Below are 72,089 nucleotides of genomic sequence, written 5' to 3'. Positions count from 1 at the left end.
TGTTAAAGGAACATAAAATAACATTAACATGACAGAATGCAGTCATTGTCAATGCAGGGTTTAGATGCTGTGGTTAACACGATCATTCATTTTCAGACATATTTGGTGTTGGCTCTCACCATACAGAACCTCAGAATCCTTTAACAATACATACTTCAGATCTGCTTCATGATCGCACCATACAGAACCTCAGAATCCTTTAACAATACTGTGCCAGGATGGCGTGAGGTGTGGTGACGTCATGGACCAAGAAGTACAGAAACCAAAACAGTGGATGGGCGGGTGAAGTTGAATGCTACTGGCACTCGGCGTATTTAATAAATAATACAAAACAAAAGATTTGAACAAACAGCAAAACAAAAAGGCGCGATGGCCAAACAAACAGAAACAAGTATATTTTTAAATATAGCAATTGTTTTTCTTTCGCTCGCTCTCTCGTACTCTCCCCTGTACACTCAACCTCGCAGCACGGACAGCTGCAGGTTCTTATACTCTGGCCGAGGGGTTAACTAGCTGTTAATTATCTTATTACCCCTCAGCCACAGTCTGCACAAGTTTAGTAAGGATGTGTGACTGTCAGCTAGTTACATAATCAGTAGCTGACAGTCATGCATCCTCACGAGGTTTTAAAATCAAATAATGATGACGGCTTTCGTCCGCGATGCAAACAATAATACAAATAACAACACAGTGCACATACATATAGGGGAGGGACACTCCGCCAGTGCTGTAGAAGACTGTTATCAATAACTGTTATCAATAACTTCATTTCAAATGACTCTGAGCTTTATGACAAAGGCCAATAAAATGGCAAGTGTATTCTGTACCACTTGTCTGTACATGATTACATGCACCCGGCCAATCAGAAGGATTTCAGAGTGCAACACTGAATGAGCTCTGGGTTTTCCTTGCCATGGGACTTGTGCAGAAACCGACATTGAAGGACTGCTGGACCACAGAAGTTGTGCTTCTAACTCCAGCCTTTAGACACCTTGTGTCTTAAATCAATTCTTTGAAATTCTTTGATTCCTGCATTATGTGGATAACAGTCATGCTCAATATCCACATAGAGAGTTATGGAAGATTCAGTCAGTTTTGGATCACAGGTACTGCACAAGATAAAACTCCAGCGACTCACCAAGTGGCAAAGGGTCTAGGCGGCTTGGATGGCCAAGGTTACTAACTTTGGATGGATCAGTTTTACAGCCACCCCGACCTCTTCAGTGAATTACAGCACCTTCAGTTTGAAATGTGTGGCACAGTTATGCACAACAGAAAAAACATGCCTCAGGATTTACTGAAGAACAAAATAAGAAAGGTTGAAGTTGAGATGTGGGCGAGTGATAAAGAAAATGCAAATGCAAAAGGGATACTTTTATGCTAACCACAATGCATCATTCTTCACTAAAGGAAACTGGTAAAAGTCACTGGCATTTAAGGCTATTCAAATTGGAAAAAGACAACTGAAAAATGGAGCAATCACCAAAACATCAGTTCACATGTTCCAGTAGCTGTGAATTAGATTTGCAACCCCCCCCCCGACAACCTCAATACACACACACAAACCCAAATCACAACTGTGTAGAAAGGGCATTCTTTACGAGTAAACTTCCAGGCAGTAACCTCTGCTATTTCTACCACATGCTTTTATTTAGTTTCTCTTAAACTGTATTCTTGTCTCCTATTCTTTATACAGGACAGTATTCCTCCCTGCTGTCCAGTGGCACAGATTTAGAATCTTCCTCAGACTGCGCTGCAAACTAAACCAGGCAACAGACCCGCCTCCACAGCAGCAGTAGAGTCCTTGTCACACATACATATCTTATTTTGTGTGTCTTGTGAATGCTTTAGCTTGCAATTGTTTGCACACAAAGAAGCTGCTGTTTCATTGAAAACAAAAGCAACAGTATGTCATTGTCACAGGGTGGCTTTGTGAATGACGTCAGACCAGAAATGAGGACACAGACAGGCGGTGGCACTTGCGCCAAAATAAATAGACAAAACGGATTAACACTTAACAAACGGTGCACGGACAGACACACAAACAAACACGGTGAGTCTATAAACAAACAATTATTTACTTTATTTTACTTTCTCTTCTCCACTCATCGAACACACAACCCCCAGTGAGTAAAACGTGCATCTATATATACTGTTGTGCCGGGATTCAATTACTAATTAATTATTCACTTGAATCCCAGCACGTGAATTAATTATGTGCTCGCATATCATATACTTTAAATGCACGTGAAGTGATGTGCAATCCCGTGCCTAAATACAATTACAAATAATAATAATAATAATAATAATAATAATAATAAGCCAGTGGAGAAATGGTGCATCCTGCCATTATTCCAACTTCTAGGCATTGCCATGTAGTACTGAATTCTGAAGTTGAAAAACTAAATTGCAAATTGCCAAAGTAAGCTTTCACTAAATTTGTTATTGTCATCGGTACACTGAAAAATTAAAATGTTGCCCAAAGAAGTTCATGTGGCACTGAACCATATGCATTATCCAGGAATGTCACATGGAGCTCATTCCTGTCCATTTTAGCTGATTGAATTTTTTGCCAGATCACATTGATGTGCTCTAAGCAACCTGGGAAACCTGGAATGCCCTCTTTTTGTACTGAAGTGTCAACGAAGCAGTTCTTTAATAGGTAAGTTGACAATCTCTGAGCAATAATGCTGAAGAAAATATTGCCTTCTATGTTTAATAGGGAAATAGGACGAAACTGACTGATGCTTGTAGAATCTTTTTCTTTAGATATAAAGACTCCACCTGCTCGGCGCCATGCTCTTGGTACAACCTGTTTTTCCCATGCCACTTTCATCAATTTCCACATATGTAATTAAGTTAATTTGCGATGTGCAGGTGGGGACAGTAGTTATCTGGCCTCCATGTTGGAATAATAGATGCATACATGCCCCCCCGCTATATACACAGCGCAATACCCCCGAGGCATCTCGTTCATACAGGTCGAGATGGCAATACACGACTGATCCTTTCAACAAGACTAGAAAGGATTACAAAAATCCCATGGTTGAGTCAGGTTCCTATAAAAGGAAAGGAACGAGGGGAGGGACTGCTGTGAAACCAGCCACTTATAACAGGGGTGCAAATTAAATTCTGAAGCCATTACACATGTTTACATACTGTATATATATATATATATTTTTTTTTTTTTAATTCCTGAGCAACCATAGATGATGATAGTTTCTCATTGGGTCTGGACTACTCATATGACACCCCCCCCCCCTCCACAACATTCATCAGCACACACAGGAGAGAAGGTTTGTGTCGTGTGGGAGGCTGTGAGGGGGCTTGATTAGGATGGGGTTTGACCATTCAGCACCAGTAATCTCTCTGGTGCTAAACTTTCAAAACAGTTTAGCATCAATATTCAAAACAGTTTGTACCCTTTCTAGGGCTTACTTCCGCCCAGAACAGTTGCTTACTAAAGATTTAATTTATTCAAATACATATACAAGATTTGAATTAGAAAAGTGTGCCAGAAGTGCAGCTGTACTGAAAATATAATTGACAACGAAGAGTTAAGAAGGTTCTGTGGTCGGCTTATCCTTCCTGCCAGCACCAAGCCAATCAGATCACTCTTCCCTAGCAACAAATTATTATTATTATTATTATTATTATTATTATTATTTATTTCTTAGCAGACGCCCTTATCCAGGGCGACTTACAATTGTTACAACATATTACATTATTTTTTTACATACAATTACACATTTATACAGTTGGATTTTTACTGGAGCAATCTAGGTAAAGTACCTTGCTCAAGGGTACAACAGCAGTGTCCACAACCGGGGATTGAACCCACAACCCTCCAGTCAAGAGTCCAGAGCCCTGACCACTACTCCACACTGCTGCCCTAATGACACTGCAGCCAGCAAATATTCCAATTGTATGTTGCTGTTATAACTTAACAACATTACATTTCTTTCTAACATTTGTTTTGCATACATTTTTTTTGGTTTCAAACCCTACACTCTCTGATGGTTAACTTTCAAAACAGTTTATCATCAATTTTAAAAACGATTTGCACCAAAAAAAATAACTTAACATAACCAACACCGAGATAACATTGACTACATCTCTACTCCAATTAGGGGCTTTAAAGAACAAGGAGAGGAGTTTAAATAGATTCCAAAATATGAGAAATTGCCTCCAAACCCAGCAGTGTCTCAGATGAAACCACACCCTTGTCCCACACCCAGGTCCTTTCCTCTTATGGGAACAAGCCTCGAACATCTGTGCCAGAACAATCAGCTCACCTGCACACACAAAACACTGTCCCTCTGTAGAACAATCAGCTCACCTGCACACACAAAGCACTGTCCCTCTGTAGAACAATCAGCTCCCCTCTGCACACACAAAACACTGTCCCTCTGTAGAACAATCAGCTCCCCTCTGCACACTCAAAACACTGTCCCTCTGTGTGAACAATCAGCTCCCCTCTGCACACACAAAGCACTGTCCCTCTGTAGAACAATCAGCTCACCTGCACACACAAAACACTGTCCCTCTGTAGAACAATCAGCTCCCCTCTGCACACACAAAACACTGTCCCTCTGTAGAACAATCAGCTCACCTGCACACACAAAGCACTGTCCCTCTGTAGAACAATCAGCTCCCCTCTGCACACACAAAACACTGTCCCTCTGTAGAACAATCAGCTCCCCTCTGCACACTCAAAACACTGTCCCTCTGTGTGAACAATCAGCTCCCCTCTGCACACACAAAGCACTGTCCCTCTGTAGAACAATCAGCTCACCTGCACACACAAAACACTGTCCCTCTGTAGAACAATCAGCTCCCCTCTACACACACAAAACACTGTCCCTCTGTAGAACAATCAGCTCCCCTCTGCACACACAAAACACTGTCCCTCTGTAGAACAATCAGCTCCCCTCTGCACACACAAAGCACTGTCCCTCTGTAGAACAATCAGCTCACCTGCACACACAAAACACTGTCCCTCTGTAGAACAATCAGCTCACCTGCACACACAAAACACTGTCCCTCTGTAGAACAATCAGCTCCCCTCAACACACACAAAACACTGTCCCTCTGTAGAACAATCAGCTCCCCTCTGCACACACAAAACACTGTCCCTCTGTAGAACAATCAGCTCCCCTCTGCACACACAAAACACTGTCCCTCTGTAGAACAATCAGCTCCCCTCTGCACACACAAAACACTGTCCCTCTGTAGAACAATCAGCTCCCCTCTGCACACACAAAACACTGTCCCTCTGTAGAACAATCAGCTCCCCTCTGCACACTCAAAACACTGTCCCTCTGTGTGAACAATCAGCTCCCCTCTGCACACACAAAACACTGTCCCTCTGTGTGAACAATCAGCTCCCCTCTGCACACACAAAGCACTGTCCCTCTGTAGAACAATCAGCTCACCTGCACACACAAAACACTGTCCCTCTGTAGAACAATCAGCTCCCCTCTACACACACAAAACACTGTCCCTCTGTAGAACAATCAGCTCCCCTCTACACACACAAAACACTGTCCCTCTGTAGAACAATCAGCTCCCCTCTACACACACAAAACACTGTCCCTCTGTAGAACAATCAGCTCCCCTCTGCACGCACACACAAAACACTGTCCCTCTGTAGAACAATCAGCTCCCCTCTGCACACACAAAACACTGTCCCTCTGTAGAACAATCAGCTCCCCTCTGCACACACAAAACACTGTCCCTCTGTAGAACAATCAGCTCCCCTCTGCACACTCAAAACACTGTCCCTCTGTAGAACAATCAGCTCACCTGCACACAAAACACTGTCCCTCTGTAGAACAATCAGCTCCTCTCTGCACACAGTTAGAAACGTCAGAAATAGCAGGTTGTCTCTTCATTAGTTTCATTTCTACAGTCTCTCTCACCTCTCTGTGTAGAAACAGCTGTTACCAAACTCAAGACAATGAGACAGGTCCTCCCCAGAAGTCTCATCTTCAGAACACAAGCTCTGTTAGTTGTAGCTGTGTGACAATAACAAGCCGGACCCCATGTAGACTCCTCTCATGATTGCACTGTGAAGTACTGCACACCCACAGCCAGACTCCTGTATTCATATTCATCACAGGGCCAGACCGCTGCTCTACTGAGATACATGTGTCAGACTGGCTCTGGAGCTGCCAGATAAGATGGTATAACACACAACACCCACTGTAGTAATGGAGCAGTGTTAGGATACAGACCATACTGTACACTACCCCACTTCAAAACACAGCAGAACTGCAGAATCACACTATACTGTACACTACCCCACTTCAAAACACAGCAGAACTGCAGAATCACACTATACTGTACACTACCCCTTCAATACACAGCAGAACTGCAGAATCACACTATACTGTACACTACCCCTTCAATACACAGCAGAACTGCAGAATCACACTATACTGTACACTACCCCTTCAATACACAGCAGAACTGCAGAATCGCACTATACTGTACACTACCCCTTCAATACACAGCAGAACTGCAGGATCACACTATACTGTACACTACCCCTTCAATACACAGCAGAACTGCAGGATCACACTATACTGTACACTACCCCTTCAATACACAGCAGAACTGCAGGATCGCAGTGTTTCAAGAGGCAAAGGTTACATTACTATTCTTCAGTCTAACCTCTTGTTGTTTTAAAATTGAACTTTAAGGTGAATCTCTTTGTTCAGTGGGTCTCTGATTCTCCAGTCCTGTCCAATACAACTACACTCCTGCATGTAATGAGACAGTACTGACACAGGCTGAACACTACCCTGCTTCAATGAGACAGTACTGACACAGGCTGAACACTACCCTGCTTCAATGAGACAGTACTGACAAAGGCTGAACACTACCCTACTTCAATGAGACAGTACTGACACAGGCTGAACACTACCCTGCTTCAATGAGACAGTACTGACACAGGCTGAACACTACCCTGCTTCAATGAGACAGTACTGACACAGGCTGAACACTACCCTGCTTCAATGAGACAGTACTGACACAGGCTGAACACTACCCTGCTTCAATGAGACAGTACTGACACAGGATGAACACTACCACTGAACACACAAAACACTGTCCCTCTGTAGAACAATCAGCTCCCCTCTGCACACTCAAAACACTGTCCCTCTGTGTGAACAATCAGCTCCCCTCTGCACACACAAAACACTGTCCCTCTGTGTGAACAATCAGCTCCCCTCTGCACACACAAAGCACTGTCCCTCTGTAGAACAATCAGCTCACCTGCACACACAAAACACTGTCCCTCTGTAGAACAATCAGCTCCCCTCTACACACACAAAACACTGTCCCTCTGTAGAACAATCAGCTCCCCTCTACACACACAAAACACTGTCCCTCTGTAGAACAATCAGCTCCCCTCTACACACACAAAACACTGTCCCTCTGTAGAACAATCAGCTCCCCTCTGCACGCACACACAAAACACTGTCCCTCTGTAGAACAATCAGCTCCCCTCTGCACACACAAAACACTGTCCCTCTGTAGAACAATCAGCTCCCCTCTGCACACACAAAACACTGTCCCTCTGTAGAACAATCAGCTCCCCTCTGCACACTCAAAACATTGTCCCTCTGTAGAACAATCAGCTCACCTGCACACAAAACACTGTCCCTCTGTAGAACAATCAGCTCCTCTCTGCACACAGTTAGAAACGTCAGAAATAGCAGGTTGTCTCTTCATTAGTTTCATTTCTACAGTCTCTCTCACCTCTCTGTGTAGAAACAGCTGTTACCAAACTCAAGACAATGAGACAGGTCCTCCCCAGAAGTCTCATCTTCAGAACACAAGCTCTGTTAGTTGTAGCTGTGTGACAATAACAAGCCGGACCCCATGTAGACTCCTCTCATGATTGCACTGTGAAGTACTGCACACCCACAGCCAGACTCCTGTATTCATATTCATCACAGGGCCAGACCGCTGCTCTACTGAGATACATGTGTCAGACTGGCTCTGGAGCTGCCAGATAAGATGGTATAACACACAACGCCCACTGCAGTAATGGAGCAGTGTTAGGACACAGGCTATACTGTACACTATCCCACTTCAAAACACAGCAGAACTGCAGAATCACACTATACTGTACACTACCCCACTTCAAAACACAGCAGAACTGCAGAATCACACTATACTGTACACTACCCCTTCAATACACAGCAGAACTGCAGAATCACACTATACTGTACACTACCCCTTCAATACACAGCAGAACTGCAGAATCACACTATACTGTACACTACCCCTTCAATACACAGCAGAACTGCAGAATCGCACTATACTGTACACTACCCCTTCAATACACAGCAGAACTGCAGGATCACACTATACTGTACACTACCCCTTCAATACACAGCAGAACTGCAGGATCACACTATACTGTACACTACCCCTTCAATACACAGCAGAACTGCAGGATCGCAGTGTTTCAAGAGGCAAAGGTTACATTACTATTCTTCAGTCTAACCTCTTGTTGTTTTAAAATTGAACTTTAAGGTGAATCTCTTTGTTCAGTGGGTCTCTGATTCTCCAGTCCTGTCCAATACAACTACACTCCTGCATGTAATGAGACAGTACTGACACAGGCTGAACACTACCCTGCTTCAATGAGACAGTACTGACACAGGCTGAACACTACCCTGCTTCAATGAGACAGTACTGACAAAGGCTGAACACTACCCTACTTCAATGAGACAGTACTGACACAGGCTGAACACTACCCTGCTTCAATGAGACAGTACTGACACAGGCTGAACACTACCCTGCTTCAATGAGACAGTACTGACACAGGCTGAACACTACCCTGCTTCAATGAGACAGTACTGACACAGGCTGAACACTACCCTGCTTCAATGAGACAGTACTGACACAGGATGAACACTACCCTGCTTCAATGAGACAGTACTGACACAGCCTGAACACTACCCTGCTTCAATGAGACAGTACTGACACAGGCTGAACACTACCCTGCTTCAATGAGACAGTACTGACACAGGCTGAACACTACCCTGCTTCAATGAGACAGTACTGACACAGACTGAACACTACCCTGCTTCAATGAGACAGTACTGACACAGGCTGAACACTACCCTGCTTCAATGAGACAGTACTGACACAGGCTGAACACTACCCTGCTTCAATGAGACAGTACTGACACAGGCTGAACACTACCCTGCTTCAATGAGACAGTACTGACACAGGCTGAACACAACCCTGCTTCAATGAGACAGCACTGACACAGAATTAAGACTACCCTGCTTCAATGAGACAGCACTGACACAAGCTGAACACCACCCTGCTTCAATGAGACAGTACTGACACAGCCTGAACACTACCCTGCTTCAATGAGACAGTACTGACACAGCCTGAACACTACCCTGCTTCAATGAGACAGTACTGACACAGCCTGAACACTACCCTGCTTCAATGAGACAGTACTGACACAGGCTGAACACTACCCTGCTTCAATGAGACAGTACTGACACAGCCTGAACACTACCCTGCTTCAATGAGACAGTACTGACACAGGCTGAACACTACCCTGCTTCAATGAGACAGTTCTGACACAGGCTGAACACTACCCTGCTTCAATGAGACAGTACTGACACAGGCTAGCTGTACTCAAAATATTATTGACAACAAAGAGTTAAGAATGTTCTGTGTGTGGTCGGCTTATCTTTCCTGCCAGCACAAAGCCAGTCAGATCACTCTTCCCTAGCAACAAATGACACTACAGCCAGCAAATATTCCAATTGGATGATTACAAGTTAACATTCCATTTTTCTTTTTTTTCTAACATTTGTTTTGCATACACTTTTTGGTTTTAAACTCCAGGCTCTTTGGTGGTAAACTTTCAAAAGAGTTTAGCACCAATTTTCAAAACGATTTGCACCTTGTATACTCATAACAACCCCCCTTTTTTACAGCACCATTGTAAGCTCTCCTATATGTGTGGGTGTGTAACAGCACCATTGTAAGCTCTCCTATATGTGTGGGTGTGTAACAGCACCATTGTAAGCTCTCCTATATGTGTGGGTGTGTAACAGCACCATTGTAAGCTCTCCTATATGTGTGGGTGTGTAACAGCACCATTGTAAGCTCTCCTATATGTGTGGGTGTGTAACAGCACCATTGTAAGCTCTCCTATATGTGTGGGTGTGTAACAGCACCATTGTAAGCTCTCCTTTATGTTTCCTAGCTCCATCTCTTGGGATTCAAACACTTCTGTTCCTCGTAATCCTGGGGACTCTCCTGGGATAATAGCCAAGGAGGGACCTGGTTTTATCCAATCAGAGGAATGGGGTATTCTAGTTTGGATTTGGGTCATAAGCATTATCAAGATGATTACTATGTGAAATAGAAAGAAGCAGAACCTGATCAGTTATCTTTCTATCCCTCTTTCATGTCATGCAGGCTAGGAGGATGCTATGGTCTCAGTTACCCACTTTGTTAAGTGTGATTTGATAAGCAGGGTGTGTTCTGCTGAGGCCATGCTGCTGTCAATGCCATGGAGAGTGAGGTTGGTCTTACTGGGTGGTTTCCACACTTTTGACAATGTGTCAGACTTACTTATCAAAAAGGGAAGTTTTTATGAATTAAAGAGAAATTCATCATTTGTCTTTCACAGATATTTTAAATATATATTTTTGAACTACAACAGTATGCTTGTATTTGTATTTCCAAAGTTGTCAACATGAAACAATCCTGTAGTGGTATTTACCTCGGCACAAAGTAAAAGCATCTCCTGTATTGTGTGTGTTCATTGAAACATTACAAAGCATCTCCTGTATTGTGTGTGCACATTGAAACATTACAAAGCATCTCCTGTATTGTGTGTGTTCATTGAAACATTACAAAGCATCTCCTGTATCGTGTGTGTTCATTGCAACATTACAAAGCATCTCCTGTATTGTGTGTGTTCATTGAAACATTACAGAGCATCTCCTGTATTGTGTGTGTTCATTGAAACATTACAAAGCATCTCCTGTATCGTGTGCACATTGCAACATTACAGTGCATCTCCTGTATTGTGTGTTCATTGAAACATTACTAAGCATCTCCTGTATCGTGTGTGCTCATTGCAACATTACAAAGCATCTCCTGTATTGTGTGTGTTCATTGAAACATTACAGAGCATCTCCTGTATTGTGTGTGTTCATTGAAACATTACAGAGCATCTCCTGTATTGTGTGTGCACATTGCTACATTACAGTGCATCTCCTGTATTGTGTGTTCATTGAAACATTACAGAGCATCTCCTGTATTGTGTGTGCACATTGCAACATTACAAAGCATCTCCTGTATTGTGTGTGTTCATTGAAACATTACAAAGCATCTCCTGTATCGTGTGTGTTCATTGCAATATTACAGTGCATCTCCTGTATTGTGTGTTCATTGAAACATTACAGAGCATCTCCTGTATTGTGTGTGTTCATTGAAACATTACAAAGCATCTCCTGTATCGTGTGTGCTCATTTCAACATTACAAAGCATCTCCTGTATCGTGTGTGTTCATTGAAACATTACAAAGCATCTCCTGTATCGTGTGTGTTCATTGCAATATTACAAAGCAACTCCTGTATTGTGTGCTCATTGCAACATTACAAAGCATCTCCTGTATCGTGTGTGTTCATTGCAACATTACAAAGCATCTCCTGTATTGTGTGTGTTCATTGCAACATTACAAAGCATCTCCTGTATTGTGTGTGCACATTGCAACATTACTAAGCATCTCCTGTATCATGTGTGTTAATTGAAACATTACAAAGCATCTCCTGTATCGTGTGTGCTCATTGCAACATTACAAAGCATCTCCTGTATTGTGTGTTCTCATTGCAACATTACAAAGCATCTCCTGTATCGTGTGCACATTGCAACATTACAAAGCATCTCCTGTATCGTGTGTGTTCACATTGCAACATTACAAAGCATCTCCTGTATTGTGTGTGTTCATTGCAACATTACAAAGCATCTCCTGTATTGTGTGTGTTCATTGCAACATTACAAAGCATCTCCTGTATTGTGTGCACATTGCAACATTACAAAGCATCTCCTGTATCGTGTGTGTTCATTGCAACATTACAAAGCATCTCCTGTATTGTGTGCTCATTGCAACATTACAAAGCATCTCCTGTATCGTGTGTGTTCATTGAAACATTACAGTGCATCTCCTGTATTGTGTGCTCATTGCAACATTACAAAGCATCTCCTGTATCGTGTGTGTTCATTGAAACATTACAAAGCATCTCCTGTATCGTGTGTGTTTATTGCAACATTACAAAGCATCTCCTGTATCATGTGTTCATTGAAACATTACAAAGCATCTCCTGTATTGTTTGATCATTGCAACATTACAAAGCATCTCCTGTATCGTGTGTGTTCATTGAAACATTACAAAGCATCTCCTGTATTGTGTGTGTTAATTGAAACATTACAAAGCATCTCCTGTATCGTGTGTGCACATTGCAACATTACTAAGCATCTCCTGTATCGTGTGCTCATTGCAACATTACAAAGCATCTCCTGTATCGTGTGTGTTCATTGAAACATTACAAAGCATCTCCTGTATCGTGTGTGTTCATTGCAACATTACAAAGCATCTCCTGTATCGTGTGCTCATTGCAACATTACAAAGCATCTCCTGTATTGTGTGCTCATTGCAACATTACAAAGCATCTCCTGTATCGTGTGTGTTCATTGAAACATTACAAAGCATCTCCTGTATTGTGTGCTCATTGCAACATTACAAAGCATCTCCTGTATCGTGTGTGTTCATTGAAACATTACAAAGCATCTCCTGTATCGTGTGTGTTTATTGCAACATTACAAAGCATCTCCTGTATCATGTGTTCATTGAAACATTACAAAGCATCTCCTGTATTGTTTGATCATTGCAACATTACAAAGCATCTCCTGTATCGTGTGTGTTCATTGAAACATTACAAAGCATCTCCTGTATTGTGTGTGTTCATTGAAACATTACAAAGCATCTCCTGTATTGTGTGTTCATTGAAACATTACAAAGCATCTCCTGTATTGTTTGATCACTGCAACATTACAAAGCATCTCCTGTATCGTGTGTGCACATTGCAACATTACAAAGCAATCCTGTATCGTGTGTGCTCATTGAAACATTACAAAGCATCTCCTGTATTGTTTGATCATTGCAACATTACAAAGCACTCCTGTATTGTGTGTGTTCATTGAAACATTACAAAGCATCTCCTGTATTGTTTGATCATTGCAACATTACAAAGCATCTCCTGTATCGTGTGTTAATTGAAACATTACAAAGCATCTCCTGTATCGTGTGTTCATTGAAACATTACAAAGCATCTCCTGTATCGTGTGTTCATTGAAACATTACAAAGCACTCCTGTATTGTGTGTTCATTGCAACATTACAAAGCATCTCCTGTATCGTGTGTGTTCATTGCAACATTACAAAGCATCTCCTGAATTGTGTTCATTGCAACATTACAAAGCATCTCCTGTATCGTGTGTGTTCATTGCAACATTACAAAGCCTCTCCTGTATTGTGTGTGTTCATTGAAACATTACAAAGCATATCCTGTATTGTGTGTGTTCATTGCAACATTACAAAGCATCTCCTGTATTGTGTGTTCATTGAAACATTACAAAGCATCTCCTGTATCGTGTGTGTTCATTGCAACATTACAAAGCATCTCCTGTATCGTGTGTGCTCATTGCAACATTACAAAGCACTCCTGTATTGTGTTCATTGCAACATTACAAAGCATCTCCTGTATCGTGTGTGTTCATTGCAACATTACAAAGCCTCTCCTGTATTGTGTGTGTTCATTGAAACATTACAAAGCATCTCCTGTATTGTGTGTGTTCATTGCAACATTACAAAGCATCTCCTGTATTGTGTTCATTGCAACATTACAAAGCATCTCCTGTATCGTGTGTGTTCATTGCAACATTACAAAGCCTCTCCTGTATTGTGTGTGTTCATTGAAACATTACAAAGCATCTCCTGTATTGTGTGTGTTCATTGCAACATTACAAAGCATCTCCTGTATTGTGTGTTCATTGAAACATTACAAAGCATCTCCTGTATCGTGTGTGTTCATTGCAACATTACAAAGCATCTCCTGTATCGTGTGTGTTCATTGCAACATTACAAAGCATCTCCTGTATCGTGTGTGTTCATTGCAACATTACAAAGCACTCCTGTATCGTGTGTGCTCATTGAAACATTACAAAGCATCTCCTGTATTGTTTGATCATTGCAACATTACAAAGCACTCCTGTATTGTGTGTGTTCATTGAAACATTACAAAGCATCTCCTGTATTGTTTGATCATTGCAAAATTACAAAGCATCTCCTGTATCGTGTGTTAATTGAAACATTACAAAGCATCTCCTGTATCGTGTGTGCTCATTGCAACATTACAAAGCACTCCTGTATTGTGTGTTCATTGCAACATTACAAAGCATCTCCTGTATCGTGTGTTCATTGAAACATTACAAAGCATCTCCTGTATCGTGTGTTCATTGAAACATTACAAAGCACTCCTGTATTGTGTGTTCATTGCAACATTACAAAGCATCTCCTGTATCGTGTGTGTTCATTGAAACATTACAAAGCATCTCCTGTATTGTGTTCATTGCAACATTACAAAGCATCTCCTGTATCGTGTGTGTTCATTGCAACATTACAAAGCCTCTCCTGTATTGTGTGTGTTCATTGAAACATTACAAAGCATCTCCTGTATTGTGTGTGTTCATTGCAACATTACAAAGCATCTCCTGTATCGTGTGTGTTCATTGCAACATTACAATGCATCTCCTGTATCGTGTGTGTTCATTGCAACATTACAAAGCATCTCCTGTATTGTGTGTTCATTGCAACATTGCAATGCATCTCCTGTATTGTTTGATCATTGCAACATTACAAAGCATCTCCTGTATTGTGTGTGTTCATTGAAACATTACAAAGCATCTCCTGTATCGTGTGTGTTCATTGCAACATTACAAAGCATCTCCTGTATTGTGTGTGTTCATTGAAACATTACAGAGCATCTCCTGTATTGTGTGTGTTCATTGAAACATTACAAAGCATCTCCTGTATCGTGTGCACATTGCAACATTACAAATCATCTCCTGTATTGTGTGTTCATTGAAACATTACAAAGCATCTCCTGTATTGTGTGTGTTCATTGCAACATTACAAAGCATCTCCTGTATCATGTGTACATTGAAACATTACAAAGCATCTCCTGTATTGTGTTCTCATTGCAACATTACAAAGCATCTCCTGTATTGTGTGTTCATTGAAACATTACAATGCATCTCCTGTATTGTTTGATCATTTCAACATTACAAAGCATCTCCTGTATTGTGTGTTCATTGAAACATTACAATGCATCTCCTGTATTGTTTGATCATTGCAACATTACAAAGCATCTACTGTATTGTGTGTTCATTGCAACATTTCAAAGCATCTCCTGTATTGTGTGTGTTCATTGAAACATTACAATGCATCTCCTGTATTGTTTGATCATTGAAACATTACAAAGCATCTCCTGTATCGTGTGTGTTCATTGCAACATTACAAAGCATCTCCTGTATCGTGTGTGTTCATTGCAACATTACAAAGCATCTCCTGTATTGTGTGCTCATTGCAACATTACAAAGCATCTCCTGTATCATGTGTTCATTGAAACATTACAAAGCATCTCCTGTATTGTTTGATCATTGCAACATTACAAAGCATCTCCTGTATCGTGTGTGTTCATTGAAACATTACAAAGCATCTCCTGTATTGTTTGATCATTGCAACATTACAAAGCATCTCCTGTATCGTGTGTGTTCATTGAAACATTACAAAGCATCTCCTGTATTGTGTGTGTTCATTGAAACATTACAAAGCATCTCCTGTATTGTGTGTTCATTGAAACATTACAAAGCATCTCCTGTATTGTTTGATCACTGCAACATTACAAAGCATCTCCTGTATTGTGTGTGCACATTGCAACATTACAAAGCAATCCTGTATCGTGTGTGCTCATTGAAACATTACAAAGCATCTCCTGTATTGTTTGATCATTGCAACATTACAAAGCACTCCTGTATTGTGTGTGTTCATTGAAACATTACAAAGCATCTCCTGTATTGTTTGATCATTGCAACATTACAAAGCATCTCCTGTATCGTGTGTTAATTGAAACATTACAAAGCATCTCCTGTATCGTGTGTGCTCATTGCAACATTACAAAGCACTCCTGTATTGTGTGTTCATTGCAACATTACAAAGCATCTCCTGTATCGTGTGTTCATTGAAACATTACAAAGCATCTCCTGTATCGTGTGTTCATTGAAACATTACAAAGCACTCCTGTATTGTGTGTTCATTGCAACATTACAAAGCATCTCCTGTATCGTGTGTGCTCATTCCAACATTACAAAGCATCTCCTGTATTGTGTTCATTGCAACATTACAAAGCATCTCCTGTATCGTGTGTGTTCATTGCAACATTACAAAGCCTCTCCTGTATTGTGTGTGTTCATTGAAACATTACAAAGCATCTCCTGTATTGTGTGTGTTCATTGCAACATTACAAAGCATCTCCTGTATTGTGTGTTCATTGAAACATTACAAAGCATCTCCTGTATTGTGTTCATTGCAACATTACAAAGCATCTCCTGTATTGTGTGTGTTCATTGCAACATTACAAAGCATCTCCTGTATTGTTTGATCATTGCAACATTACAAAGCATCTCCTGTATCGTGTGTTAATTGAAACATTACAAAGCATCTCCTGTATCGTGTGTGCTCATTGCAACATTACAAAGCACTCCTGTATTGTGTGTTCATTGAAACATTACAAAGCATCTCCTGTATTGTTTGATCATTGCAACATTACAAAGCACTCCTGTATTGTGTGTTCATTGCAACATTACAAATCATCTCCCTTATTGTGTGTTCAATGAAACATTACAAAGCATCTCCTGTATTGTGTGTTCATTGCAATATTACAAAGCATCTCCTGTATCGTGTGTGCTCATTGAAACATTACAAAGCATCTCCTGTATTGTGTGTGTTCATTGCAACATTACAAAGCATCTCCTGTATTGTGTGTGTTCATTGCAACATTACAAAGCACTCCTGTATTGTGTGTTCATTGAAACATTACAAAGCATCTCCTGTATTGTTTGATCATTGCAACATTACAAAGCACTCCTGTATTGTGTGTTCATTGCAACATTACAAATCATCTCCTGTATTGTGTGTTCACTGAAACATTACAAAGCATCTCCTGTATTGTGTGTGTTCATTGCAACATTACAAAGCATCTCCTGTATCATGTGTACATTGAAACATTACAAAGCATCTCCTGTATTGTGTTCTCATTGCAACATTACAAAGCATCTCCTGTATTGTGTGTTCATTGAAACATTACAATGCATCTCCTGTATTGTTTGATCATTGCAACATTACAAAGCATCTCCTGTATTGTGTGTTCATTGAAACATTACAATGCATCTCCTGTATTGTTTGATCATTGAAACATTACAAAGCATCTCCTGTATTGTGTGTTCATTGCAACATTTCAAAGCATCTCCTGTATTGTGTGTTCATTGCAACATTACAAAGCATCTCCTGTATCGTGTGTGTTCATTGCAACATTACAAAGCATCTCCTGTATCGTGTGTGTTCATTGAAACATTACAAAGCACTCCTGTATTGTGTGTTCATTGCAACATTACAAAGCATCTCCTGTATCGTGTGTGCTCATTGCAACATTACAAAGCATCTCCTGTATTGTGTTCATTGCAACATTACAAAGCATCTCCTGTATCGTGTGTGTTTATTGCAACATTACAAAGCATCTCCTGTATCATGTGTTCATTGAAACATTACAAAGCATCTCCTGTATTGTGTGCTCATTGCAACATTACAAAGCATCTCCTGTATCGTGTGTGTTCATTGAAACATTACAAAGCATCTCCTGTATCGTGTTTGCTCATTGCAATATTACAAAGCATCTCCTGTATCGTGTGTGTTCATTGAAACATTACAAAGCATCTCCTGTATCGTGTTTGCTCATTGCAACATTACAAAGCATCTCCTGTATCGTGTGTGTTCATTGAAACATTACAAAGCATCTCCTGTATCGTGTGTGCTCATTGCAACATTACAAAGCACTCCTGTATTGTGTGTTCATTGCAACATTACAAAGCATCTCCTGTATCGTGTGTTCATTGAAACATTACAAAGCATCTCCTGTATCATGTGTTCATTGAAACATTACAAAGCACTCCTGTATTGTGTGTTCATTGCAACATTACAAAGCATCTCCTGTATCGTGTGTGCTCATTGCAACATTACAAAGCATCTCCTGTATTGTGTTCATTGCAACATTACAAAGCATCTCCTGTATCGTGTGTGTTTATTGCAACATTACAAAGCATCTCCTGTATCATGTGTTCATTGAAACATTACAAAGCATCTCCTGTATTGTGTGCTCATTGCAACATTACAAAGCATCTCCTGTATCGTGTGTGTTCATTGAAACATTACAAAGCATCTCCTGTATCGTGTTTGCTCATTGCAACATTACAAAGCATCTCCTGTATCGTGTGTGTTCATTGAAACATTACAAAGCATCTCCTGTATTGTGTGTGTTCATTGAAACATTACAAAGCATCTCCTGTATTGTTTGATCATTGCAACATTACAAAGCAATCCTGTATCGTGTGTGCTCATTGAAACATTACAAAGCATCTCCTGTATTGTGTGTGTTTATTGCAACATTACAAAGCATCTCCTGTATCGTGTGTGCTCATTGCAACATTACAAAGCACTCCTGTATTGTGTGTTCATTGCAACATTACAAAGCATCTCCTGTATTGTGTGTTCATTGAAACATTACAAAGCATCTCCTGTATTGTTTGATCATTGCAACATTACAAAGCACTCCTGTATTGTGTGTGTTCATTGAAACATTACAAAGCATCTCCTGTATTGTTTGATCATTGCAACATTACAAAGCATCTCCTGTATCGTGTGTTAATTGAAACATTACAAAGCATCTCCTGTATCGTGTGTGCTCATTGCAACATTACAAAGCACTCCTGTATTGTGTGTTCATTGCAACATTACAAAGCATCTCCTGTATCGTGTGTTCATTGAAACATTACAAAGCATCTCCTGTATCATGTGTTCATTGAAACATTACAAAGCACTCCTGTATTGTGTGTTCATTGCAACATTACAAAGCATCTCCTGTATCGTGTGTGCTCATTGCAACATTACAAAGCATCTCCTGTATTGTGTTCATTGCAACATTACAAAGCATCTCCTGTATCGTGTGTGTTCATTGCAACATTACAAAGCCTCTCCTGTATTGTGTGTGTTCATTGAAACATTACAAAGCATCTCCTGTATTGTGTGTGTTCATTGCAACATTACAAAGCATCTCCTGTATTGTGTGTTCATTGAAACATTACAAAGCATCTCCTGTATCGTGTGTGTTCATTGCAACATTACAAAGCATCTCCTGTATCGTGTGTGTTCATTGCAACATTACAAAGCATCTCCTGTATTGTGTGTGTTCATTGAAACATTACAAAGCATCTCCTGTATTGTGTGTGTTCATTGCAACATTGCAAAGCATCTCCTGTATTGTTTGATCATTGCAACATTACAAAGCATCTCCTGTATTGTGTTCATTGCAACATTACAAAGCATCTCCTGTATCGTGTGTGTTCATTGCAACATTATAAAGCATCTCCTGTATTGTGTGTTCATTGCAACATTACAAAGCATCTCCTGTATTGTGTTCATTGCAACATTACAAAGCATCTCCTGTATCGTGTGTGTTCATTGCAACATTATAAAGCATCTCCTGTATTGTGTGTTCATTGCAACATTACAAAGCATCTCCTGTATTGTGTGTTCATTGAAACATTACAAAGCATCTCTTGTATCGTGTGTGCTCATTGCAACATTACAAACATTCTCCTGTATTGTGTGTTCATTGAAACATTACAAAGCCTCTACTGTATTGTGTGTTCATTGAAAAATTACAAAGCACTCCTGTATTGTGTTCTCATTGCAACATTACAAAGCATCTCTTGTATCGTGTGTGTTCATTGAAACATTACAAAGCATCTCCTGTATCGTGTGTGTTCATTGCAACATTACAAACATTCTCCTGTATTGTGTGTTCATTGAAACATTACAAAGCCTCTCCTGTATTGTGTGTTCATTGAAACATTACAAAGCACTCCTGTATTGTGTTCTCATTGCAACATTACAAAGCATCTCTTGTATCGTGTGTGTTCATTGCAACATTACAAAGCATCTCCTGTATCGTGTGTGTTCATTGCAACATTACAAAGCACTCCTGTATTGTGTGTTCATTGCAACATTACAAAGCATCTCCTGTATCGTGTGTTCATTGAAACATTACAAAGCATCTCCTTCATTGTGTGTGTTCATTGCAACATTACAAAGAATCTCCTGTATTGTGTGTGTTCATTGCAACATTACAAAGCACTCCTGTATTGTGTGTTCATTGAAACATTACAAAGCATCTCCTGTATTGTTTGATCATTGCAACATTACAAAGCACTCCTGTATTGTGTGTTCATTGCAACATTACAAATCATCTCCTGTATTGTGTGTTCATTGAAACATTACAAAGCATCTCCTGTATCGTGTGTGTTCATTGCAACATTACAAAGCATCTCCTGTATTGTGTGTGTTCATTGCAACATTACAAAGCATCTCCTGTATCATGTGTACATTGAAACATTACAAAGCATCTCCTGTATTGTGTTCTCATTGCAACATTACAAAGCATCTCCTGTATTGTGTGTTCATTGAAACATTACAATGCATCTCCTGTATTGTTTGATCATTTCAACATTACAAAGCATCTCCTGTATTGTGTGTTCATTGAAACATTACAATGCATCTCCTGTATTGTTTGATCATTGCAACATTACAAAGCATCTCCTGTATTGTGTGTTCATTGCAACATTTCAAAGCTTCTCCTGTATTGTGTGTTCATTGAAACATTACAATGCATCTCCTGTATTGTTTGATCATTGAAACATTACAAAGCATCTCCTGTATTGTGTGTTCATTGCAACATTTCAAAGCATCTCCTGTATTGTGTGTTCATTGCAACATTACAAAGCATCCCCTGTATTGTGTGTTCATTGAAACATTACAAAGCATCTCCTGTATCGTGTGTGTTCATTGCAACATTACAAAGCATCTCCTGTATCGTGTGTGTTCATTGCAACATTACAAAGCATCTCCTGTATTGTGTGCTCATTGCAACATTACAAAGCATCTCCTGTATCGTGTGTGTTCATTGAAACATTACAAAGCATCTCCTGTATCGTGTGTGTTTATTGCAACATTACAAAGCATCTCCTGTATCATGTGTTCATTGAAACATTACAAAGCACTCCTGTATTGTTTGATCATTTCAACATTACAAAGCATCTCCTGTATCGTGTGTGTTCATTGAAACATTACAAAGCATCTCCTGTATTGTGTGTGTTCATTGAAACATTACAAAGCATCTCCTGTATTGTGTGTTCATTGAAACATTACAAAGCATCTCCTGTATTGTTTGATCACTGCAACATTACAAAGTATCTCCTGTATCGTGTGTGCACATTGCAACATTACAAAGCAATCCTGTATCGTGTGTGCTCATTGAAACATTACAAAGCATCTCCTGTATTGTTTGATCATTGCAACATTACAAAGCACTCCTGTATTGTGTGTGTTCATTGAAACATTACAAAGCATCTCCTGTATTGTTTGATCATTGCAACATTACAAAGCATCTCCTGTATCGTGTGTTAATTGAAACATTACAAAGCATCTCCTGTATCGTGTGTGCTCATTGCAACATTACAAAGCACTCCTGTATTGTGTGTTCATTGCAACATTACAAAGCATCTCCTCTATCGTGTGTTCATTGAAACATTACAAAGCATCTCCTGTATCGTGTGTTCATTGAAACATTACAAAGCACTCCTGTATTGTGTGTTCATTGCAACATTACAAAGCATCTCCTGTATCGTGTGTGTTCATTGCAACATTACAAAGCCTCTCCTGTATTGTGTGTGTTCATTGAAACATTACAAAGCATCTCCTGTATTGTGTGTGTTCATTGCAACATTAAAAGCATCTCCTGTATTGTGTGTTCATTGAAACATTACAAAGCATCTCCTGTATCGTGTGTGTTCATTGCAACATTACAAAGCATCTCCTGTATTGTTTGATCATTGCAACATTACAAAGCACTCCTGTGTTGTGTGTTCATTGCAACATTACAAATCATCTCCTGTATTGTGTGTTCATTGAAACATTACAAAGCATCTCCTGTATCGTGTGTGTTCATTGCAACATTACAAAGCATCTCCTGTATTGTGTGTGTTCATTGCAACATTACAAAGCATCTCCTGTATCATGTGTACATTGAAACATTACAAAGCATCTCCTGTATTGTGTTCTCATTGCAACATTACAAAGCATCTCCTGTATTGTGTGTTCATTGAAACATTACAATGCATCTCCTGTATTGTTTGATCATTTCAACATTACAAAGCATCTCCTGTATTGTGTGTTCATTGAAACATTACAATGCATCTCCTGTATTGTTTGATCATTGCAACATTACAAAGCATCTCCTGTATTGTGTGTTCATTGCAACATTTCAAAGCATCTCCTGTATTGTGTGTTCATTGAAACATTACAATGCATCTCCTGTATTGTTTGATCATTGAAACATTACAAAGCATCTCCTGTATTGTGTGTTCATTGCAACATTTCAAAGCATCTCCTGTATTGTGTGTTCATTGCAACATTACAAAGCATCTCCTGTATTGTGTGTTCATTGAAACATTACAAAGCATCTCCTGTATTGTGTATGTTCATTGCAACATTACAAAGCATCTCATGTATTGTGTGCTCATTGCAACATTACAAAGCATCTCCTGTATCGTGTGTGTTCATTGAAACATTACAAAGCATCTCCTGTATCGTGTGTGTTCATTGAAACATTACAAAGCATCTCCTGTATTGTGTGTTCATTGCAACATTACAAAGCATCTCCTGTATTGTGTGTTCATTGCAACATTACAAAGCATCTCCTGTATCGTGTATGTTCATTGCAACATTACAAAGCATCTCATGTATTGTGTGCTCATTGCAACATTACAAAGCATCTCCTGTATCGTGTGTGTTCATTGAAACATTACAAAGCATCTCCTGTATCGTGTGTGTTTATTGCAACATTACAAAGCATCTCCTGTATTGTGTGTTCATTGAAACATTAAAAGCATCTCCTGTATTGTTTGATCACTGCAACATTACAAAGCATCTCCTGTATCGTGTGTGCACATTGCAACATTACAAAGCATTCCTGTATCGTGTGTGCTCATTGAAACATTACAAAGCATCTCCTGTATTGTTTGATCATTGCAACATTACAAAGCACTCCTGTATTGTGTGTTTTCATTGAAACATTACAAAGCATCTCCTGTATTGTTTGATCATTGCAACATTACAAAGCATCTCCTGTATCGTGTGTTAATTGAAACATTACAAAGCATCTCCTGTATCGTGTGTGCTCATTGCAACATTACAAAGCACTCCTGTATTGTGTGTTCATTGCAACATTACAAAGCATCTCCTGTATCGTGTGTTCATTGAAACATTACAAAGCATCTCCTGTATCGTGTGTTCATTGAAACATTACAAAGCACTCCTGTATTGTGTGTTCATTGCAACATTACAAAGCATCTCCTGTATTTTTTGATCATTGCAACATTACAAAGCATCTCCTGTATTGTGTTCATTGCAACATTACAAAGCATCTCCTGTATCGTGTGTGTTCATTGCAACATTACAAAGCCTCTCCTGTATTGTGTGTGTTCATTGCAACATTACAAAGCATCTCCTGTATTGTGTGTTCATTGAAACATTACAAAGCATCTCCTGTATCGTGTGTGTTCATTGCAACATTACAAAGCATCTCCTGTATTGTTTGATCATTGCAACATTACAAAGCATCTCCTGTATTGTGTGTTCATTGAAACATTACAAAGCATCTCCTGTATTGTGTGCACATTGCAACATTATAAAGCATCTCCTGTATTGTTTGATCATTGCAACATTACAAAGCATCTCATGTATTGTGTTCATTGCAACATTACAAAGCATCTCCTGTATCGTGTGTGTTCATTGCAACATTACAAAGCCTCTCCTGTATTGTGTGTGTTCATTGAAACATTACAAAGCATCTCCTGTATTGTGTGTGTTCATTGCAACATTACAAAGCATCTCCTGTATCGTGTGTGTTCATTGCAACATTACAAAGCATCTCCTGTATCGTGTGTGTTCATTGCAACATTACAAAGCATCTCCTGTATTGTGTGTGTTCATTGAAACATTAGAAAGCATCTCCTGTATTGTGTGTGTTCATTGCAACATTACAAAGCATCTCTTGTATTGTTTGATCATTGCAACATTACAAAGCATCTCCTGTATTGTGTTCATTGCAACATTACAAAGCATCTCCTGTATCGTGTGTGTTCATTGCAACATTATAAAGCATCTCCTGTATTGTGTGTTCATTGCAACATTACAAAGCATCTCCTGTATTGTGTGTTCATTGAAACATTACAAACCATCTCTTGTATCGTGTGTGCTCATTGCAACATTACAAACATTCTCCTGTATTGTGTGTTCATTGAAACATTACAAAGCCTCTCCTGTATTGTGTGTTCATTGAAACATTACAAAGCACTCCTGTATTGTGTTCTCATTGCAACATTACAAAGCATCTCTTGTATCGTGTGTGTTCATTGAAACATTACAAAGCATCTCCTGTATCGTGTGTGTTCATTGCAACATTACAAACATTCTCCTGTATTGTGTGTTCATTGAAACATTACAAAGCATCTCCTGTATTGTGTGTTCATTGAAACATTACAAAGCACTCCTGTATTGTGTTCTCATTGCAACATTACAAAGCATCTCCTGTATCGTGTGTGTTCATTGCAACATTACAAAGCATCTCCTGTATCGTGTGTGTTCATTGCAACATTACAAAGCATCTCCTGTATTGTGTGTGTTCATTGAAACATTAGAAAGCATCTCCTGTATTGTGTGTGTTCATTGCAACATTACAAAGCATCTCCTGTATTGTTTGATCATTGCAACATTACAAAGCATCTCCTGTATTGTGTTCATTGCAACATTACAAAGCATCTCCTGTATCGTGTGTGTTCATTGCAACATTATAAAGCATCTCCTGTATTGTGTGTTCATTGCAACATTACAAAGCATCTCCTGTATTGTGTGTTCATTGAAACATTACAAACCATCTCTTGTATCGTGTGTGCTCATTGCAACATTACAAACATTCTCCTGTATTGTGTGTTCATTGAAACATTACAAAGCCTCTCCTGTATTGTGTGTTCATTGAAACATTACAAAGCACTCCTGTATTGTGTTCTCATTGCAACATTACAAAGCATCTCTTGTATCGTGTGTGTTCATTGAAACATTACAAAGCATCTCCTGTATCGTGTGTGTTCATTGCAACATTACAAACATTCTCCTGTATTGTGTGTTCATTGAAACATTACAAAGCCTCTCCTGTATTGTGTGTTCATTGAAACATTACAAAGCACTCCTGTATTGTGTTCTCATTGCAACATTACAAAGCATCTCTTGTATCGTGTGTGTTCATTGAAACATTACAAAGCATCTCCTGTATCGTGTGTGTTCATTGCAACATTACAAAGCATCTCCTGTATTGTGTGCTCATTGAAACATTACAAAGCGTCTCCTGTATCGTGTGTGTTCATTGCAACATTACAAAGCACTCCTGTATTGTGTGTTCATTGCAACATTACAAAGCATCTCCTGTATCGTGTGTGCTCATTGAAACATTACAAAGCATCTCCTGTATCGTGTGTGTTCATTGCAACATTACAAAACACTCCTGTATTGTGTGTTCATTGCAACATTACAAAGCATCTCCTGTATCGTGTGTGCTCATTGCAACATTACAAAGCACTCCTGTATTGTGTGTTCATTGCAAGATTACAAATCATCTCCTGTATTGTGTGTTCATTGCAACATTGCAATGCATCTCCTGTATTGTTTGATCATTGCAACATTACAAAGCATCTCCTGTATTGCGTGTTCATTGAAACATTACAATGCATCTCCTGTATTGTTTGATCATTGCAACATTACAAAGCATCTCCTGTATCGTGTGTTCATTGCAACATTACAAAGCATCTCCTGTATCGTGTGTGCTCACTGCAACATTACAAAGCATCTCCTGTATCGTGTGTGTTCATTGCAACATTACAAAGCACTCCTGTATTGTGTGCTCATTGAAACATTACAAAGCATCTCCTGTATCGTGTGTGTTCATTGCAACATTACAAAGCACTCCTGTATTGTGTGTTCATTGCAACATTACAAAGCATCTCCTGTATCGTGTGTGCTCACTGCAACATTACAAAGCATCTCCTGTATCGTGTGTTCATTGCAACATTACAAAGCATCTCCTGTATCGTGTGTGTTAATTGCAACATTACAAAGCACTCCTCTATTGTGTGTTCATTGCAACATTACAAAGCATCTCCTGTATTGTGTGTTCATTGAAACATTACAAAGCATCTCCTGTATCGTGTTTGCTCATTGCAACATTACAAAGCCTCTCCTGTATTGTGTGTTCATTGAAACATTACAAAGCATCTCCTGTATTGTGTGTTCATTGCAACATTACAAAGCATCTCCTGTATCGTGTGTGTTCATTGCAACATTACAAAGCATCTCCTGTATTGTGTGTTAATTGAAACATTACAAAGCATCTCCTGTATCGTGTTTGCTCATTGCAACATTACAAAGCCTCTCCTGTATTGTGTGTTCATTGAAACATTACAAAGCATCTCCTGTATTGTGTGTTCATTGCAACATTACAAAGCATCTCCTGTATCGTGTGTGTTCATTGCAACATTACAAAGCATCTCCTGTATTGTGTGTTTATTGAAACATTACAAAGCACTCATGTATTGTGTGTTTATTGCAACATTACAAATCATCTCCTGTATTGTGTGTTCATTGCAACATTGCAATGCATCTCCTGTATTGTTTGATCATTGCAACATTACAAAGCATCTCCTGTATTGTGTGTTCATTGCAACATTACAAAGCATCTCCTGTATTGTGTGTTCATTGAAACATTACAAAGCATCTCCTGTATTATGTGTTCATTGCAACATTATAAAGCATCTCCTGTATTGTGTGTTCATTGAAACATTACAAAGCATCTCCTGTATCGTGTGTGTTCATTGCAACATTACAAAGCCTCTCCTGTATTGTGTGTTCATTGAAACATTACAAAGCATCTCCTGTATTGTGTGTTCATTGCAATATTACAAAGCTTCTCCTGTATCGTGTGTTCATTAAAACATTACAAAGCATCTCCTGTATTGTGTGTGTTCATTGCAACATTGCAAAGCATCTCCTGTATTGTGTGTGTTCATTGCAACATTACAAAGCACTCCTGTATTGTGTGTTCATTGAAACATTACAAAGCATCTCCTGTATTGTTTGATCATTGCAACATTACAAAGCACTCCTGTATTGTGTGTTCATTGCAACATTACAAAGCATCTCCTGTATTGTTTGATCATTGCAACATTACAAAGCATCTCCTGTATTGTTTGATCATTGCAACATTACAAACCACTCCTGTATTGTGTGTTCATTGCAACATTACAAAGCATCTCCTGTATTGTGTGTTCATTGCAACATTACAAAGCCTCTCCTGTATTGTGTGTGTTCATTGCAACATTACAAAGCATCTCCTGTATCATGTGTACATTGAAACATTACAAAGCATCTCCTGTATTGTGTTCTCATTGCAACATTACAAAGCATCTCCTGTATTGTGTGTTCATTGAAACATTACAATGCATCTCCTGTATTGTTTGATCATTTCAACATTACAAAGCATCTCCTGTATTGTTTGATCATTTCAACATTACAAAGCATCTCCTGTATTGTTTGATCATTGCAACATTACAAAGCATCTCCTGTATTGTGTGTTCATTGCAACATTTCAAAGCATCTCCTGTATTGTGTGTTCATTGAAACATTACAAAGCATCTTCTGTATTGTGTTCTCATTGCAACATTACAAAGCATCTCCTGTATTGTGTGTTCATTGAAACATTACAATGCATCTCCTGTATTGTTTGATCATTTCAACATTACAAAGCATCTCCTGTATTGTGTGTTCATTGAAACATTACAATGCATCTCCTGTATTGTTTGATCATTGAAACATTTCAAAGCATCTCCTGTATTGTGTGTTCATTGAAACATTACAAAGCACTCCTGTATTGTGTGTTCATTGCAACATTACAAATCATCTCCTGTATTGTGTGTTCATTGAAACATTACAATGCATCTCCTGTATTGTTTGATCATTGCAACATTACAAAGCATCTCCTGTATTGTGTGTTCATTGAAACATTACAAAGCATCTCCTGTATTGTGTGTTCATTGCAACATTACAAAGCATCTCCTGTATTGTGTGTTCATTGAAACATTACAAAGCATCTCCTGTATTGTGTTCTCATTGCAACATTACAAAGCATCTCCTGTATTGTGTGTTCATTGAAACATTACAAAGCATCTCCTGTATTATTTGATCATTGCAACATTACAAAGCATCTCCTGTATTGTTTGATCATTTCAACATTACAAAGCATCTCCTGTATCGTGTGTGTTCATTGCAACATTACAAAGCATCTCCTGTATTGTTTGTTCATTGCAACATTACAAAGCATCTCCTGTATTGTGTGTTCATTGAAACATTACAAAGCATCTCCTGTATTGTGTGCACATTGCAACATTACAAAGCATCTCCTGTATCGTGTGTGTTCATTGCAACATTACAAATCATCTCCTGTATTGTGTGTTCATTGCAACATTATAAAGCATCTCCTGTATTGTGTTCTCATTGCAACATTACAAAGCATCTCCTGTATCGTGTGTGTTCATTGCAACATTACAAATCATCTCCTGTATTGTGTGTTCATTGAAACATTACAATGCATCTCCTGTATTGTTTGATCATTGCAACATTACAAAGCATCTCCTGTATTGTGTGTTCATTGAAACATTACAAAGCATCTCCTGTATCGTGTGTGCACATTGCAACATTACAAAGCATCTCCTGTATTGTTTGTTCATTGCAACATTACAAAGCATCTCCTGTATCGTGTGTGTTCATTGCAACATTACAAAGCATCTCCTGTATCGTGTGTGTTCATTGAAACATTACAAAGCATCTCCTGTATCGTGTGTGCACATTGCAACATTACAAAGCATCTCCTGTATTGTGTGTTCATTGCAACATTACAAAGCATCTCCTGTATCGTGTGTGTTCATTGCAACATTACAAAGCATCTCCTGTATCGTGTGTGCACATTGCAACATTACAAAGCATCTCCTGTATCGTGTGTGCACATTGCAACATTACAAAGCATCTCCTGTATTGTGTGTTCATTGCAACATTACAAAGCATCTCCTGTATCGTGTGTTCATTGAAATATTACAAAGCATCTCCTGTATTGTGTTCTCATTGCAACATTACAAAGCATCTCCTGTATCGTGTGTGTTCATTGAAACATTACAATGCATCTCCTGTATTGTTTGATCATTGCAACATTACAAAGCATCTCCTGTATTGTTTGTTCATTGCAACATTACAAAGCATCTCCTGTATTGTGTGTTCATTGAAACATTACAAAGCATCTCCTGTATTGTGGACACATTGCAACATTACAAAGCATCTCCTGTATTGTGTGTTCATTGAAACATTACAAAGCATCTCCTGTATCGTGTGTGTTCATTGCAACATTACAAAGCATCTCCTGTATCGTGTGTGTTCATTGCAACATTACAAAGCATCTCCTGTATTGTGTTTTCATTGCAACATTAAAAAGCATCTCCTGTATCGTGTGTGCACATTGCAACATTACAAAGCATCTCCTGTATCGTGTGTGTTCATTGCAACATTACAAAGCATCTCCTGTATCGTGTGTGGTCATTGAAACATTACAAAGCATCTCCTGTATCGTGTGTTCATTGCAACATTACAATGCATCTCCTGTATCGTGTGTGTTCATTGAAACATTACAAAGCATCTCCTGTATCGTGTGTGCACATTGAAACATTACAAAGCATCTCCTGTATTGTGTTCTCATTGCAACATTAAAAAAGAAAAAAGGACACAGGAAATATTTAAGTAATTTCCTGTGTCATTAATGTTTTAAAATAAATATGAATATTTATTGTTGATTTCACCATTGCCCTGTGCATTAAATACCTGTACAGACCAAAACTGTTTGAGAATCCACTGCTGCTGATAGAATTTAAAGGTGCATGAATTCTGGATTAAAAGACTTCATCTCCTAGAGAGGCAGGACACGTAGTGGAGCAGAGCAATACAGAAACAATACAGTTAAGTGTAAAATCTATGCAAAGTTTATTTTTGGCTTCTGAATAGTGAAATGTGTTAAGTTGTTATCGTTTAATAGCATGATATACACTTTTTTATAGAATGCAATTGATACAAAAATCTATTAAGCATTAAACATTCTATTTTAGTGGCAGTGGCTATTTATATGTTGTTTATTGCTAATAGACTTAGCTGTGCTTTTTAATATGTAAACTGAAAATGTCTGCATTGCAACACAATGCAAAGAGATTATATGTCTTAATAAATTCAACATCATGATACACTAGCAAAGGAATCCAGGAAATATTTACAATGACTAATGTTTGTGTCCATAAAGTACACATATACTGTATAAACTACAGTGTTATAGTAATTTTGGAGATGTTTTGGCATGAATGGAAAATGAGTGAATTGCTTTTGTTTTACAGTATATAGCTCTGTCATTGTGGGGCTGTCATACAGCAATCACACACTGATCGAAATTGTACTTCAATCCCATTGCACTGAAGCAGGACTCCAGTATACAACAAGAAGCTTGGAGTTTCTCAGCAAAGCAGATTAATTACTACTAATTAATTCAAAACAAAAACAGTATTTGCTCCACTTGAAATGAAACAAACAATTAAGAAATTCCTAAGACAGTTTCAGCATGTGTCTGCACTGTGCAATAGCTTAGAGGTCATTCTAGTTAGATGAAGCACACATTGCTGCCACATCCAGGAAAACATTCTGAGTACTGAGTCCTAAATCCTCACAGCATGATGAGTGAGATTCATTTCCAATTCAAGGGCAAGAGTGGAGCTGAATCCCAGGGCTCTCCAGTTCATTCTGAAAGAATGGGTCTGTCTCCTTCAGTTTGACACGCTCCCCTTCTCAGTGTCTCTGGATTCAGGCTGGCTCTCACTCTGGGGACCCCCTTCATTTACTGCAGGGTGAGAGACAGACAAGGAATCAGTCAGCTCTCCTCACACTCAAACAAGCAGGGTGGAGAGGTGAGGGACTGAGAGGGAGGGAGGCTGGCTCTAGTGGTCAGAGCTAAAGGACCTAGAGGGAGGGAGATTGGCTCGATGGTTAGTTTAGGGACTGGGAGAATGGGAGGGAGACTGTCCCTGGTGCTTAGAGAGGAGGGACTGGGAGGGAGGGATGAAAAAGTCGATAAAGTAAAGCTTACCTTCCTTTTCTTATTTGGGAGGACTGTGGCATACATGGACTCTGCATTATCTGCTGTGGGTTTGCCTGTGAAATGCACCCTGATTAATAGAGGGAGGAGACACAGAGAGGAGGGGTTCTAGATACTCTCCAGCAGTGCTTACAGTTTAGATTACAATACCTCAGGGCTGTTAGCTGCTGGGGAATACAGACCAGCTATTGAGTGAGAGTGTTACATTCATAAAGTGTAGTAATTTTCAGGTGCTTGTTATAACAGCAGCAGTGTGGAGTAGTGGTTAGGGCTCTGGACTCTTGACCGGAGAGTCGAGGGTTCAATTCCAGGTGGGGGACACTGCTGCTGTATCCTTGAGCAAGGTACTTTACCTAGATTGCTCCAGTAAAAACACAACTGTATAAATGGGGATTGTATGTAAAAATAATGTGTAAAAACAAAAGTAAGGTGATATCTTTTAACAATTGTAAGATGCCCTGGATAAGGGCATCTGCTAAGAAATAAATAATAATAATAATAACAATAACACTGATGAAGGCATTCCCTGCTTGCTTGAGTTTCTTACAGTTTTTGATGGAGTGTCTGCAGTTAAAGTTGGATAAGATGTTCCAATGTGTGGGTTGAATATCCCTGGCCACAGTGTATAATGATATCACAGTGTGTCAGTATCAGTGTTAAAGCATGACCTGGATTCATCTTAGTCATCTGTGCTGTGGCATTCCCTTGCTTTCATGAGTTCAAGTTTAACACATAATGCTATTTTGAATATTATATTATAGAATTTAAGGACCAACTTAGTCAGTGTAGGTCATGTCAGAGTTATCTTTACTAATCTATTTGTCTTGTTTAGAAGTGCTTTGTATCATTTTCTGTTCCATCCTGTTCTCAATAGAGCTCTCATAGTCATGTCTGAATCCTACATTAATCAGCTACATCAGGGTCCGGTTTTTCAAAACTTGTAATCTGGATCAATATATTTTGTGATCGAGATTGCTTTTATCTGGATAGTTTTGATCTGTTTTTTTTTCCAGAAAATGTCACTTCCGGATTACATTTATCCAGATTACAAATAATTACAATTACGCAATCCGTTTTTCTTTTCTTTTTTTTTTTTTAAAGTAATCTCAATCTCAAAACATAGGATTACAAAATCTCGATCACTTTTATCCAGGATTACAAATTTTGAAAAACCTGCCTCAGAGTGTAACCAATAATGTGTTCTCCTGCATCACTCTGCCCCTAGTGGATGTCAGAAACACCACATTTACTTAGAGTAAGAAATGACACACAGAGCAAATGTGGTTCTGTATGTGAGAGAGAGAGAGAGAGAGAGAGAGAGAGAGAGAGATTGATTGTTGCAATGGAAAGAGCTTTAAGAGATTCTTACCTGCACTTATTTTCACAGCTGAGTACACAGTGTCAGTCTCTGCAGGTTTGACTGGTAAAATAAACACACTGTTAATACAAACAGGACAGTAAACCCATTGGATCAATAGCTCCCAGTGTTTTAGCAGACAGGGCCCCCCTTGGTGTTCAGGGGTTCCCCACAGACTGCGGGGTGTCTTCTGGTTTCAGAGCAGCTCAGCTCCGCAGTCCTCTTGCTCACCAAAGAGCTCAGAGGAGACACTCTTACACCATGAGAGCCAGGGGCAGCTGGACATGTGAACTGATATAGAAAACAAGCAGAAGCCACTCACACCTGTCATGGGTTCCAATCACTGATCGTTTAGGGAAGTGTGAGAGGGATGTTCAGCTTGGGAATTCAGAGACACAATTTACAGAGATTCTTACCTTTCTTTGTATTGTTGTGTTTGCTGGTGTCAATCTCACTGTAAACAATGTCTTCAGAATCTGGAGGGACATTTAAAAAATATATATTATCTTCAGTGTTGGTTTCATGCAATTTTAGAAATGAATGTCGATTCCTAGCTTCACTGTTATTATTGTGTGTGAATAATGTGTTGGTGTCTCCTCTGTGTGTCAGTAACTCACCAGGTTGCTGTGCTCGGCTGGAGAGCTCTACTCCCCCTGCTGCTTGGTCCTGGTTCTGATCAGAGCATTCCCTGTGACAGTAGTGAGATACACCAGGCTTGATCAGTTTCACTTCAGCAATGATTCCACACTCCCCACCTCTCCATGTGTCACTGAAGACAAGCATGATTTTTTTGTATCACCAAATTATGTTATATTAAAAAATACTGACAATATTGTTAAATAGCAAATAGCTTCAGATACCATTGTAACAGTTTATCTTGCTGTTAGATTGGAATGATGTTTGTATTGTTCTGAGTAGTGCTGAGAGCCACTGCTGAAGATTTGTATTGTTTCTGTGCTATGAGCTGGGAAAGTGCTTTAACTTGTCATTTATTTTGCACTCTTGGGATTCCTCATTCCCATAATACTGTGTAGCAGGTCGCTACTTTTTGTTTTGTTTTATCGTTTTAATTAGGCTACTTTCATTTTTAGAACGCCCCCTTATCTTTCGTTTCTTTCCCCGCGCCAATCAGAGGATGATTCCCCTTACCTGGATCATGTAAAAGGCTGGTTTTACAGATAAGGGGGACGGAATAGGAAGCAGGATGTAAGGGAACGGGAGGCTCTCGTGACGGCGGCGGTATGGCTGGTCGGCAGCCTGTGCAATGGCGGTGTGTTTAAAATGATTCTGTGTGTGGTGTGCGAGTAGCGGCAGTAACATTGAAGTATGAGACGTGAGTAAGTCAATTTGATTATGATCTTCTAGTCAGCTACAACCTTAGTTGGCTGTCGTGAAATCCTTAAAGGGAATGACTAGTTTAGAACTTATTGTTTCAAAGCAGAATGTTTGTTTACATTACATGGCCGGCTACTCTTGGACCACCACACGCTTGATAATGTCCATCCTTCTTCTTCTGGTTAATATATAGGGCACATTCCATCTATTATTTTAGATGACTAGTGCCCTCTATCTGTAGTCCTTTGTCTGTCTGTTTTACTTTATGTTTCTGTCATCTTTATTATAACTTCCCTTCTTTTCCTGTTTCTTTTATATATTTTGTCAGTATCCTTTTTCTGTTCACTCTCCCGTCCTCTTTCCCTTTTCCCAGCAAATTCTTTATATTGACTTCATATACCTCCATTTCTCTCAGCCTCCTCTCCATTTTCCTTCTCTGCTCCTCATATTTCTCACACTTTAATAAATAATGTTCTACTGTTTCAGCTACTTTACATTGTTCACACTTTTAATCTTCATGCTTCCCCAGTCTTAAAAGATGTTCATGGAATCAATCCTTAACCTATCCAACGCTCTTTCCTCTTTCCTTCCAAACTCTTTGTTTACCCAACTGTTGTTCACCTCTTTCTGGATATTATGATAAAACCTTCCTTTTATGCTTTCATCCCATCTCTCCTGCCATTCTTTTACTATCATTTTTTTCACATAGCCTCCCATTTCCTGCGATCCCATAGGAATCACCACCTCAATTTCCTCTCTTTTTAACCCATTTTTTTGCTGCCAGATCTACCATCTCGTTGCCCAGAATGCAAGAGTGACCAGGAATCCAAACTAAAATCACTTCGATCCCCATTATTGTGCATTCCTTATATCATTAAACTCCCCTTTTAATGCAATAAGAACACTCAATGAATCTGAAAATATGACTGCTTTTTTAGGCTTTATTTCAGCTATTTTAACTATTGCAAATAGTATAGCTACCATCTGCAACAAATACAGATAAATGGTCTGATATCCTCGCTATTTTACAGATATCTAATTCTGGGATATAATATGCCATCGCCACTCTTCCTGTTTTTGGATCCTTGGATCCATCTGTATATATACATAGTGCCTCCATACTCTTCTTCTCTACAAAAGCTTGACTCTTTCTCTTCAGTTCCATTTTTTCCCCTCCTTTCTTCACTTGCTCACTCAATTCTATACAACAGTTTGGTTTTTCCATCATCCATTCCGGAAACACATTTATATTAACATTCTTTACCAATTTAAAATTTTCCATTTCCAGATGTGTCTGGTGTATTTGATTTATTTATTAGTATTTATTAGCATTTTTTTCTGCACAGTTCATTTTGTTGCTGCTATATGTGTTTTTTTTTTTTTAACACTTCAGTCAGTTCTGCACGGTTATATACTGTTGATGGTAGTAATTGTTTGTTAATGTGCATATCTATGGTCCGAGTCAGTGTCCTCTCCAAATAAAACCTGGAATAATTTTTAATCGTTGTAGTTTGTGTGCTCCTTCTGATTTATATCCCAATTCCACACCCTATAAAAGAACCTACTTAAGAGATGTGTTTTAAACGACCGTTTGTTTTAATTGTGAGGGTGGAATTCCCTCGGTGGCGTAGTCAGGCTGCACTTGTGTATTCCGTGGCGCTTGCCCCGCTGGGTCTCGGGGGGCAGGTGCTACAACTGTCTCCATGGCTACCAATACCACCCATTTAGTTTGAACCTTCACTGTTTGTTAGAATGGATGCTTCTGCAATTGATTCTCTTGTGTTTGTGTTCTACCCAGACGTGTCATTTCCTGTCCAGTCTGTGTTGTGCTGAGGGGTCGAAAGACACTACTGCTAGTCATGGACCCCATTACCAGAATAAAGAAGTGTTTGTGAAGGTGGAAGAGAAGCTGGGGTTGAACCCTCGAGTCATGAGAAATGCTTGTCAGTGCTGTAGTGGACGAGGACCCTGTCTGTACACATACTTGTGCTGACTTGCCTCCTCTTACCACCGGTGATACACGGGAAACCTGCAAATGAATAACACTGTTTCAGCTTGTTTATGTACTGCAAGTGTACAAACATGCTAAATATCATGGGATAGTTAGCTGTGCATATTCAATTATAAAATGTTTATTTTTAAAATGCATTGTCTTTAAAAACAGGCTTCTCAAAATATGATGGTAGTTATTTTTCACTAGAGGGAGAAGGAAGAAGCCAGAATATGTGCTGTGACAGGACAAGTGAAACATGTAATAAAACACTGGAGTCTCACCTCTGATCTTGTGATAGAGGAGAAGCAGAGTGAACACAATGAGAAGAATCACAAAGAAGCTGACACTGAAGCCAGCAGCAGCAGCAGCGCTGTGCCAGGACGCTGGGGGAGGAAGGTACAGGATCAGTGTGTGCTAGTGAGCTCCATACACCTTGACTGACAGGGCTGATTCAGCACAATGGGACTGGAACTGTTATGTACATGAGTTACTCCTGATCATGCTGCTTCAAGAGCTGCAATGAAGAAGCAGCCACTCTGCCACTCTGAGGACTGAGGTTGGTTTGATAAACCTCACCCATTCACAGCAAGACACAACTGGGTTTAATAGAATGTTACAGAACCAAAGAATGCCATGGCTGATGCAATATAGGGCGATTCCACAGCTCCTAAAATCCAACTGTATCTTATCAAGACAGGCAGCAGGTTGATCAAATCAATGCTTTAATTTCTTGTAAGTTTAATATTAACCAGGCAGCCCCTGCACACACACACTGCAACACTGAATAGACTAACAGATCAGAAACACTCACAGTTCATTATTTTATATATTGTGACAACACAATGGTGTAACTCAATTACACACTGCTGGTAATTAATGGCAGTGCAGTTCTATGCTCTCTGTCAGTGCTATCCCTGTACATAGATTGTGTTCTTACTTTGTAGTTCAATGTGTAGCTCCTGGCTGCTCTTCCTCACTCCCTGTGACTCCACAGCACACGTGTAGCTCCCAGTGTGACTCTTCTCAGTGCTGGCTATGCTGTACAGTGCAGAGTCAGTGCTGTTAGTCACAGGCTCCCCGTCTCTCACAATGGTGTAGTGGAGTTCAGGGCGGGGGGTTTTGTTCACTGCTGCCTCACAGGTCAGGTTAAGAGCCTCTCCCTCCTTCACTGTGGCTCCTGGAGATGCTGTCAGAGTCACCCTGGAGAACAGAGCTACGAAAAGATGACATGAATACAGGATAGTGATTGTGAAGCTGTCTGACCAAGATATTAAAATCAATCAGAACCAGTGTCTTGCATAGAGTGGGATTCACCAGAGCCCCTTGCTCCTTAGAGAGACAGAGACGGTGCTGGAGTATAGAGGCTCCTTAGAGAGACAGAGGCAGTGCTGGAGTATAGAGGCGCCTTAGAGAGACAGAGGCAGTGCTGGAGTATAGAGGCTCCTTAGAGAGACAGAGGCAGTGCTGGAGTATAGAGGCTCCTTAGAGAGACAGAGGCAGCGCTGGAGTATAGAGGCTCCTTAGAGAGACAGAGGCAGTGCTGGAGTATAGAGGCTCCTTAGAGAGACAGAGGCAGTGCTGGAGTATAGAGGCTCCTTAGAGAGACAGAGGCAGCGCTGGAGTATAGAGGCTCATTAGAGAGACAGAGGCGGCGCTGGAGTATAGAGGCTCCTTAGAGAGACAGAGGCGGCGCTGGAGTATAGAGGCTCCTTAGAGAGACAGAGGCGGCGCTGGAGTATAGAGGCTCCTTAGAGAGACAGGCAGCGCTGGAGTATAGAGGCTCCTTAGAGAGACAGAGGCAGCGCTGGAGTATAGAGGCTCCTTATTGTTTTGCTTATAAAGGTAACACCAAATGTTTCTATCAAGACAGGAGCAAGCTATAAACACACCATTGAAACATCCCACAGCATCCTGCCCCCTCCCCTCCCTTTGTTCTAAACCCTTAGATATATCTGCATTGATAATCTGCAAGTCATTCAAACACCACTATGAAGCATAATGAGTTGAGTCCTCACTTACAACAGTGTTAGTCATGAGTTTAAACCACACTCTCAAATCATTAATACATTTTTTTTTTTCTTGGTATTGAAAAATGAGCAACGAGATTATTATTTTTAAAATGGACAACATTCACTGTAAATAGATATGCTTTGTCACAGTGTTCTATATAACATCACATAGTGTGGGAGAGTGGTACATGGGTAGTATATCAGTCTGTATTAGAAGGATCGTTTTCCCATGATTTATGTCGGTGTTGATATCTGGGACTGTAATGGGGTGCAATTACGGTAGTGAACCACTAGAGGTCATCGCCACATTAGAAAGATACTTACCTGTGTTAATTATATAATAAGATACAATTAACAAACCACTGAGAACATTTGTTTTATTTAATCGTTGATAGTTGTTAATTAGCTGAATAGTTAAACCTCAAGGGAACAAGGTCAACAAAGGAGTTAGGAGTTGCTACATATGCTGGAAAATTGATCAATCAATCAATCAATCAATCAATCAATCAATCAAGTGTATACTTAAAAAAAAGGGATTGTTTTAAGAAATTGTGTGTGAAGCTGTCCCATACTAACAGAGAAGCGAGGCAGGATTTTGTTTTGTTTGATCACTTTTCCTGTAATTGTTTAATAACACTTTGTTTTGATTTATTTTCGAATCGTATTGTTCTTTTGTCATTTCCACACTGCCAGCCACGCCCACAATCACTACAAGTGCAAAACAGTCAGGAATATTTACAGCAGCTGACAAACAGGTACAGAAGAGAATCAGAAACAAATGAGACTGAAACTGAGATTAGGATAGCGAGTGATCATAATGGAGGCCTGTCTTATAATTGCTAGCGGTTGCAAACTCGGGTGTCCACCTGGCTCCAGATTTACGGGACACTTTGAGACAGAACGGGATTTCAAACGTGTCCCTCAACTGAAAGCGATTAATGTGTAAATGAACCATTCCACCTTTACTAAAGTGAATAATGGTGCTTAATTATCATGTGCATCAAACAAGTGTGTAATTAGAATAAGAATGAATACAATGCTGATGTATTTCTATTATTATTATGTATTTATATTTTGCAGCCACTTAGTTCTGTCTCAAAGCGTCCGGTAAATCTGGAGCCAGATGGCCATCCTATTGCAAACAGGAGTAAGAAAATACATTTTTCTTGTACTTATTTACAGCGGGGAACACTGAAGTCCATTAAGATCTCTTAAAGAGAAGACTGAACTCACCTCTCACAGTCAGTGACACAGAACCACTCCTTTCCTTCAGCCCCGTCCCTGCTGCCTCCACCTCACACTGGTATCTCCCTGTGTCTCTCAGCCCTGCCGCTGGGATTGAGTGCTGATCCTGTGATCCCGCTCCTCTCACAGTCCCATTGTCTTTGCTATAGCGGTACTGCAGCTGTGTGCCCTGTTTATTTATGTGAGCCCCACACTGCAGAGTCACAGCCTCTCCCTCCCACACTGAGGCACCAGGTAGCACTGTCAGAGTGGCTGTGCTGAACAGCTCTAAGGAAACAGAGAGAGAAAGAGGCATTTAATGATAAACAGGAATTTGCTTTTTAAAATGAAATTAATTAAAGCGCAGTAAATAATCAGCCAAATAACTGTACTTGTGCTTTTAAAACCACTTGTTATGATGTAGCTACTTTACATGTGCATGTGTATCCCAGAGGGACATGAACACCTTCCCAGTGTGTGCTTGTGAAAGGATAGAGGCAGACAGAGAGGGGGTACTCAGTGTCACTGATGAGAAGGCAGGAACAGTTCAGTGTAGATTGAGGAATCCTCTCAGTGTGTGAAGGTGACAGAAATGGAATGGAGGGGCAGACAGCACGGACACCGATGAGAAGGAAAGAAGGGCGGAGGAGCAGTGTAAATAGAGGAACTCTCTCAGTGTGTTTGTGGTACAGATGCATGGAGAAAGAGAGGAGGCAGGGCAGACAGCACTCAGGTAGGAAGGCAGTCGGGAGACAGAGAGCCCCGTCTGGAGTCTACAATAGAGGAGAGGATCAGAATGTTAGAATTCAGAGTGTTTGAAATGACTTACCTGATACTCTCAGTGTAAGAGCATCGCTTGTTTTAGAGTACGATGGGTTACCTCTCCTTTCAACTTTACAGGTATATTCTCCACTGTGGTCTCTAGTAGCAGAGCTAATTGTGTATCTGTCACCATCTATACTGCTGTAGTAATCCTGGGTTACTGGAGCATTCCTCCCATCTTTGTACCATGTGAATCTCCAGTCAGTGTAACCCCCCTGAACCTGACATCTCAGTGTGACTCTCTCTGATTCGTATATGTGTGTCCATGCAGGCTCCTGGGTCAGGACAGCCTGGGGTCGTTCTGTAGAGACAGAAGATGAGAGAAGATCAGACAGCACTCAGCACTCCTCTCCCTCTCCCTCTCCTGTTTGTATCCTATATTGTTCCACAAGGAAATCAATAGAATCTATCTATTATTATTACACTATTCCAACACTCAGTACTCTGTGAGAGGGATTCATTTCTTAAACATATAATATGACAGACCACGGTCCATCCAGATTTCAATGTGCATTTCTGTCATTTCTGACTGAAGCAGACAACAAATGAATACTAACCAGCGTTTTTAACCCCATCTTCTTATTACCTTTACTGACATTATCACAGGTCCCTCTTTTATTGTGATGGGATGTTTGGCAGTGTGCAGAGTGCCAGTAAGAAGCATAAAGCATTACACAGGAAAGCTTTGGGGGGCTGGTTTGTTTGTTTTGAAGTGTTTGTAGAGTTTTGCTTGTTTATTTTGAAGTGTTTGTAGGGTTTTGCTTGTTTATTTTGAAGTGTTTGTAGGGTTTTGCTTGTTTTGAAGTGTTTGTAGGGTTTTGCTTGATTATTTTGAAGTGTTTGTAGGGATTTGTTTGTTTGTTTTGAAGTGTTTGTAGGGTTTTGTTTGTTTTGAAGTGTTTGTAGGGTTTTGTTTGTTTTGAAGTGTTTGTAGGGTTTTGTTTGTTTATTTTGAAGTGTTTGTAGGGTTTTGCTTGTTTATTTTGAAGTGTTTGTAGGGTTTTGCTTGTTTATTTTGAAGTGTTTGTAGGGTTTTGCTTGTTTATTTTGAAGTGTTTGTAGGGTTTTGCTTGTTTGTTTTGAAGTGTTTGTAGGGTTTTGCTTGTTTGTTTTGAAGTGTTTGTAGGGTTTTGCTTGTTTATTTTGAAGTGTTTGTAGGGTTTTGCTTGTTTATTTTGAAGTGTTTGTAGGGTTTTGCTTGTTTATTTTGAAGTGTTTGTAGGGTTTTGCTTGTTTGTTTTGAAGTGTTTGTAGGGTTTTGCTTGTTTGTTTTGAAGTGTTTGTAGGGTTTTGCTTGTTTATTTTGAAGTGTTTGTAGGGTTTTGCTTGTTTATTTTGAAGTGTTTGTAGGGTTTTGCTTGTTTGTTTTGAAGTGTTTGTAGGGTTTTGCTTGTTTGTTTTGAAGTGTTTGTAGGGTTTTGCTTGTTTATTTTGAAGTGTTTGTAGGGTTTTGCTTGTTTGTTTTGAAGTGTTTGTAGGGTTTTGTTTGTTTATTTGTTCCAGTGTTTTGATTTGGTTTGTTTGTAAATAATAAAAGTGTGCAGGAGCGCACAGCTTGCAATTCCCTTGACCGCATGCCTCTGACACACCCTCCTAATAAAGCAGGTGGATCTAATATGTGATTGTATTAAAGGCACTCCAGCAGCATATCACTGTGTTTTTAGTGACATGTCAATGGTTCTGAGTCGCTGTGTTGCTGCTCCTGTGTGGCGTTTATAATTATGACTCATTATTGAAGAGGAAAATTATTGAATTCTAACGAACTTTATATCTCATGTGTTATGTGTGTATCTTGTATTTCTTGTATAACCGAGGAGTTTAAGTGCGCCAAGGTCAGACTGGAAATGACATTAGTAGAGTCACGCGATAAATGCGTAAGGGAGGCAGCACCTGTGTTGAAAACTGGAAGAAAGTGGGCGGCAAAGAAAGCTGTGGAAGATGCAAAGGCTGCCCTTCGAATTGGTGATATCATGGGGCAAGTTCAGCATGGAAGAGGGGGTCTTGGTTTCAGTTCAACTCCTCCTACATGGCACAAGGCAGCCCCAGCTCAAAGGAGGAAGCTGGTAGTCAACGAGGTGCAAAAGCAGGAGGAGAGGATGAGGTGTATAAAGGCCATTTCCCAGGCCAAGCAGGGAGAATGGATGAGATGGGAGAGTGTGGAACAACGCAAGATTGGCTGGCAAGACCTATGGTCAATGGAACAGAGCAGGATCAGTTTCCTCATCAGGTCAACATATGATGTTCTCCCATCACCACAGAACCTAAACCTCTGGGTAGGAGAGGATCCCTCATGTCCTTTGTGTTCATCACCTGCAACATTAAGGCACATTTTGACAGGATGTAAGGTGGCTCTTAGCCAAGGACGGTTTACTTGGCGCCATGACCAGGTGCTGCGATGTTTGGCCTTAGCATTGGAAGACAAGCGTAACATGACCAATAAGTTGTCACCTGTTCCATCAAAACATTACACACAAAAGACAACATTCCTCCGCCCAGGAGAGCAACCACCAAGAAAAGGTGTTAAAACCAATCCTCGCCCAGGACAACTGGAAGCTGCTAGAGACTGGAAAATGCTGGCAGATGTTGGTCAACGGCTTATTTTTCCACCTGAGATTGCCACTACTAACCTTCGACCAGATATTGTCTTGTGGTCTGGATCAGCACGCCTTGTTCACCTGGTAGAGTTAACAGTGCCATGGGAGGATGCTGTAGATGAGGCGTATGAGAGGAAGAAACTGCGGTATGCTCAACTAGCCACTGAAGCGGAACAGCGAGGATGGAGAGTTCGGGTTTACCCAGTGGAAGTGGGTTGTCGAGGATTTGTGGCACACTCTACAACCCGGTTTCTCAGAGACGTCGGATTCAGTGGCCAAGAGTTGCGTCGCACAGTGAAGAACTTATCTGAAGCAGCAGAGAGGAGCAGCAACTGGCTGTGGTTGAGACGGAAAGATTCTGGCTGGGGACAGGTAAGTAAGCTGGGCTGAGTTGAGTGGGGGACGGAGGGGGGTGATGCTGGGACGCCAGAATCACCGTCGAGCCCTCTTGAGGTGTCGTGGGCTAGTCGACGAAACACTGAGGATGGAAGGTGCCCACTTGAAAACCCCAGAGATGTACCCTACTTAGCTCAATCCAGACGGTTGTCATGCTGATGCGCTGGGGAGGCCGCACTTTGGTTGATCCCCGGAGCCAGCATCGCAGCCGTTGTGTGTGCTGATGCGCCAGGGAGGCAAAATAAGCTGATCCCTGGAGCCAGCATTACACTTCAGCCATTAACACCAGACAGAAGGATATCTACATCATCATATGGAAGGAAATGTAAATGGATGGAGACACATATGGATCACATTAGTTTACTGTAAAGCTACGTCTTAGTTGGTGCTTATCTTGGCGAGAGCCGAGTTCAAATCAGCATGAAGTTTTAACATCTACTCTCGTGTAATGGAAATCCTATATACATTTAATTGGATGTGAGGTGCCTTTGAAACTGCAGCAAGCAGTGATTGCATCAGCTGCAGCTGGCCCTTCGGGCTTGTGAACAACAGTGTTCCCCCATCCCCAGGACACCACCCTTGATAACTCTGAGACTGTCTCTGGTCTGATTCTATCTTGTGCTGTTATAACAAAGTTACAACACAGTCGACACCCATCAGATCAAAGGATTTACACCTTGGCCCCAGGAAAGAACTGCCCAGGACAATTGGTTCTGGTAGGCTACAGCACAGCTGGAACGACATGTAATGAACAAAAGGCCTTATCACAAACTTCTGTGACATCCTACCCAGAGACACACCCTACCCTGTAAAACACTGTATAAAATCTACTGTAACCCTTGTGTACGTTAACAGTCTCTTGTAAGGGGCTCCCGAGTGGCGCATCCAGTAAAGGCGCTCCTCGCAGGATGTGCCCTATAGCCTGGAGATCGCTGGTTCGAATCCAGGCTATGTCACAGCTGACTGTGACCGAGAGTTCCTAGGGGGCGGCGCACAATTGGCTGAGCGCTGCCCGGGTAGGGAGGGCTTAGGTCGGCAGGGGAATCCATGGCTCACCGCGCATCAGCGACCCCTGTGGCCGATAGGGCGCCTGTGGCTCTGCAGTGGAGCCGCCAGATCTGTGTTGTCCTCCGGCACTATAGGTCTGGTAGCATTGCTGTGGATCTGCAGTGCGAAAAATGACGGCTTGGAAGGAGCACGTTTCGGAGGACGCGTGTTTCAGCCTCCGTTTCCTGAGTCGGCGGGGGGGTTGCGAGCGGTGAGCCGGGGATACAGATAATAATTGGGCATACTAAATTAGGGTGAAAACCGGGGTAAAAATAATTGGCGACGACTAAATTTAAAAAAAAAATAAAAATAAATAAACAGTCTCTTGTAGACTTTTCCCTTGTATACATTGATTAAAATATCTGGATAATCAACCTGAATCCTGAGTCTCTTTGCATAGAGGAAAGTAAATCCACTATATTATCACTCTGAATGATACTTTGCTGCTGCTTTGATTTTTAATATAATAATATAACTCACATGACTTACATGTTTAGTATCTGTGTCTTTCTTGGGTATTCTGTTTCATACTGTGTGTGTGTCACAGTAAAGTGAACAGGTATGTATTCTATTTAAAACTATTTCATTTGGGCAGAATCTCTTCTGTGGTATAATCAGCAGTGTAATAATGTATAGGACCAATTTCTTATATCCAATCTGTACAGCCCTGTCTAGGGAGGGGTTACACATGATTAAAGATACAGTTTGCAATGGCAAATCACATTCTATTACTACCTCAATCAAATAGAAATACATTTGGAGAAAATAGGGCTTGAGCATAACTCATGACAACTGTGACAGGCAGAGGCCCTGCACACTGGGAAAGGAGGGTTCAAGGGGTTCAATCATAACTCATGACAACTGTGACAGGCAGAGGCCCTGCACACTGGGGAAGGCAGGTTCAAGGGGTTCAATCATAACTCATGACAACTGTGACAGGCAGAGGCCCTGCACACTGGGGACGGTGGGTTCAAGGGGTTCAATCATAACTCATGACAACTGTGACAGGCAGAGGCCCTGCACACTGGGGACGGTGGCTTCAAGGGGTTCAATCATAACTCATGACAACTGTGACAGGCAGAGGCCCTGCACACTGGGGAAGGCGGGTTCAAGGGGTTCAATCATAACTCATGACAGCTGTGACAGGCAGAGGCCCTGCACACTGGGGAAGGCGGGTTCAAGGGGTTCAATCATAACTCATGACAACTGTGACAAGCAGAGGCCCTGCACACTGGGGAAGGCGGGTTCAAGGGGTTCAATCATAACTCATGACAACTGTGATAGGCAGAGGCCCTGCACACTGGGGAAGGTGGGTTCAAGGGGTTCAATCATAACTCATGACTGCTGTGACAGGCAGAGGCCCTGCACACTGGGGAAGGTGGGTTCAAGGGGTTCAATCATAACTCATGACTGCTGTGACAGGCAGAGGCCCTGCACACTGGGGAAGGCGGGTTCAAGGGGTTCAATCATAACTCATGACAACTGTGACAGGCAGAGGCCCTGCACACTGGGAAAGGAGGGTTCAAGGGGTTCAATCATAACTCATGACAACTGTGACAGGCAGAGGCCCTGCACACTGGGGAAGGCGGGTTCAAGGGGTTCAATCATAACTCATAACAACTGTGACAGGCAGAGGCCCTGCACACTGGGGAAGGCGGGTTCAAGGGGTTCAATCATAACTCATGACAACTGTGCATGGAGCTTTAGTTAATGCCATTACGTGCACTTGGGAGTGTTCGTGATTGTTTTTCACTATTTAAGAGATAGGAACTTTTGGCAGAGGCAGACCAGACACTAAGAAACGCAATGCAGACAGGAAGAAAAATACGAGCAGACGGGAACGCGAGACAGGGAGAAGACAGAACGGGGCAGTGCAAATCGAGGAATAGAGCGGAAGAGAGGCGCTGGTAGGAAAGGGAAGCGTTGGCGAAACGGCGAACAAGAGGGTTGAAAAGGAAGAACAGCGTGGTCAGGACTGTGACAGCGACCAGCCGGGACCAGACCAGGGATGGAAGGAGAGCGGGTCGGCACTGTACAGTGACCAGTGTTTGCACCGCGAAGCACACCCCCTGCGGCTGCTGCTGATTTACAGAGAAGTCGCGTATTAGTTTCGCACTGTGTTATTTTAAAACAATTGTTTTAGTTACGCCTTGTTATTGATGCCTGTTTGTTTTAGGATTTTTAGTCTTTTGTTACTGTTGCTGTGGTCACCTATCGGGTTTTTATATTCTTTCCCTTTTAAAATCATAAAAGTATTTATGGAACAACTTTCTTGTAAGGTACAAACGTAGTAGTATCAATTATGGAATGTAGGAATTGGGGCAACTGTGGCGCGTGGGAGCGACTGTAGCTAGTTTGTATATATTTTTTTTGGTTGGAATTGATTTGTGTTTGTTTCTTTATTTCTGTTTGTTTGTAGTGGTTATTTTTAGCTGGGAGATGTTTTCCTGGTTTGATCCAGCGCCTCACTGTCTGCTACAGGAGGACGCTGGATGTATTCTTTCTGCACATTGGATTGCACCCTTTTTCCCTGAGTTTTCTTTGAATGGACACTGGAGTTTGCTGGACACTAGTTTGGTTATTGTTATAGTAAATTTTGTGTTATTTTTATTTGCTACTTTGGCTTCCAGTTAACTGAGGGAGCCCCTCTTTGGCTTCCAGTTAACTGAGGGAGCACCTCTTATCTTTTTTGTTACTCCCAGCCAAGTGATGGAGTCTCTTAAACTTGTGTGTGATAATATCTGTTTTGTGCAATAAACTGATTGTTATGTTGACCTCTGAAAGCTGTCTCTCGCACTCCTGCTTGGTATCAGGTTTAGACACGCTCCAAACTAGTGACAATTTGAACCTGTGGTGGGAGGGGGTAAAGTGCCATCTTAATATTTCCTTTCTTGTATCTAGGGTCCTAGTGCCCTGCAAAACACTGGGTGGTGTAGAACGGCAGACTACATTACTTAGATCGGGTGACACTAGCCAATATTATATTATATTGGGTGACACTAGCCATTTGAGTCAGGGCTGTGAAGGCTCTTGAGACCTAGCAGCTTGTGTCGCATAAGCAAGTCAAAAGGTGGGTCTCTTGTCTGTGTGAAGGCTAAGGCCTGGGGAGAGAGACCTGTGTGTGAACCTGAAGAGAAGGCACTGTGTTTAATGCTTGTATAGCACAGGTGTTTTGTTGCTGGTAAACCGCTTAGACGTCCAGTTGAGTAGTTAGGACTTGCAAAGTTTAATAAGCACGCTTTGGTACGGCCTCTTTCTGCTTTATTACAGCTTCAAGACTACTCAGAGTATGAGAGTTACTCAGACCAGGAAGAGCTTTCATATCAGAAAACTTTGCAAGGACCTGTTACTTCAGCACCTGAGTTGTGTTGAGAACATTAACACAGCTGGAATAGACTCCAGTGTGAATGTATCTGTGAGACATTACAGACAGAGAAGGGGGTGAGGACTCTCTCTGTTAGAATGAACCTACCTCTCACTGACACCCGCACCTCTGCAGAGTCACAATAACACAGCTGGAATAGACTCCAGTGTGAATGTATCTGTGAGACATTACAGACAGAGAAGGGGGTGAGGACTCTCTCTGTTAGAATGAACCTACCTCTCACTGACACCCGCACCTCTGCAGAGTCACAATAACACAGCTGGAATAGACTCCAGTGTGAATGTATCTGTGAGACATTACAGACAGAGAAGGGGGTGAGGACTCTCTCTGTTAGAATGAACCTACCTCTCACTGACACCCACACCTCTGCAGAGTCACATAAACACAGCTGGAATAGACTCCAGTGTGAATGTATCTGTAGACATTACAGACAGAGAAGGGGGTGAGGACTCTCTCTGTTAGAATGAACCTACCTCTCACTGACACCCGCACCTCTGCAGATTCACTCCAAGATTCAGTCCAGGAGGCGGTGTCCCACCACCATGCTCTGCACCTGTAGAACCCCTCATCACTCTTTGAAACACGATCCACACTCAGCTCTGTGCCAGTCCTGTACTGTAAATCTTTATTATCTTTATAAAATGCAACCCTGGTAGCTGTATAACCTGTGCGGACACGACACCTCAGAGTCAGAGTGTCTCCCTCAAACACAGGCTGGGAAGGAGTCTGCAGGATCACCCATTGATCTGAAAAGACAGACAGAGTTCAGATCAGCAGGGCTGAGAGACGGGTCAGGATTGAGGAGTCTGCTATTAAATCATTTGAAACCTATTTATGCCCATTTGCCCAGCTGCTATTTGAAAACAGCAACAATTTATACTGACTGGAGATCCAGAGATAGCTTTACTCAAATCAGCAAGCCGATCAGTAGCTTACAATACCCTCTCAACCAATCTGAGTGCAGGGTTATTCAACAGTGTCTCTGAATATTATCTAGAATGTAAATGACTTACTGGACACAGCTAAGGTGACAGTATTACTGCGCTCCTGTCCTGATGCAGACTCACACCAGTACACTCCACTGTGGTAATGCTGAGAGTAACTGATTGTGCAGCTGTCCCCATATCTCCTGCTGTATTGATCACTGCAACCTTCACGTCCATCTCTGTACTGTTTAAACCTCCAGTCAGCAGAGCCCCCCTCCATCTCACAGCTCAGGGTGACTGTCTCTCCTGGGAATATCTGTGACCAGGCAGGCTGCAGGGTTAGGAAAGCCTGAGGATGAGCCTCTGAAACAGAGAACAGGAAAGGATTAGGACACATTCCCCTACAATCAGGTAGGAGAGAGATTCTAGCTCCCCAGCAGCATCTCTGCAGTGATACAGTAGGAATAGCAGCAGTGTGACCCATTGCAGGCTCTACTTGTGATACAGTAGGAATAGCAGCAGTGTGACCCATTGCAGGCTCTACTTGTGATACAGTAGGAATAGCAGCAGTGTGACCCATTGCAGGCTCTACTTGTGATACAGTAGGAATAGCAGCAGTGTGACCCATTGCAGGCTCTACTTGTGATACAGTAGGAATAGCAGCAGTGTGACCCATTGCAGGCTCTACTTGTGATACAGTAGAAATAGCAGCAGTGTGACCCATTGCAGGCTCTACTTGTGATACAGTAGGAATAGCAGCAGTGTGACCCATTGCAGGCTCTACTTGTATGTTTTGAGTAGGGCTGCAAAGGGTACATTTGACCTTTGAAGGTTCGGAACACATTACAGAAGGAAGGTTCGAACCGTCGATGGTACTCATTTGCGTAATGTATTGGTGATGTCATCATAGTGCATTGTTTATATTTGATTGAAAATCCTATTATTTTACAAGTAATCCATATAAATGGATGGGATGGGATAAAACATACAGTGAGTGAACCCGTCTGATGAACCTTCGAAGGTTTAAAACAATCTTCGAATCCCTGGCCAGCGAACAAACTTTCGGACACAGCCCTAGTTTTGACTGAAAAGAATTCATGAGGAATCTCTCTCAGTACGATTATGGCCTTGAAAATAGAAAGTGGTCTGTGTTTAAATTTCCAATCAAGCAGCAATTAGTCAAAGTTTCTTTCTTTTTTATGAATCAGGAAACATGTTTATGATAAGTGGGAGGATTACTGTTCTTAAAAGGCATCCAGATATTCTGTCTGGTTAGCAGTTAGCCAAAATAATATTCTCATTCAAAAGCTTTCCAGCAATACCACACATAGCCTCTACGTGGAGGACAGTATGGTTTTTTTCCTGGAGTCATTTTTATTTAACTAAGTTACATTGTTATATTGGTGAGAAGAAAATGAAAGCTGATTTCAAGAATGTGTTTATTTTATAGATGATCAGGAATCAGGATGATAATCTCTTCACTTTGTGAATGCATGTAAGCTGTTCTGTTACCTTCATACTGTCTGGAGCAGCTCACTACAGTCAGCACTGAAAAACACAAGAGAGACAGTCAGGGACTAGACCCTTATAAAAGCACCACAGACATGTTGCTGTTTACAATGCTTTTACCATTGTTATACCGTGCTCATCAGTTATAGGTGCCTGCCATACATACATGTAACATGTGCTAACATAGGGAGAAGTAAGAGCCAGCGCCATCTAGTGATCGGACACTTTTGATCAGGTTTCCTTCTCTTGTTTTGTTAGTAACACACTGCTGTGCACTACTTGGTGCTGGTGTATATAATAATATAAAGACACTCTAATCTAGCCTATATTAAATATGTATATGACAGGCAGCTCCTGAACTCATCGTCAAAGCACCTTAACACCTTAACTTTTTTTTACGTATCTTTATTTTTAGCAAAGGCAATTTCAACGTCACCCAGTCTGACCCAATCTCCTGTGAAAAGCATGCAGACCTTATTTATACCAGCTTCAGTAGCCAACCCCTATTAAACCTAGATTTGTATTGGACAATTCAAATACAAACGATGGTTATCAATACTTCAAAAGAGAAATCACAATACAATCATTTGTATTATTTGTGGTGTCGAATTCACCACAGTTTACATCTTTATATATCTAACAGTAAACAGACCTCAAAGTTATGTTTGCTTGTGCTATAATCACAGTTGTCTGATTCTATAGGGATTATTGATTAATTTTATGATTAAGTATCTATGAAGAATTACAACTTAATTTTTTATGCAGTGTGTATTTTTGTCCTTTCTATTCATTTCTATTTTTGAATTTTGTATGCGTTTTGTATAAATCTGCCTAACAGGAGTCTATTTATAGCAGCTGTTAAGTGTGTGTAATGATCTGTAATTGTATATATTTGTGTGATTCTTGTTTATAGCAGTTGTTATGTGTGTGTAATGATCTGTAATTGTATATATTTGTGTGATTCTTGTTTATAGCAGTTGTTATGTATGTGTAATGATCTGTAATTGTATATATTTGTGTGATTCTTGTTTATAGCAGTTGTTATGTGTGTGTAATGATCTGTAATTGTATATATTTGTGTGATTCTTGTTTATAGCAGTTATGTATGTGTAATGATCTGTAATTGTATATATTTGTGTGATTCTTGTTTATAGCAGTTGTTATGTGTGTGTAATGATCTGTAATTGTATATATTTGTGTGATTCTTGTTTATAGCAGTTGTTATGTGTGTGTAATGATCTGTAATTGTATATATTTGTGTGATTCTTGTTTATAGCAGTTGTTATGTGTGTGTGTAATGATCTGTAATTTTATATATATCTGTGTGATTCTTGTTTATACTTTGAGGCCCTGATACTTTGATGCACTGACTTTTTTTTTTTTTTTTTTGTTAAATATGTACAATAAAATACAATGATAACAACTGCACTTGGTTTCATCCATGTGGATTTGCCGATGTTTCCGTACATGTGGAATATTTTGGTGTGATGCATTTTACTGGACCACATGTTATGTTTGTTTTGAAACCTTTAATAGAAACCTGGTAGTCGTGTGTTTATTGTTCATGCTCCTCCAAAGAGTGAATATTTACATTCTGATTTGATTAATGAGCATAATGGCTGCGGAGAGTAAAACTATTAAATACTGAAAGGAAAAGTAGATTTTTTTTACCACTTCTTGCTGCATATTTCACTTACAAATATTTTTTGAAAACGTTTAATTATTACAATAATCACCAGAGATTGTAACACATAGTGTCACAGTAACTGTTAACCTCTATCTACAGTATTAACCCAGTAAAGACACTGTTAACCTCTATCTACAGTATTAACCCAGTAAAGACACTGTTAACCTCTGTACAGTATTAACCCAGTAAAGACACTGTTAACCTCTATACAGTATTGACCCAGTAAAGACACTGTTAACCTCTATACAGTATTGACCCAGTAAAGACACTGTTAACCTCTATACAGTATTGACCCAGTAAAGACACTGTTAACCTCTATACAGTATTGACCCAGTAAAGACACTGTTAACCTCTATACAGTATTGACCCAGTAAAGACACTGTTAACCTCTATACAGTATTGACCCAGTAAAGACACTGTTAACCTCTATACAGTATTGACCCAGTAAAGACACTGCTAACCTCTTGTGGCAGGATGACAGAGGTTTGAGGCTCAGAGACAGTGGAAGGGGCAAAATAATGATCTTTATTAAACAAAAATAATCAAATAAATAGGCACAAGGGCCCAAACAAAAGGTTTAAACGTAGGCTGGGCATTCGCCTTCACTACAGTTTCTTTTTCAAAACTAAACAGCACAGCACACCAACAAACAAACTCACCGCAAAAACTCTTCGCCCTAACAAAGGGTTTTAGCTGTCTTTTATAGTCTGTGGCTGGAGCCCAATTAACTAATAATTAACAATTAAACACTTAAGGCTCCAGCCACATTCTCACATGCATTTTACAGGGAGGAATTTAACCCCCTCCCTGCCAATCCAAAACAAACCAAGAATCACGAAAACATAATGAAAACAGTAAAAATAACAACAAAACACAAATTTATAGGGGCGAGCTAGCACCCCATCACACCTCTATACAGTATTAACCCAGTAAAGACACTGTTTGGAGGTGTCAGTGACTGTTATAGCCTGTGTACAGTTTTAGCCCAGTAAAGACACTGTTAACCTGTACACAGCATTAACCCAGTAAAGACACTGTTTGGTGGTATCCGTTATTAAAATGACCTAAACAGTTATAATTGTACACTCCGATCCCGTTGTAACAGATATGTGATATAACGATTCTGCATACCTCTTTTTATAGCAATTATTTAAGAATCTATCTCTTAAAAAAATCTAAAGCATGTAAAAGAATGAAAGTACCGGTAATGTTATTTTTAATCAGGAGTTGAGTGAAGGTGCTAAAATCTATTAGGAAAAATAAATACAATTAAAGTTTTAGTAATTAGAAATATCTAGACTAGACGTGTTAGTGCTGATGGTGCTGTTTGTTCAGTAACTTGTTCACAGTGTGTTCATGAAGTTTATTCAGAGTAATCAGTCTGCATCCAGTTGTTTGATTTCTACATCTTGTCATTCAAACCGGAGACTAGCTGCTATCCCTGCTGTGCTGACTGTATCACCGCTGACATTGACAGACAGCATTCAGAGGGTGTGACGAGAACAGAGACCTTCTTTCATCAAGCAGAACAAGGTCAAATACAGAACATAAAACAATACTAAATATATATTTTGAATTTGCTCAATCACCCTCTGGCACAGTTATTTTCTCCGTTACACCCAAATAGAGGCTCGGTCTCTGTGCTTTACAAATATTTTATTCTTTATAAAACAGACCCCCTACTAATTACCAGCATATGGAATAGAGAGTTAGCAAAATCTGATTTTACTCCAGACTGGGAACAAATATGGGATCGTATTTTTATATCCTCAAGAAATTTGGCACATCAATTAATACATTTTAAATTTGCCCACAGAGCTTATGCAACCCCACACAGAAGATACTAAATGAAAATATTGGGAGACCCCCTCTGTCATGAGTGTACACAGGGTGCAGTTGGCACCTATCTTCATATGTTTTGGGTGTGCCTCAAGGTCCAGCCCCTCTGGAAATTTGTAGTGTTAGTACTGTCTGGTCTGATTGATGATCAGGTGCTGCTGTGACCAGGAGTACTCCTTCTGGGTGACGATTCGCAACTTGAAATTCACAGAATGTCAAAATGCTTGTTTCTTGCTGGATTGACTGCAGCCAAGAAGATGATCTTGAGGGCATGGGTAGAGCCTGATATTTCTCTTCTCAACGTTTGGTTATATTTTTTTCATGAGATTATTTTATTAGAAAGATCCACGGCGAGGCTACATTTAGCCAGTTTGGCTACTCTAAATTCATGGTCGACGGCAGCTGATGTCATAGCTGAGCACATTCTCAACGGGGTTTCCCATTAGGCAAATTGCTCTACACACTGCTTTATGATATATTGTATTAATTTCTGTATGTCTGTATGCAATTGTATATTTATTTTTGTCTTCATTTATTTGATTTTTTTCTTTTCTTAGTGTGCTTTTTTTGTTTTTTCCAATTGTGTCTGTTCTTTGCTATTATGCTAATGTTAACAATAAAAAATTGTCCACAAAATATATATTTTGAATGAATGAAATACAAGCCGCTGGTTTTCAGGTTCCTATAATTGATCGCAATCAATTTAGCAATCTAAGAATCCTTGCAAACACATGCGTTTTATTCTTTAGCATGCTTCCTTGTCATTTACCGTGTTAGGCTATACTTTTACCATGGACCATGCAGTACCACACTTCCATTTCATTTACCTCACATTGGCTTGTATTACTACACTTTACTACACTTTTACCATGACACTACCATGAAAACACAATGCTCCTCACTTCCCTGTGCTTTACCATGTGCTTCCCTGCTACACCATGCATACAGTATGTTTTACAATACTCCATTTCATTTACCTGGCTTGCACACTCTGCTTTTACCATGACATTTCCACAAGACACCACCTCAAAATACAGATTTTGAATTACGATCGAGTCTTCAAACCCAGAATCTTTCACTCTAACTGTCCCCAAACCAGATGGATAATCAGCAGCATGTTTAATAAAGCACCAGCCATAATACTTACATATCAGTGCAGCGACTTCACAAGCCTGCATTCTGTCTGGAGACACTTTCAGAAAGCGGAGCTCAGTGTAGAAACTTCAGTTTAGAAGCTGTAGACATATCGGTTCCTCCCACTGTGCCTATTTATTAAATGACCACAAACCTATTTCTAATGCCTTTTTTGTCATCTGACAGAACATTAGCCACGTGATGTCATTTTCGGGAATATTTATTTTTACACTTAGCACCTAACAACTTCTTCATTATATTTAAGAAGTTTAAACTTCTATTAACCAGCTGGCTGCTGTAAGCATGAACCCTCTAGAGTCTTGAATAGAAATGTAGGAATGTGCTGCCACTCAGTAGTTGGGGTGGGTTTAAAGTATTGTAACGATCTTCGCGTCGTCAGTGAAGTAAGACTCGGGGAGACCACATGGGATTCCAAACAAACTGACAGGACAGCGAATCCCTGTCTAGGGCCGGGGTTCACTCCAAAATAATAAAAAAGTTACTGCCCTCTCACTTCAAGGTCTTCATCTCACTCTCCCTCACATGCACTCTCCTTTCTTCTCACGCACTCTCATTCTCTTCAGACTCACTCTGGGTTCTTTCACTGCTTCACAGCTAGAGGCCTTCTCTCGTGCCTCCCTCCCTGCTTCACAGCTAGAGGCCTTCTCTTGTGCCTACCTCACTGCTTCACAGCTAGAGGCCTTCTCTCGTGCCTCCCTCACTGCTTCACAGCTAGAGGCCTTCTCTCGTGCCTTAGAATCTAACAACTTCATTTTATTTAAGAAGATAAAACTTCTGTTAACCAGCTGGCTGCTGGAAAACAAGAACACTTTACTCAAAAACTAGTCTGGTGAAACCACTGTTCAACTGAGGAGATTAAAAAACTTCTCTACACAGAGAGTGCTGACACGCACACACAAACACACACAGTACAAAACTATAGGAATGACACTATTGTTCTGTATAAATCTACACGTATATAAATGTTATATTGTTCAGTAGAAGTTTATAGGAATGTCTATCAAAACTTAGATTGAGTCTTGTCAATTGTACCTACACCTCAAAGCAGAAATCTGACAAATATTTATATATATATATATATATATATATATATATATATTACATTACACACACATATACACACACACAGATACCACAGCTTTGCAACAGATCTTTGTTAATTCTAGCTGAATAAATAAATTAATGAATAAATAATTCCTGGGGGATGCTGCAACCCCAAAAAGTCAGTCACAATAATAATAATAATAATAATAATAATAATAATAATAAACTAAACAAAAGAAAATAAATCAACATATTTGTCTACTGCTTTACCTTTCTACATGAATCTGTGTATATAATCAGTTTATCATCATACAATATGAAACATATCTAGAATTGTCTTTATTTTGCCATGTTCTTACCATGGTTTTATTTTACAGTTAACTTTTCTAAGGAGCAGAGCAGACCCATCATCTAAAGATGATTGAGGGCATGTTTGGTATGAAGCTGCTCAGTTCAATCTCCCCTTTTCAGAATCCCCTCTTGGCAGTTTAACAGGGGTTGCAGGGGCTGCATTCCAGTATTCAGGCTCAATTTAAACCCTGCCTTGCCTTCACTTCCTCTCACTAACCACAGACACGTATTTCCTTCTCAGAAATGAACGCAGAGCTGACTGACTGCAGAAAAGGAGAAGTGTGTTCGTTTTTGAGCCGACATCTGCAGTGAACAGCACTGTGAGCTCCACTTTGTATCTATAATACAGATCTATCTAGAGATCAATCTACAGTAAACCCTGTATTTACACACACTCATCTGCAGTGAACAGCACTGTGAGCTCCACTTTGTATCTATAATACAGATCTATCTAGAGATCAATCTACAGTAAACCCTGTATTTACACACACTCATCTGCAGTGAACAGCACTGTGAGCTCCACTTTGTATCTATAATACAGATCTATCTAGAGATCAATCTACAGTAAACCCTGTATTTACACACACTCATCTGCAGTGAACAGCACTGTGAGCTCCACTTTGTATCTATAATCTATTGTCAATGTAAAAAAAAACAAGTTAGAAAAACGCAACAGCCGTTTAAAGGGGTGATATCAAACACAAAAGCCCAAGTTAGGAGAAGCAATTAGGCCAATCTTGTCAAGCATCAAGCAAATAGGCACACTTGGAAAGGTGCTGGGGCCCAAGATTCACACAATTCTTGCTTCTAACTTGGCGTCTTTTTTTGATCGCTTCGCTCCACTTTATCGCTCCACTTGAAATGCTCTTTGCATGACTTGAAGTGACTGAGACACAAACACACCGAGACACACACCGAGAACCATTATTGAAGCACTATTCGTTTTTTATTTATTGAAAGGCTGCACTAAAACTCACCGGAGGGGGGTTATTAATCCCTGCTAATAAATAAATTATAATCAGTTATAGCCTAAAAATTTGATTCTCACACACACACTGTCTACAACATTGACATTTAATGAGTAGGGGGGTGGGGGACAAGAGGGGCGCTCCGATTGGCTGGCTGGGTGCAGCGGGAAGGTGAGTTTTAGCTTGCTGGGCAAACATTTTGAAGAAGAGAGCGAGAGCGGGAGTGTGAGAGAGAATCATATCTGATAAATATTCTTTTCACTAAGGTATGTAAAATGTTCCAAACATGTGTCTAAACGTCACAACAGCAGCAGCGCCATCTACTGGACAAAAACAGACATACATGTGAAAATGATCCAGTTCAATATTTACAAAGCCTAAACAAGAAACTATTAGCATAGCACAAAAAAAATATTATACAAAGCAGTTTGAAATCAAATGTTTAGTTGTTAATATAACCATTTTTAGTTAGTAATAAAGTTTAAAGTCTTCTTCATTTACAAACAACAACACACTCATAGACCCATTTAATAATAGCATTAATACACTCCAGGGTCTGTGTGTTATCATGAGATATATCACCACTTCCTGGGTGGTTGAAGAACTCCACTTCGTCTAGTGCCTCACAACGCACCCAAGGCGTGGTGATATTACCTCATGATAACACACACCCCCTGTCGTGTATTACTGCTTCATTAATGTAGTCATTAGGTTTAGATGTCACACTGTATTGATTTAGATATTCAGGTTGGATACCTCGGGATCCTTATTGAGAAGCCAGCGGAACTCCAGCGTTTCTTCGACCCAGCGAAGGAAGCGTTTGTCCCGGGTAACCACTCCCGTGATGAGCGGTGCTGCCATGACAACCTATGAAATCACCCGCACGTTCCGTATACTTCAGAACACTTCGAGTCATTTTTTGTAATACAGTAGTAACTTTTAGTTTTCACAAAATAACATAAATAAGATTATCAGCTTAGCTGCTAGTGTAGCGCCCCCCCCCCCTCTCCCTAAAACACCGTTCGATACTTAACCAAGGATAACCCCTTTGGTTATCCCTAGAATTAAATTGACTATTTTAACTGACCAATTAAAGTAGAATTAATGACTATGCCAATTTGAAGCTAATATAAAACTCCAAATAAAATAACAGGTTCTTTAAAAATCAAGACAGCACAGTGTGTAAAGTGAGGACAACAAGGTGTAAAAACAACAAGAATTTTATTTAAACAAAATCACAGCTTTTACCTATAGCAGCAGATTTGATAGCAGCAACCTTTAAACTATAGCAGCAGATTATTAACCAAGAGCGATCCCATTAGACCCTAAGCACTAGGATACCTTGAACTAGATAACGTCACACCAACACTTCCAAATAAAAAAATAATAATTTTCACAGCACAATTCCAAAAGTAAAATCTTACACTTTTAAATAACACCCTTCAAAGCAAATAGTGGTTTCCACAAACACAATTCCAAACGATGAAATATCAAACCTTAAATAACACACTTTAAAAAAAAAAAAAAACTAATAATCAGTGGTTTTCATAGAAAAAGAACAGAAAACTTCATGCAACCTAAATGCTTAAACCCTCCAATAGCCGCTATTTTAGTTCATACACAAGTTGATAAAGTGCAGGTGTGCAATCAACAGTTAACAGGCCTCTTATAACTATACATTGTAAACACATACACCATTACCGTTGGGATAATCAGGACAGAAACGCTACTCTAAAAGTCTAAAACAACCGCGAACACAGAAAAGAAATGTGTATACAGCGCTCAGATATTAAATCAAAATTCACAGGATCGTAATTACCAACTCAGAATACAGACAATGCACATTCTCTTTTGTAATCAACCCCATACAATTGCGACCGACGTCTAAGAGCACGGGGGATACTTCACTGAAACCACTCCAATATAGAGCGGACCAAACTATTCAATATGAACAGTTTACCATTAACTTCTAGCGCTTCAGCCAATTCACAGCGCCTCATTATTACACTTCAAAAGTTACAGTCCTTACCCAACAGTCGTTCCCTGACCCGTGCTCTCAGCTCTCCGCTTACAAATCTCTCAAACCCGATCGCCCTCGCACTGATTTAACCCCACCTGTTTTTATACAGCTGGCCCCATTACGAATTAGCACTGCTATTACTATGGAGACCAATAGTCTCCCTGGGGTTTAAAGGGACAGTGCAACAGTAAAAATGATAAAAATCACACAATAAAACTCAATCTTATTACATTCAAAAAGATAAACAATACATCCATTGCACATCCGTTACAGTTCCACCTTGTTCCAAAACACAGGGCGCGTTCACGACACTTTTTTTTTGCCGGCTAGATTGCAGATGGGAGTCTGCGCATAACGTCACGGTCTGTGCAGACGGAGAGTGGACAGCTTTGGAAGATGAACAACAGCTCTGAGCAGAACCAAAATGGAGTTGGTTTTGAGAGAAATTCTAATCGCAGAAGAAGAGGATGCAATCGAAGTACCCTTTGTGCTCCACCAGCTTAATAATGCACAGCATGATCAGAAAATGTATAGTAGAAACAGTCCCTGCTATAAAGAGATAATATAAACGTATGTTTTGTGATGTGAGACAAATTAATGAGTATTATAACGGGCAGGATTCCCCCCGCCCTCTCACAAAGGGGTTGTTGACAGTACTGTATTTTGATCTGGGACAAAAAGTAGTTCAAATACCTGCACATATGGTCACATATCTCACTTCAACTACCTGTTATTAAAGCTGATTTATTCTCCTTAATTCAAAGCAGATTATTCCCTGTCCCTGATCGCCTTTCATCAATAACCTATTAGGTTGGCGCAGCGCAAACAGATGTCAAACATTCTGCGGATCAGGATACTACACTGCGCGTGCTTAAAACTGATACTGCCATGTAAGAACACCTGCGCGTCAAAGTTACAAACAGCGCGCCTATTTCGAGAATATGTTTTCTTTAGTACTATCAGAGGGCTATAGCACAGGTACAGTACATACCTTTTCAAGGAGGCTGTGTGGTCCAGTGGTTAAAGAAATGGGTTTGTAACCAGGAGGTCTCTAGTTCAAATCCCAGCTCAGCCACTGACTCACTGTGTGACCCTGAACAAGTCACTTCACCTCCTTGTGCTCCGTCTTTCGGGTGAGACGTAGTTGTAAGTGACTCTGCAGCTGATGCATAGTTCACACACCCTAGTCTCTGTAAGTCGCCTTGGACAAAGGCGTCTGCTACATAAATGTTCTTTTTTTCGAGTCGAGTCTTCTCGTTTTCTTCAATTCCTCCACCAGCTTGTTAAGGACGTTGCTTTTGCGCAGAACGGGCCTGGGAGTGAAAGTCTCTCTTGGCAACAGAACAACAACCGTGTCGTGTTGCTGTGTTTTAAATGAAGTGAAAATTGGGGGTTAAACACCGGCCACACAAGAGGGACGGAATATTGAGTTTGTTTCGGACAGGACGCTGTTTGTCCTCTCTCCTTCACTTGTGAGCTGTTAAAACTAAGCGTTGAATATCAAATAAATAAATATATAAATAAATGCATAAATAAAAGCACTCTGTCCTGCTGCTGTCTTTCGGGAGGCGTGTCAGCTGCAGGTTCTTTTCATTTTAACTCCATAATTGCCAAATGGCCACATACAGAACAGCGAGTCTATCCCTATCTCATTTTGAAAGCTGCTATTATCTATTTGCTATCTACAAAGCCCACTAATAATCCTTGTTGTGCTATTTCTTTGAAAAGCGACTTAAACACCCATTTACACCACGGTGTTTGCTTTTTTTGTGGTTGATACAATTTCATTGAAGAATATAGGACTGATTTTTGGTTGTGCGTTTGTTTTAAATTGTTTTGTGATGAAACTTTTTACCGACTCCTTCCTTCATTATTATTATTATTATTATTATTATTATTATTATTATTGTGTATTTATTAGCAGTTATTACACAGTATCATCCTGTGTGTATCTATGCTGGGTTCCAATGCAGACTTTTAGAGGGACTTTTGCGCCGCTGTGTGACACCGCTATTCAAATATTTAGCATCACAAAGCGCAAGCAATGCTATTAAAACACAATACAAATATTTCAAAACATCCATCCTTTAGACTTCATTTTCATTTATAACACTATGTAACACAATTTTTGTTCCTTGGTAGTAAGTGTTATATCCTAATTGCTTATGCCTCAAAAGTATAGAAAATGGCTATTATTCCCCACAAACTTTGCTTTTGTGACCAGGACAGGAATGTTCCATTCACATCATGTGACAGTGTGACCTTTCAACTCTGCCAGCCCTGCCCTCTCTATTTTTATATAGACTTGAATGGAGTGAGGACGGCAGTCCTGCGCCCAGCTGTTAGGATTCTCCAGATGAGATCACAGCAGCTCACAGCCAGGTAAAGGCAGATTTAAAATAAGAACTTGATATTGGAGGAGCTGCAGAACACAGAAACACTCAGAATGATTGAAGCACAAACAGCGTGTATTAATAAGAGAAAGAGATTACAGTCACCTCTGAACATCCCTATTCTTGAATAAATGCTGTTAAAAAGAAACTAGAATAAATTGCTTTAAAAGTTTTTTTTTTGTTTGTTTGATAAATTTAGCACTCCAGGAAGGTGAGGGACAATAGCTCTGGCTACACAAGGCTGGTGTCACACAAAAATGGGTCCCCTGTCGTACTGTACAGTACATTACATTTATTTCATGCATAAAGTCTCTTTCCAAAAAAAAAACCTCAAATTATTCATTTATACGGAGCAACACCTGGTGGACAAAATGAGTAAGAAGTAAATTATTTTTTTTAAACACAGGCTTTTTTTGTTAAATAAGGCTTTAAAATATTTCCTTCCCACTGATTAGATTTAGCTACCGTATTTTTTTCTTTAAAATATTTGCATTTCTCAAAAAAAGGATAAAAACAAGGGACCAAAATCTCTTCAACACAAGAAAAGGGGAGCCTGTGACCATGTTCCTCGTGCTGGTAATCTGTATTAATCTGTGTAGGTATGCGGGCAGATGATCAGTGGAGCTGCGTTCTTACCAGAGGAATAAAGACCAGGAGAAAACAATGGATAGAGTTTCTCAGTGAAGGTGTCAGTGAAAGTGTAGATGTGAGATCTGGTCTCCACATTGTAAAAGGAGAGATGCCCTCCCTCATAATCCAGATACACCCCCATCTTCCGGGGCTTCGGGCTCAGGGGGAGGGGGGTCCGGGGGGCCCTGACGGCATTGAACAGATTATTTTCTTCATTCCACCAAATAACCCAGAATCCCTGCTGGGGTTTCTCAGTGATGCCCCCCTTCCTCTGAGAAGACTCTCTGGTGACTCCTAGTACCCAGCGTATCTTCTCCACCACCTCCACCTCCCAGTAGTGTCTCCCTGAGGTGAATCCCTCCCTGCCCAAGACATAACTCTTCTTATCAAATCTCTTTGGATTGTCAGGGAGAGGCTGTGGTTTATCTCCACATCTGACTTGTTTTCCATCCTCAGACAGGATGAGATAGGAGTGTGCTGTATCAGGGTCCAGAGTCACGTCAACTGTGGAGAAGAGAGTGGGGTTAAAACATACAGTGCCTTGCGAAAGTATTCGGCCCCCTTGAACTTTGCGACCTTTTGCCACATTTCAGGCTTCAAACATAAAGATATGAAACTGTAATTTTTTGTGAAGAATCAACAACAAGTGGGACACAATCATGAAGTGGAACGAAATTTATTGGATATTTCAAACTTTTTTAACAAATAAAAAACTGAAAAATTGGGCGTGCAAAATTATTCAGCCCCCTTAAGTTAATACTTTGTAGCGCCACCTTTTGCTGCGATTACAGCTGTAAGTCGCTTGGGGTATGTCTCTATCAGTTTTGCACATCGAGAGAATGAAATTTTTGCCCATTCCTCCTTGCAAAACAGCTCGAGCTCAGTGAGGTTGGATGGAGAGCATTTGTGAACAGCAGTTTTCAGTTCTTTCCACAGATTCTCGATTGGATTCAGGTCTGGACTTTGACTTGGCCATTCTAACACCTGGATATGTTTATTTGTGAACCATTCCATTGTAGATTTTGCTTTATGTTTTGGATCATTGTCTTGTTGGAAGACAAATCTCCGTCCCAGTCTCAGGTCTTTTGCAGACTCCATCAGGTTTTCTTCCAGAATGGTCCTGTATTTGGCTCCATCCATCTTCCCATCAATTTTAACCATCTTCCCTGTCCCTGCTGAAGAAAAGCAGGCCCAAACCATGATGCTGCCACCACCATGTTTGACAGTGGGGATGGTGTGTTCAGGGTGATGAGCTGTGTTGCTTTTACGCCAAACATAACGTTTTGCATTGTTGCCAAAAAGTTCGATTTTGGTTTCATCTGACCAGAGCACCTTCTTCCACATGTTTGGTGTGTCTCCCAGGTGGCTTGTGGCAAACTGTAAACAACACTTTTTATGGATATCTTTAAGAAATGGCTTTCTTCTTGCCACTCTTCCATAAAGGACAGATTTGTGCAGTATACGACTGATTGTTGTCCTATGGACAGAGTCTCCCACCTCAGCTGTAGATCTCTGCAGTTCATCCAGAGTGATCATGGGCCTCTTGGCTGCATCTCTGATCAGTCTTCTCCTTGTATGAGCTGAAAGTTTAGAGGGACGGCCAGGTCTTGGTAGATTTGCAGTGGTCTGATACTCCTTCCATTTCAATATTATCGCTTGCACAGTGCTCCTTGGGATGTTTAAAGCTTGGGAAATCTTTTTGTATCCAAATTCGGCTTTAAACTTCTCCACAACAGTATCTCGGACCTCCCTGGTGTGTTCCTTGTTCTTCATGATGCTCTCTGCGCTTTAAACGGACCTCTGAGACTATCACAGTGCAGGTGCATTTATACGGAGACTTGATTACACACAGGTGGATTCTATTTATCATCATTAGTCATTTAGGTCAACATTGGATCATTCAGAGATCCTCACTGAACTTCTGGAGAGAGTTTGCTGCACTGAAAGTAAAGGGGCTGAATAATTTTGCACGCCCAATTTTTCAGTTTTTTATTTGTTAAAAAAGTTTGAAATATCCAATAAATTTCGTTCCACTTCATGATTGTGTCCCACTTGTTGTTGATTCTTCACAAAAAATTACAGTTTCATATCTTTATGTTTGAAGCCTGAAATGTGGCAAAAGGTCGCAAAGTTCAAGGGGGCCGAATACTTTTGCAAGGCACTGTATCTAATATAACACACTGCACATGTCAGATACAAACATCCTGCTCCACAGATATAAACACAAAATCAGAGACGTCGGGATCATGGAAAAGAACGCTTGGAAAAATGGAAAATATACTCAGTGCTGAAGAAATCCCTTGTCAAGTCTTCACAAAATTGGATGGGCTGCAGATGAAAAACTGACCCCTCATGAAAAGCCTAGTGTTCTGATTAGGTGTTTGACAGAGGAATGGAGAAGGGTGTTACTGTACTACACACAGTATGATGACTAAAACATTGGAACTTGTTATTTTCATATTGTGGCCCTTCTGAAAACACAAAACATCTCTCACGGTATTCTTCATAAGTTTAGTTATTATGATCTGAAAGCAGGTTCTCAACTCTATCTAATGGAAGAAGAGGAGGAGGAGGACTATGTGGCTCAAATATTATTTGCACCAACCTGCTATAGTTGCTTTCATCAACTCCACCTTCCAGAATCCCTCGAGGTGGTCTTTGAGTCGAGACACAGCTTCCCTCAGAGTCCAGAAAGAGTCATCTATGTTATCAAAGAGCTGCTGAGCAGCAGGAGGGGCGCAGACAGACTGGAAACTCTACAGGGGGAGTGTGGAGAAAAGGATTCATCAGCCAAGCAGCACAGGGGCTGCAACACTGGACTGAGCAGCTGGGGAGGTCGTTCAGTGTGTACAGGAAATAATCAGGGGGACCCCAGAATCTTACAGAAAGACCAGCAACCAAACTGAACACAAGCATTGGCCGTGCTTTGAGCTAAATAAACCCTATTGTAAAAACAAACAGCAGTGCGTTTAAAAGTCCTGATACTGCACCCCCATTCAGTGCATCTGCATTGAAATGTGGTCTGACCTGCAGAAAGTGGATGTGATCTTCTGTCTCAGAAAGCTGCTCCATCTCAGCCTTCCTCTGTCTAAGCTCCTGGATCTCCTGCTCCAGTTGTTCCCTTTGCTCGTTGGCCCGACTCACTGCAGCCTTCTCTTTAGCTCCAATCAGCTCTCCCACCTCCGTCCTGATTCTCTCAATGGAGCGGATAAGCTCAGACAGGACCTGCTCGCTTTCAGCCCTTTCCTTGTGTGCTGAGAGCTAGTTAGAGGAGGGAGGGGATCAGTGACACACATCCCCTGACAATACTATGTCTTTGTAAAGCCGGGTCCACACCTGAGCGATCAGTTGCGCAACCCAATTGCTCCAGAAATTGTGCAACTCAGTTGCAAGCAATTGCTTTGTTCATATCTGAGCAATTACTTGTGCAACAAGGTTCCCGCGTCTTCAAGTTTCATTTTTTTTATGATAACTGAGGTGACGGTTTATTTTCTTTTACATTTTTATTCCATTCCAAGGTGAAGTAGTTTCTTTGGTTTTGACAACCGAGTTGACACGTTTTTTGTTTTTCCTCCCGTTTCTACAAGCTTAGAATCAGATTTATTTTTTGACAGCCGAGGTGTCACAGGTCGTAATGTGTGCAGTAATTAATGAGGGAGAGTTGGCTGTTATTATTTTTTCAACTGTTAATTTTAAATGCCATATTACTTAAAGCAAAAATCAAAGCCGTGTAAAAGCTGGAGAAAACCGTTTAGTTTTTTTTACCGCTGACACTTTTATAATTAGAGCTTCTTAATATGCAAGCGGTGCAGACAGCATTATAAGAACCAATCAGAGCTGGTGAATTGCCACGTGATTGCCTGTGTCTACAGAAGTCGCTCAGGAGGTTGCTTGGAAAGAAGAGCACGGCTCTACTACAAGCAACTGATTGCTCAGGTGTGGACCCAGCTTTAAACTGTTCTCACACTCACCTTGAGAGACTCCACGGCCTGATTCAGTCTCTCCAGCCCTTTCAGTCTCTCCTCAATGAGATTTTCTATTTCCACCTGTCTCTCCCCCAGCTCCTTCTGCACAGAACAAGATGGGCAGAAACAGATACACAGCGATGCAATATTACTGAAGCAATACTGTAAAACAGAAACAGTAAAAATACTGCGCTATTATTATTATTATTATGGTAATGTACATGATATGATTGATTTGGCAAAGCATTGCTAATTTTAATAGAAACATCCTTTAAAAATGGTGTAATAATAATAATAATAATAATAATAATAATAATAATAATAATAATAATAATAATAATAATAATGTCAGTAACATTGGCTGGACCAGTTTGTGTCTAACATTCACATATATGTTTACAGCAGTATATAAAAATACAGCAATTGCATTTTAAACATTATACCATGAAAAGTAGACCACTATGAAATGTGTACAAGAGATTCAACACTCTGTACACAGTATAGGAAGTCTTGACACTCTAGTTTAAACAGTGTACCTTTTTCTCCACCCTCCCTTTCGCTGATGAGACAATTGAATGGTCCGAGTGGTCGCTGTCTATGCACAGCGCGCAGATACAGCTCTGATCGGTTCTGCAGTAAAGCTCCAGCCATCTCTGGTGCTGTTTGCAAAGCTTCTGCTCGAAATCTCTGAGAGGCTGCACCAGCGCGTGCCTCTTCAACCCCGCGGTCTCGTAGTGTGGCTGCAGGTGCGCTTCGCAGTACGAGCCCCGGCACGTCAAACACGACCTGACCGCTCCGCGCTTTATCTCGCTGGGGCAGAAATCACAAGGCATGTCTCCGAGCTCAGCAGAGACAGGAGCGGGAGCTGGGGATTCCCTTCATAAAATAACATGGAAAACAACGCGTTCAAGCATTTTAAAATACCAGCGTGGCTTCATATTGACAATGCAGTGTATATAATGCAGTATATCGAGTACAAGGTCCTGTAGAAATCGTATGAATGAATCCCTTTGAAATGTTAAGCATGCATTTCACATGATATGCTAATAAAAGTTACATTCATTTTTGTAATACTTAAATGCACACCAAGTTTTGAAATACTGTAGCGTGCACGGGGGTAGGGGTCAGAGATGGTAGGTGACGCAATCTAAACATGACGACATAAGCCTGATATCTGCTCCTGTTTTGTACAGCGGGATCGGCGCTATGCTTCAAAGCGGGAGGGTCCCGGGCTCGCGTCCGACCTCCGCCTGTGAGAAGCTCCTGCTTCTGGGAACAGAGATTCGCCACAATACATTCAAAATCACCCAATGAAAAATACACATTACATTTTAAACACGCAGAGATATTTCAAGCAAAGCTTACAACGCAACACACGTGATGCGGGTTCCGCTTTGTTCCAAACACAGTATCAGAACTGAAGTAGTTTGGAGAGGCTCTCACTGCGCGTCAAAGTTACAAACAGCACGCCTATTTCGAGAATATATTTTCTTTAGTACTATCAAAGAGCTATAGCACAGGTACAGTACATACCTTTTCGAGTCGAGTCTTCTCGTTTTCTTCAATTCCTCCACCAGTTCTATGATGACGTTGTTTTTGCGCAGAACGGGCCTGGGAGTGAAAGTATCCCGGCACTGGGGGCAGCTGTACACGCCGGTTTGGTCACTCTGGTCCCAGTAGCTCCCGATACAGTCCAGGCAGAAGCTGTGTCCGCACGGAATGGTTGCGGGCTCGGTGAAAAGGTCCAGACAGACAGAGCAGGAGAACTTCTCCTTTGGAGACGCCGCTGTCGCCATCGCTGCTGTCCGTCAGGCAAGAGAAACGGAACTTAAAACTGCAGGAAGTCAGACTAGCAGAGTTATGAAATGAGTTCACAAACACTGCGCAACGAGGCAGGGTTTGGCAACAGAAAAACAACCGTGTCGTGTTGCTGTGTTTTAAATGAAGTGAAAATGGAGATAAAACACAGGCCACCCAATAGGGACGGAATATTGAGTTTGTTTCGGACAGGACGCTATTTGTTCGAGCCAGACTCTCTTTCCTTCACTTGTGCGCTGTTAAAACTAAGCGTTGTAGATCAAATAAATAAATAAATAAATAAATACAAGCACTCTGTCCTGCTGCTGTCTTTCAGGGGGCGTGTCAGCTGCAGGTTCTTTTCATTTTAACCCCATAATTGCCAGCTGGCCACATACAGAACAGCGAGTCTATCCCTATCTCATTTTGAAAGCTGATATTGTCTATTTGCTATCTACAAAACCCACTAAGCGACTTAAACACCCATTTACACCACCGTAAGTGTTTGCTTTTTTTGTGGTTGATACAATAACATAATTGAAGAATATATGACTTATTTTTGTTGTGCGTTTGTTTTAAATTGTTTTGTGATGAAACTCCCGTCTCCTCGCTTCATTATTATTATTATTATTATTATTATTATTATTATTATTATTATTATTATTATTATTATTATCACACGCATAGTTCATTGTGTGTGTGTGTTCTGCCATTGCCCAATACAAAGTTACTCTGTGTTCTAAAACATGCACTTGTAACTATTTTTCTTTGGGCATAATTCCAACTCCTGTAAGCAGGGGTCCCGTGAACGCTGACTCGTTTCAAGTGGTCGCGTTTTTCTATACCTTGTATGGGCTGCACGATTTTGTTCAGAGGCGCGTTATTCTAGTTTATTAGAAAGCCGATTAGTTTACTGTCCCGGCTCTTGTACATTCACTGAGGGTTGTGCTTAAAATCCTACGAGACAGCGGAAAAGGCTGAAGTCTGTCAGTAGTGATTTATTTAACTAGACACCAACGAAAACCTACTCGCCAGCTCTTAATTTAATATTCACGGTTTGTAAAAACGGATTCCAATTCTACATATATGTATTTACATATATGTAAAGTACCTTGCTCAAGGGTACAGCAGCAATGTCCCCCACCTGGGATTGAACCCACGACTCTCCGGTCAGGAGTCCAGAGCCCTAACCACTACTCCACACTGCTACCCTATGTGTATGTTGTGTATGTAATCAAAAAATCTTCCAATTTTAATAGGAACAGATAAAATCCACTCCCTTTCTACTAATTAATTTCTATGCCAACAAACATCACAAATGTGTTCAATCTTAAAGATTAAAATGTAATAATTGTATTTATTATTGATCTTTAATACGAGGCTGCAGTTGGATTTTTATTTGCATCACAGCTTGTTATTTAGGGGTTGGGGTTAAGGGTAGGTTTGGTCTGTCTTCAATTCCACTTTTAGCCACCAACTGTACCTATAGGCAACCACTTTCACTTCAATACAACTGCACCTTGCTGAAAGAGACCAAATATGACCAAAGGGACTTAAACAAAGGGATAATCATTCAAGAAAGAATTCTGCTAAGAAATAAATAATTATTATGGTTGTACTGCATTATTGTAACACAGGGAATTGTACATTGATGGTGTTGGATACATATATTATACAATACAATTGGACTTTCACAGATACCCTCGTACCTTGTTCCACAATCCAGTGGTACATTTTTATAGGGTTCCGTTCTAACAGTATTGTTGCAATAGAAACAAACGGATAATTGAACAGTTTCCAAAGAAGCGGAGGGCAGGATATTAATCAGAGAGTATCAAGCAATATGTTTAAAATACGCTGACATCAAGACCATTCCCAGCAATGCTTGCACATTGTCTTTTTTTTTTTTACATACATTTCATACCGCAAATAGTTAACGATTCCTGCTTTTGTATATATTATATGGAAACGTAAGCGCATTAATTAATACTGCCTTTAGAAATGTCATGATGATTAAATGGTTTATATAGAACGCAATGCCGATGTAGTCATTATTTGAAACACATAAATAAAATGGCATATTACATGTTACGACATTGACAATACAGAGAAAAGTAGATTCCGTAAACAAAAAAAACGACCACATGGGTGTGATCAGAGCATCAATGTGAGGACTTGGAAACTGCTTCACTGTAGAGGCGGAGTTAAAGGTTGCCAGGCTTGGGATGTCAGCCTTGGGGTCACTTTTCAGGAGGAATGAAGCATTATTTCAATGAGCTGTAAGGGTACCAACAAATTTGAGCACGTCTGTACATACACTGTTGCTTTAGCCCGCTGCGCAGCCGGTCAGCTGTTGGAATGCCCCCAGTTTTGATGCTTACATCCGTACTTGACGAGTTTGCACAGCAGGATCTCGACTCAATTTCCAGCTTCCGGTTTTAAAATCAGCAGTTATCTGATTACATTGAGAAAAACGGCCTGACTCGATTTCACACAACTCATGCTTTTATGAGTTTAATATATTACATGTAATATATAAGCTGTTCTCAAAGAAATTAGTACAATGTAAATGTAACATCAGGACTTACATTTTCATACATTTTTTTAACAGATCAGAATACAAGAACATGAGATTGTGCTGTGCCCTTACAATACTGGAAGTCACTGGATTCTAGATCAGAATACAAAACATGAGATTGTGCTGTACCCTTACAATACTGGAAGTCACTGGATTCTAGATCAGAATACAAAACATGAGATTGTGCTGAAGAGTTATCAACAGATGGGCACACACTGAAAGCACTCCGTACTCTGCTGAAGAGCTATCAACAGACGGGCACACACTGAATGCACACCGTACTCTGCTGAAGAGTTATCAACAGACGAGCACACACTGAATGCACTCCGTACTCTGCTGAAGAGTTATCAACAGACGGGCACACACTGAATGCACTCCGTACTCTGCTGAAGAGATATCACATGATTTTTCATTTATGTGCAAAAAATGTAAAGTCAATGGGTAGAAGAATGTCTTTGCTTTGTTCTTTTTTAGTTGTTTAGTTAGGCTTCCACAGCATACCTGGAGAAACTGATTGTTATTGCTGGGATTTCTGAAGTTCTTTTTCTGCCACAAAAACAAGATTAGCTAAATAAATAATAACCTCCTCAAGATGTTGTCTATGATCCATCTACCCTGCAATCTAAAGCTGCACACAGAGCCTTCTTTTCTGTCTTAGACACATCTACATTGCACTTCCAAATGCACATCACCATTATCAGTTTCATTGTGCTGCCCCTCCAAATGAGCTACCCAGGATTTAGAGCATTAAAACCTGTACATTTCAATTAAAACACAGGGTAGCTCATTTGGAGCAGTCTTTTTCTCCAAATGAGCTTCCTCGCGTTGTTTGCTTTAGATAGCTCATTTGGAGGGGGATGCTCAGATGGTCAGACTAGTCTGTTAATCTGTGCTACGGGATGCTCATCTGGAGGGGGATGCTCAGATGGTCAGAACACCGGCACTATTTCTTAAATATCTTTTTATATAATATGCACATTCTTAGACAAGGCAGATAATTAAACAAAATAAATACCACTGGTGTATACATACAGAAGCAGCTACGTGAAAGCAAGACATGAACGTGTTCTTTACATTAAATATATTGGTTAATTGTGGGCTACAGTTTTTTATTTAACATCACTGAGTCCCTTGTCCCTGTGGATTGCAACCACAATGTAGAAACATCTAGAGAATGGATGTGAATGGGCAATAAACATCACTGCTGTTTCTCTTAAAGCGTGTTTATTTATTTCTAATACTGGACCCTGTCTTAATACTGTATCACATTCTGAATATG

The 72,089-nt window shown here is 40.4% G+C and overlaps 2 protein-coding genes across 2 annotated transcripts; both read right to left on the bottom strand.

Annotated features, from left to right (window-relative positions):
* Positions 1-36,282: 36,282 nt before the first annotated feature.
* LOC117971458 (Fc receptor-like protein 5) lies at positions 36,283-55,087 on the bottom strand. Its single transcript, XM_059011846.1, has 9 exons — positions 55,057-55,087; positions 50,387-50,422; positions 48,962-49,237; positions 48,422-48,694; positions 40,534-40,827; positions 39,714-39,992; positions 37,409-37,684; positions 36,753-36,854; positions 36,283-36,507 (listed from the first exon to the last, which is right to left on the bottom strand). The coding sequence occupies exons 1-9, from the start codon at positions 55,085-55,087 to the stop codon at positions 36,407-36,409; spliced, it is 1,668 nt and encodes a 555-aa protein (XP_058867829.1). The 3' UTR covers positions 36,283-36,406.
* A 6,767-nt stretch (positions 55,088-61,854) lies between these two features.
* On the bottom strand, positions 61,855-68,419 carry LOC117404819 (E3 ubiquitin-protein ligase TRIM39-like). The gene is made up of 6 exons (XM_059011848.1): positions 67,969-68,419; positions 66,972-67,311; positions 66,442-66,537; positions 65,498-65,731; positions 65,076-65,226; positions 61,855-62,974 (listed from the first exon to the last, which is right to left on the bottom strand). The coding sequence occupies exons 1-6, from the start codon at positions 68,229-68,231 to the stop codon at positions 62,427-62,429; spliced, it is 1,632 nt and encodes a 543-aa protein (XP_058867831.1). The 5' UTR covers positions 68,232-68,419; the 3' UTR covers positions 61,855-62,426.
* Between the last annotated feature and the right edge of the window lie 3,670 nt (positions 68,420-72,089).

Source organism: Acipenser ruthenus, chromosome 43, assembly GCF_902713425.1.
Source record: "Acipenser ruthenus chromosome 43, fAciRut3.2 maternal haplotype, whole genome shotgun sequence".
NCBI classification, from domain to species: Eukaryota; Metazoa; Chordata; class Actinopteri; order Acipenseriformes; family Acipenseridae; genus Acipenser; species Acipenser ruthenus.
Note: the sequence above shows the minus strand (reverse complement) of the source record. Positions and strands in the feature narration are given on the sequence as shown.

Excerpts from the sequence above, each read along its gene's own strand:
- LOC117971458 (XM_059011846.1), bottom strand. The coding sequence starts at position 55,087 with ATGCAGGCTTGTGAAGTCGCTGCACTGATAT. Across the intron at positions 48,695-48,961 it reads TGTCACCTTAGCTGTGTCCA|ATCAATGGGTGATCCTGCAG; the intron begins GTAAGTCATTTA and ends CTGTCTTTTCAG. Across the intron at positions 36,508-36,752 it reads CCTCTATCACAAGATCAGAG|GTTTCCCGTGTATCACCGGT; the intron begins GTGAGACTCCAG and ends ATTCATTTGCAG.
- LOC117404819 (XM_059011848.1), bottom strand. The coding sequence starts at position 68,231 with ATGGCGACAGCGGCGTCTCCAAAGGAGAAGTTCTCCTGCTCTGTCTGT. Across the intron at positions 67,312-67,968 it reads AGAAGACTCGACTCGAAAAG|GGAATCCCCAGCTCCCGCTC; the intron begins GTATGTACTGTA and ends TATTTTATGAAG. Across the intron at positions 62,975-65,075 it reads GATGAAAGCAACTATAGCAG|TTGACGTGACTCTGGACCCT; the intron begins GTTGGTGCAAAT and ends TCTTCTCCACAG.